This window comes from Bidens hawaiensis, unplaced genomic scaffold, assembly GCF_021521415.1.
Source record: "Bidens hawaiensis isolate Kalapana, Puna unplaced genomic scaffold, B.hawaiensis_p1.1 tig00001717_1, whole genome shotgun sequence".
Lineage (NCBI taxonomy): Eukaryota > Viridiplantae > Streptophyta > Magnoliopsida > Asterales > Asteraceae > Bidens > Bidens hawaiensis.
Genome location: NW_027491097.1, coordinates 2,448,166 through 2,520,254, shown reverse-complemented (window position 1 = coordinate 2,520,254; position 72,089 = coordinate 2,448,166). Strand labels below are relative to the sequence as shown.

General features: G+C 35.4%; 3 protein-coding genes across 3 annotated transcripts; 1 reads left to right on the top strand and 2 right to left on the bottom strand.

The window, feature by feature from the left end:
- Positions 1-34,831: 34,831 nt before the first annotated feature.
- LOC143594987 (uncharacterized) lies at positions 34,832-35,677 on the bottom strand. Its single transcript, XM_077074150.1, has one exon. It carries the CDS (start codon positions 35,675-35,677, stop codon positions 34,832-34,834), a length of 846 nt encoding a protein of 281 aa, XP_076930265.1.
- A 7,809-nt stretch (positions 35,678-43,486) lies between these two features.
- Positions 43,487-46,170, top strand: LOC143594869 (uncharacterized). The gene is made up of 4 exons (XM_077074071.1): positions 43,487-43,601; positions 44,883-45,230; positions 45,306-45,594; positions 45,668-46,170. Exons 2-4 carry the CDS (start codon positions 44,892-44,894, stop codon positions 45,685-45,687), a joined length of 648 nt encoding a protein of 215 aa, XP_076930186.1. The 5' UTR covers positions 43,487-43,601; positions 44,883-44,891; the 3' UTR covers positions 45,688-46,170.
- A 3,309-nt stretch (positions 46,171-49,479) lies between these two features.
- On the bottom strand, positions 49,480-51,349 carry LOC143594859 (uncharacterized). The gene is made up of 4 exons (XM_077074064.1): positions 51,338-51,349; positions 51,173-51,250; positions 50,979-51,083; positions 49,480-49,686 (listed from the first exon to the last, which is right to left on the bottom strand). Exons 1-4 carry the CDS (start codon positions 51,338-51,340, stop codon positions 49,609-49,611), a joined length of 264 nt encoding a protein of 87 aa, XP_076930179.1. The 5' UTR covers positions 51,341-51,349; the 3' UTR covers positions 49,480-49,608.
- Between the last annotated feature and the right edge of the window lie 20,740 nt (positions 51,350-72,089).

Genomic DNA, 72,089 nt, shown 5'->3' with positions numbered 1-72,089 from the left:
GACTCAAAAAACTTGATTCTAGAATCACCAAAACCAATTGTATGTATGTCTAGAGAGAAGTTGTAAAGAAAGTGTTGTTTAGAGAGAAAAATGTGATATGTATGTGTGTGTAGGCCAAAGAAGGAGAAAAGGAAGAGAAAAGGTTTTCAAATTAAAGGTTGTGTAACCAATATCTTATTAAAAACATATTAACTCTCATTAACAACAATTTAACTACTATTAATCAATAATAAACTTTAGGTTAAGACTTTTATTTAATAACATGTATCATATAACATTTTTAATTTATGTTTACTAGGTATAACATAATCTAAAGTTCATGGTACATTTTAATAATTAACATTTACATGTAATATAAGATGCATGTAACAGTCATTATTGACCACTTCTTACACATAACATACATAGACATGTAACATATGACATCTAGCATGTAACATATATTACCATAGTTCATAATGTAACATGTGACAAGTAGTGTGTAATATATATCACACTAGTTTATGGTGTAACATGTGACACGTAGTATGTAATATATATCACACTAGTTTATATAACACGTCACATGTAGCACCTAACATATTTCCTACCATATGTATCATAACATTTGTAACAAGTTATCATATTTCATATAATATGTATCATAACATTCGTAACAAGTTTATTATTTTAATTAATAGCACTTGTTGTTGTTAGGCCGCCAACGACTCAGACAAACTCGTGTGTGTGATTAGGCGACATGTGACATGCAACATGCATGCTAGTTTTCTGACTGAGTTAACAAAATGATCTGAGTTTAGTTAACGGGGTTAACCTACAAATTCCGGGTGTCACAGTTCATCATAAGCCTAGGCATTCTATAATGTTTAGTCCAGCATCTTAAAATCAAACAAAACAATGATAAAAGAAATGATGGTGAAAAAACAATAGAAACGACAGATTAAATGCAATAAAACTTGTAGTCTTCGTTTTTGAACAAGTAGCGCTTCATCGGGTGATTCCTTGCCTTCAAAATCGCCAAATAATGAAATCCTAAGCTCCAAGAAACTCCAAATTCGGCTCTGGTTTGTAGGGTATTTTTCAGGTTAAGGGTGTGTTTATAGTGAATTGGGCCTTAAACTGTTAAAAATCGTGAAACTTTCTGGTATCTAATGATGATGGCGCCACGTGGCCATGTCTGGCCCCCTTGCCGCTCGGCGTGGCGTGCAGTATTAGGGGGGCCGGTCCGACCGGTACTCCTTCCAGTTCATTTCCTGATGCGTTCCTGCTTCTCGTTTTGGCTATTTTGACTCGTTTTTTGCCTTTTTTTACCACGGTCAACTCCTGAAACCTACAAAACACAATAATATTATTAGTATACAAATCTTAACAAAAAACGAACAAAAACTAATTAAATATAATATGCAAAGCAAACATATATATTTAGCAATATATCACATCACATATGCACACAAATTGAATAAGATTAGCAAGCATATGGAGAATAATTATTAGAGAAAACGAATCTAATACCGAGATATGAAATGATCGAACTAACCTAGAAACTGAATCAAAACACTTGAATCGGAACACGAAATGGAGTTACAACACAAATACATATTCAACTCATACCTAAATCAAAATCCGATACGATCGATGAACGAATCTCATGAGATTAGACGATTAGATGTAGAATCGAGAGCTGAAAGTTCTGATACCACTTGTAGGTCCTTATACGGATCTGAAATACATGATTGATTCTACATTTTCACCGTAAACATGCGGAATTCTTATACGGAGATAATTGGTAAGCAAAAACGAAATTGAGATGTAAATATAAACTTATTGTCGCTCAATTATCATTTCGGCAGAGTTTCGTTACGATTCTGTTACAAAACATATCTAAAATGAGTGTTTAATCCTCATACGCCAAAACATGACATGTGTTTATAGTATCACATAGTCATACGCTTAACTTGCACCACATTCACTCAATTATAGCTCCAATTAAATAAATGTCACCTAGTAGGTAATCAGTATAGCGTATGAACTTGTTTTTTTATCTAAACAACATATATAACCTAATATAAAAACTAAGCGATGAGCTGGTTCAAATCTCAGAACTTATCACATCAAAGTGTTAAGACCACTCTCATCCACAACCCATGGCTAGGTTGGGTTGCCAGGTGTCAAAAAAAGGTATAAAAAAATATTTTTTTAATCTTGTTGGCTCACCATCGGTTCGCACAGGCAACCTGGGTTGCAACCTATTTGATGCTAAGTGTCAACCACATATTTATCCATATTATTTTCCCTTTTTACTTTTATTCTTGTTGGCAATTAGTTTAGCATGCAATATGATTTTTGTATAATAACTTAATTTGTTTAACTCATAAAAAGTATAAAACACAGCCATGTTTAATTTTTTTTTATGAACATGTCGATATAAATTTTGTTAACAACAAAGTTCTTTCATAAATTTGTATTCTTTTTTTATTATTGTTTTTATGTGATATTACTAGTTCGTAAACTTATTATTTTAAGTTTTATTTTTTTATATATTTTAAATAGACATAAGCTACGTCAATTTAATAAAAAAAAGTTGGTTTGGGTTGGGTTGTAAATGAGAGTGAAGATTTGAGTTGGGTTGGGTTGTTTAGGTTGATGAGAGAGAAATTAGTTTTTTTAATAAAAGTTGGTTGGGTTGTGAATGTGGGTAGTATAACAAAATCCCCCTTGACAATTGCTAGAGTTCGTTAAGATTTAGTCTTTGACGCTTTCAGTTTGTCTTTCAGTTGATTTTCACATGTGTCTTTATATAGATAATGACAGGTAGACAATGCACGAACAACTTAAACATGTATAAATTTAGAATGGATATTTGAAGAAGAACTTGAAGAATTTAGAATTTCACTTTCCAAATAAGCACGAACCAATTTTTCATTCAGTACCTCAAAAAATTGTGTAAATGAGTTAAACAAACCATCATAGTCGAACATCCAGTCAGGTCCCTTGCTAGAATGAGGTGTAGTGTATTGTTGGCAATCCACATGGTATCATTCTTCAACACACCCCGAAGAAACATTAAAAACTCTTTTCTTACGTGAAACATACCCAAGAAACTTTAAATAGCCTTTCTTCAAACTTTCCAGCATATCGTTCAGCATAGTACTAAGACACCCAAATGTTTCTAAGAATTGAAGATTCGGCTTACGGTTATTAAGTAATTCATAACTTGTATTCTTGAAATTCTTAACCTTGAGAACTAATTCAACGTGTAGAAAGCAGTGTTTACAGCCTCATTCCAAAATTGAACAAGCAATTTGGAATCTGCAAGAATGGTTCTAGGCGCTTCAATAATCGTTCGATTCTTTCTCTCAGCAACTCCATTATGTTGTGGCGTATAAGGAGCAATATACTCATGATCAATGCTGTAAAACTCGCTAGGCAGTCCCTAGGCGGCCGACCCCCTTGTAAGGAGTACTCAGGGAGTACTCGGCTTGTACTTGGACATATAAAATATAACATAAAATAATTCTTGGATATTATATGTAGCATCCCAAAGTTTCTAAGAATAATATTTCATATATTATTTAATTATGATGGGAAAAGTTTACTTGAGTTAGTAGAGAAATCATAAAATAATAAATACGGAATGATAAGTAGGCTAATTAAATAGAATTAAAGATGGACCAAAAAGGAAAGATGGGCCAAAGGTCCATGGGCTTAAGGGAGCATAAATACCCCTTAAACCCTAATCCTTTCTATTTTCATCCATCTCTATACCATAGCCTACACCATCAAAAACACACACTTAAGCCAAACACTCTCTACTCTAGTATATTCAACGATCCAAGACCAACCGAAGGTAAGAAATGATTTAGCTCAGCTGTACCAATATATTAGAACCTAACACCGCAGCCCCGTGATGTCGTAAGAGCCATTTGGATCTAGATCTAGCTTTATTAGGGTGTTTAATCAACCAAAAACGAGATTAAGGACCACCTTAGCTCAGATCTGGACTCCCCGAAGCTACCTAGACCATAAACAATCAAACCCCAATCAACCATGGTGGTTATAAGAGGCTGACGGCGCCAGAGTCGACGAAAAACTTTAAAAACGCGTAAAAAGGGGGTTTACCTGCACTTATACGCCGTATAATTTCAGTGTATAAGTAGGTAGCGTGTAAGTTTAGGTGGCGTGTAAGTATGCAATGGATAAGTATGAGCTCAGCTGTATAAGTATAAGTCACATATAAGCAACGTATATGTATGCGTGTAACGTGTATGTATGTGGACATATATGTACGACTTATACGTTGAAGAAACTTATACGCGGGATCTACTTATGCGCCAGTTAGACGTATACGCCCATAACAACTTATACGCTAAGGAGAATTATATGCTAATAGAACTTATGCGCTCAAAACTTATACGCCCGTTGACGGTTTTATAAAATAAACAAAAGATAAACAACACATACGTACGTAAACGATAGACATGGACTTGTATGATATATGAAATAATTAATAATGAAAGGTAACATTTAAAATGAAGATTTGAATTGATTAAATAATTAAAATTTAGTTTACCGATGAGGTTTTTAGTAAAGACTTCTTAATGAAAATGAATTTTTTTCCAAGCTGACAGCAAGGGGCTCTGCCCCTTAGACCCTGCTAGGGGTTGCCGCCCCAAGAACCCCACTGCGATGGGAGCTACCCCCGGACCCCCATAGCTAGGGTTTATAATAAACTAGGAATATGATATAATTAGGAGTAGTTAAGTGATGCTTGCTAATTGATACACAGTTTGCCAAGCACAGCTTAGGAAGGGCATAACAGTAAACTCTGAGAAGAATCGTCTACAGGTGAGTTTCTAGCCCCGTTTCCTTGTTATGTTTTTGGGGTTGTGTGCATACTCGATGCGAATGTTAATAAACTTACCTAAAATGGTAAGTGTTTGTTATGATGTTTGATGTGATAATACGTATGAAAGTTATGAACGAATGTTTGTCGGTGCATGAATGATCTTCGGATATTGCACGTATCGTTAGGGAAAGTAATGTGTAGCATGACTAGTATGAAATATGTATGTATGAAGGTAAGTAATGAAATGAGTATGTTATATAAGGAAATAGGTATGTGTGATTAAAGGATGGATGGAATGTATGGTTAAAGGGTTGCAGACCCTAATAATATCTGTGAAGGTTAAAGGGTTGCAGACCCTAAAAATATCTGTGAAGGTTAAAGGGTTGTAGACCCTAATATTAACTGTGAAGGCTAAAGGGTTGCAGACCCTAATAATATCTGCGAGGGTTATAGGGCGAAATGCTCTTTAAAATGAATAGTTAGTTATGTATAAATGCACAGGAAAAGTATGAAAGTAAGAATGAAAGTACGTATAAAGAAAGGTAGCAGGTTAAGAATGTGATACGTATATTTAGATATGTAATTATAAGTAAGTATGTGTATGTATTGTATGTTGCATGATTAACTAGAACCCACTCAGCGTAGCTGACTTTTAGTATGCACGCAGGTGAATAGATTAAACCAGTTGGCTTGAGGGAGACACATGGCATGAACTGAAGCGGCTGGCATCTATAGAGGAACTGTCATGATGTGTATTTCTGATGTTTTATGTTATATTTTAAAGACAAGATACAAATGTTTGGTAATGAATGGTTAGCTTATTTTATTTCAGCGATAAGTTTTAATTTACTCTGATATTTAGAACTGTGTTTATGAGTAAATCCAATGTCCAAAGTAATCACCGGGACCGAGGCCTTACAAGTTGGTATCAGAGCATAAGTTAGAGAGAATTAAGCATCATACATGCTTAGACTCGAACAAAGAATGGGACTCTTAATTAATAAAGGAAAGAAGATGTCAGTTCAATAAAGCCATGTGTCACTCGAACAAGCTCAGTAAGGTAAAGTGTATGATTAATTTCATGTGTAATGTAAGAATGTGTAAGGAAGTTAGCTTAATTGCTAGGGATAGGAGTGTATGGTTATATGAGCTGTTTGATTGCCTGATTGTTTGGAAGTATAACCAGCACAAATATACTCACGAGGGGAAGCGTATAGGACACAGAAAGTAACTTGATCAGCTAATCACAGCTGTCAACTGTTATTACCTGTTAGCCTTACTATCCGTGTACTAAGTAGTTCCTTTAGTGATGACGTTTGTGTTTCGTTATAGAATATTAATGGCTGGAGCAAGAAAGACCGGTGGTCTAGGAGGTCGTACGGGGCGTCATGGTAGACCACGCATTACCCGGGAACCTTCTGTGGAAGCATTTACCAAAACAAGGGAAGAAGGAAGTGCAGCTGGACAGAATCCAAGCAACAATGAGGGGTATCAACTTGACCCTGCTGTTCAAGCAGCCATTGCTCAAGTTGTAGCTGCCGCTGTGTATAACCTGCATCCAGAAGGATCTACTGGGATCCGTTCTAGGACTACCGAGAGTTCAGGAGAGAATGGTAGGAAGGATGATGAGAGAGAGAAAGGCGACTCGAGTGAGGTTAGGTCAGTGAAAGTTGAAGGAAAGAGAGGCCGAGGTGGGTGTAACTACAAGTTGTTCAAGGGTTGTGACCCGCCAAAGCTGACTGGTTTAGAGGATTCAATCGCTACCCTTCAGTGGATAACCAGCATGGACAAGGTTATCCGAATTAGCGAACGCCGTCCTGATCAAGCTGTGGGTTATGCCATACAGTAATTTGGAGATGAGGCTATGTACCGGTGGGAGACTGTGAGCATAGGAAGACTCAAGAAGAGATTAAGGCGATGAGGTGGGAGGACCTGAAGGAGTTGGTGATGAAACGATAATGTGTTTATGTTGAGATTGAGAGGGCTGAAATAAAGTTTTTCAATCTGAAGGCGGGTAAGATGACATACCGCGAATACAAAACTGAATTTAACCGCATGTCTAGGCTGGTGCCTGACATGGTGGCCGAGTTGAGAAAAGGCGGCAAGGTTGATGTTCGAGGACCTTGGAATCGCCGATTCCAAGGCCTTGGAATCCGACTTTTACAACACTACTCATGATGAATACCTGTTGTACACAGAAAAACTCCATACTACTGTTTCTGAATTCAGTGCCATTATCACTTTGAATCCGTCTGACTTTCAACTTGTAAAGTGATTCGATCTTAGTGATGAGGTGTTTTACCAAATCTATAGTTTGATCTTTCGTACTCATAAACATCACCCATAAATATAGAGAGTAGTCATCAATAACTACTAGACAATAAAAATCTCCCCCAGCACTTGAAAGATTAACTTTACCAAATAAATCCATATGAAGACGTTCCAGTGGAGTGTCAATAGAGTTGATCAACTTTAGAGGATGGTATTTCTTCTTCTAATTCCCTTTCTTGCATGAGACAAAACTATATATTGATCATATGAAAACCTTTAAGAGATACACCTTCAACTAAATCACTCTTAAGCAAATGATTCATTTTGCGAAAATTTATGTTACCCATTATTCTATGTCACAAGATCGACTCGTTTTTCAATGTCTTTGGAGATAAAACATGTCGATGTTGAAGAAGATGTTGTGGATGCCATGTCTAACACATAGTTGTCATTTGATCGAGACGTTCTCATAACAACCATGTCTTCGGGAATCATAAATCCTGGTTTCAAGATTACACATTCTATATCTGTGAATAAAGTTGTTAACTTTTTGTCACAAACCTTCGAGACACTCAACAAATTTTGATTAACCTTGTCACATAAATTTAATTTATCGAACATAATCTTGCCATTGGACACTTGACACTCTCTGGTTATATGTCCACCTTTATTGCCTGAAAAGGAAACATAACCCCTTGACTATCTTTCATATCAGTTAGGAGATTAAGATTGTCTGTAATGTAGCAAGAACATACACTATCTATTATCCATGTTTTATCAGTAACTTTGTTGGATGGACTCTTCACATTCAACTAAAAACGATTATTTGGATGAGGTAACCCAAGCCTCAGTCATGGGTTTATCCTCATTTACAACTTTGATAGACTCTGACTCATTAACATATACTTTTGGTTTCCATGCTGGTATTAGCATGAAAACTGCAAAATCTTCATTTGATGTAACACCATATAAGATTTTGATAATCTTCTTCCTATTTCTCTTTGCACGCTGGTGTAACTTTTGGAATTGTCGAAAAGTCAAAGGTGCCTTTGATTTTATGAACAATTTAGAATCATCAATAGTTTCATCAGTTCTTTGGTGGCTAAAATCAACTGGTCATACCGTAAGATAATAAGAGCAATGTTGTAGATAACCGGAGAGATAGCAGCGGTGGATCGGATGGTCAGCGTCAACATGAGAAAGAAGATGGATAGTAAAATTAAATGAGTGATTGCGTAATTGTGAATCTTTATATCAGGACAATAATCTAAGGTTTTCATCATATGTGTCTATATATATCAAATAATTAAAGAATATTAAAATGTATAATTTCGGATATCAGATATCCAAAATATTCAGGGATTTTCAAAATTACTATTCAATTATAAATCCAAAAAGTCGGATATTTGAATTTTTAGATAATTTGGATTTTGATTTTCGGGTAATCTAGATTCTTATTTATTTATTTTTTGTTTTAAACACCTAGTAGTTGAGGTGGTGGTGGTTTTTGGTTAATTAAAAGAAATCACCGTTATCCCTAACATTTTAATATGAGGGTATATTGATGTTTCATTGAGTACCACATATATAGTGTTATTTACATTAAGTATTTTTATTAACAAAATCTAAAAAAGACCAAACTACCCTCATGTGCAAAACACATGATTGGATTTAACGAAAAAACTAATGCCTGCGGAAATGATGAAACATGTTTTCTTTTGAGAAAAAAACTTTGTAATTATCTTAAAAGACAGTGAAGTTTAAGAAAAGCATAAAGTGCCAAAATCGTCCCTGTGATTTATTCATTTGTGCGATTTTTGTTCAAAAGTTTGTTGTGTGCAACAGGACCATTGAGTTTTTGACTTCTTTCCAATTACGTCCAAATTTGTTAGTGCACGAAATGGTTGTCCGTAGCATTCGAATAAGTTATACATAGTCTAGATTGTTTATTTATTGTAAATGGCCCATTCTCTATGGTTTGTATAGCGAATGAGGTCCATTCGTTATATGCTAGGCTAGTTCGTTAAGGTATAAGCTCATTCGTTATGGTAGCATAACGAATGAGAACTGGTTCGTTAAGTGATTAGCCTAAACATAGCGAATTAGGCTTATGTTAACGAATGGGAGTGTGCAGCCTATATATAGGATGCTCCCATTCATAATTATGTGAGATCACACATATGAGAGGTGTGAGGTCCTAGATCTAAATTATGCTCTCCATAAGTTATTTCCATCCACCATAATGTATTCTCTCCATATTTATCAATAAACTATGTATTTAACTTATCTTAGATTCGTATTGTATAATCGATGTATCATAGCGGCTAGATCTGTAACGGGTTTCTACAAAATCGTTAACTTCATTAATTTTTCTCGTGAAGTCAAGGGTAAAACTGAATTTTCACTAAGGTATAAAGGATCATTTTGGTCTTTTAACTAAAGTATAAATTTTAGTGTTAAAAAACTATTATATATAATGGGACCCACCACCCCCTAACTTCATCTTCTTCATCCTTGCCCCACCCACACTCATGTTCACCACCAACACCACCATTGTAGACACTCACCCATCATCACAAAAACTCATCTCCGGCTAACAGATCAAGCCTTCGTCGCTAACGGATCTGGTTGAGAGGACGAAGCTTGCCTAACCGCATCTGGATTTTTTGGCGACCATTTCTGATTTCAATTCGATTTCCCGCTACCACTTTCTCTTTGACAAATCGTTACTTGAATCCTTGATTCGTACAATCGATTTATAGTTTCATAAGTTGATGATTTGCTAATGACGCGGTGTTAGCAAGTGTTTTGTACGAGAGTGAGAAAGAATCGAGGGTGCGTTTTGTGGATACTATGTTTAGTGTTGTGGTCGACAATTATGGATAAGGGTAAAATCGATGGTAATTATTGGGCGGTTGATGTTTATACTTCGTCGAGTTTTGTTCAGATTCAGAGAAAAAGAATTTGAGGAAGAATGGAGTGGGGTTGGGGAGGGTGGTATTTATCTATTCTTATGAATAATATATTATTGTTTTTCATCTTTTTATAATAATTATGTAAAAAATACAATATGCCCCTTAGTTAATGATGAAAATAGACAGAGTTAACGTTTTGAACGTAATTGGAAAGAAGTCGGAAACCTCAATGGTTTTGTTGCACAAAAAAGAAAATTTGGACGAAAATCGTATAAATGACTAAACCTCCAGAACAATTTTGGAAAAAAAAAAACAAGAAAGAAAAATAGTGGTTGTTAGATGGCGTGTATGATATTTGTGAATTGCATGGTCCCATCATCATCACCCTAAAACAGCAACAATGGTGGCCAGTAGCCTAATAAACCCTCTGATGCATATCACCTCCACCTCCACCTCCACCTCCACCTCCTTGTATCAAAACCAGCAGCTCCCACCGTTAAGTTTCACGTACGCCGCCGATTGACCATATCTTTGATACAATTGAGAGAGAATTCAGAGAAGAAGGATCAACCAAATCAAGCATATTCTGTTATTTCAGTTAATCGATCACTTATACACCGTAACGACTAACTACCAGCTGACTAATTACAATACAGTCACAGTCTATCTAAAAATTTCACTTACAACCCTGCACTATCCAACTTCTAGATTTTACAATATTAGTCCATGTACTATTATTACTCGTAACATACTTCCCCGTTAACTGAAATCTTGACCTCAATATTTGAAATCAGGAAAGAGGACTTGCAGATCTTCAATGTCTTCCCATGTAGCTTCAGTGACAGGAAGATTAGCCCAATGAACTAACACTTGCACACTAGCTCGATTCCCTTTCTTGATTAATTTCCGAACCAAAATTGCACGAGGTTTCACAATAAAGCGAGTCTCTTGAGGCCGAGAAGTCACCTGAGTATTAGGTCCCACAACAGGTTTTAGTAGAGAAACATGTAATGTTGGGTGTATCTGAGACTCAGCCTGTAAATCCAAACGGTAAGCCACAACATCAATTTTTTTCCAATATCACATATGGACCATAATACTTAGGTCCCAGTTTTTTATGATTGTGTTTCTTAAGGGATGTTTGAACATAAGCTTGTAATTTGACATAAATCCAATCCCCAACATTAAAATATCTTTTCTTGTCAGCCAACTGCTTCATACAGTTCTTGGCTTTAGCTAAATTGGCTTTCAAAGTAACAAGCTTTGCCTCCCGTGCTTTAAACCACTCCTCTACAAACTCTAATTTTGTATCGTTTGTTATGTACAAAATATGTAAAGGAGGAGAAATTCCATATAGAGCCTCAAACGGGGACATTCCCATAGCTGAATGAGTGCTTGTGTTATACCACCATTCTGCTAATGTTAACCACTTAGGCCATAACATAGGACCATCCATTACCATACATCGTAGATAGGTTCTAGGCATCTATTAAGCACTTCAGTCTGACCGTCAGTATGGGGATGATAAGTTGTTGAAAAATCCAATTGAACTCCCTGTAACTTCATAAAATGCTTCCAAGAATGGCTTAAAAAGATAGGATCACGGTCTGAGACAATAGTGTTCCGACACCCATGCAATTTAAACACATTATCAAAGACCAGTTGAGAAATATGAGTAGCAGTGTATGGATGAAGCAAGGCAATGAAATGTGCATACTTAGTTAACCGATCAACAACCACCAAGATAGCATTTTTACCACTAGTTTTAGGCAAGCCACTGATAAAATCCATGGAATCATATGTGAAGATAGAAGTAGGAGTAGGAAGAGGCTGCAATAATCCAGGAGTTGCTATTCTCTCATATTTTGCCTTGTGGCATACTTGACATTCCTTCACCCATATTTCACATCCTTGTCACAATTTTTCCAATAAAACAATTCTTTGAACCTTTGTAATGCAGGAAGATAACCAAAATGTCCCCCAATAGGTGAAGAGTGACATAAATGAAGGATATCCTTCCTCAATTGGTAGGGTTGTTCATGATAAATGAGTAAAGAATAAGTAGTCATTGGTTTGGTTTCACTGATCGATTGATATTGCGACAAATGGAGGTATCATAATCGAGTCAGCGGATCAATCCGGTATTCCGGTTTTCTATTAACCTTTGGTCGGTAAGTTTCAAAATTTAAACTATAACTACGATTTGGTTTATAGTTTTATATTCTTTAAACGGTATAAAACTGTACCGGATTATAAGATTTTAAATATAATTTAGTTTTTTAAATTACATAATAGTGCAAAGTACATATACTTGATTATTTATTCTTTAAGTTAGGTTTTGATTTTGATCCGTTGGAGAAAATAATATAATCCAAATCGATCCTTTGATAAGTAGCAGGGTTGAAATAACCTCCTCTAGTTTTGCTATTCAATGTGCTTCATTCTTTGATATAAAATCTTGTACAAGTCTTTCTCTTATCTTTTCTATGCTGACTTCCAAGCATCTGTGGCAGACCAAAGGGCCCAAAATGCTCTTTCCCATCTTAAGGTAGGTTTATTTTCAACTCGATATTGACTTCGCTTGTATAACAGTCAACACGATGAATTGTTAATGTTAATATTGTTGGGTTTCAACGGTGGTAAAAGAAATGGTTTAACGATTTAAACCCGGTTTTAATATTCGTTTAATATTCATTAATCGTATTAACAAATAAACGAGTAAAACGCAGCGGAAGATAAAGCTAATAACAACCAAAATGAAACCCAAACGCGGTTCCGGTTACAAACGATACAAGTACGAGATCTAAACAACCAAATAACGTTAAACGTAAATAACAGTATTTAAATTGTACCTCAATTATACACAACCGGTTGAGAAACCAAGGAGCAACAAATGGAGCTACGAAACGACACAACAAGATCCAAGAATTCCGACGGCGGTCCGGCGACGGCAGTGGCGGCCGGCGGTGGTGGTGAGGTGTGGTGGCTAGGGTTTTATGTGTTGTAGTGTTCATATCTTATGATAATAAGTGGGTATATATAGAGAAAGATTAGGGTTTAATCCTTCATTAAACCTAATGGGATTTAGGCCCAAACACCACATTAAAAGCCTTATCCACCTCTTAACCTTGTTTAATTGTGTCTAGCCCAGTTAACTAATTAAGTGGCTTGTTGTTCGTTATCCTCGGTGTAACTCTCACAGGTCATAACCGGGTCGGTCTGCGTTGACTTGACCCGAACCGCTCCATATTTCCAACAGTCTCCCACTTGGACGGTTTTGGATCAAGTAGCACAACGCTGACAGCTAGAGGTGCTTTATCTACACATAGATGTCCCCAACTGATTATGACATTTTTAAATTCATTAACCAAAATATCTTGGAATACATTATTGCAAGATAATGTACTTATAGTAATTGTGGTCATCTATCCTTTCCGTATAAGACATCAATTGAACAATGAGACATGGATCAAATCAATCTCATATAGTGCTCAATTATTGTTGTTCTCGATATTGAGTCAAAGTGGTCCAATCAAACACACAATAAGTTTGGGTGAGGCCTCACACTTTACCAGTTTAAATCAACGAGGGCGCCAAGATGTCTAGTTGTTACATTTCATGTAAGAGTACAGAATCTCATCTTAATTACATACAACTCTCACTGAACTCCCGAATATTCCCAATCAATGCCTTTATGACTGGCAGTTACGCAACAGCGGTGAACATGATCAAAGAATATTCTTCGGTAAACGAAAGTTCCAATATGTATCATAGTCTAAGGATACTAAATGAGAATACCATTATCAAAACATCTTATGATCAAGATCCATGAAGATGATTTGATGCGAGTTACATCCAACGTCATTCATAATGAGGTCTGTGAGTTTGGAAGTCAACTCCTTTAGTCCAAAGTCAGAAAAGTCTTAATTCAGAATTGTTCCCACGAATCTAATCGACTACGGATAATTTAGAATATAATATTCACGGATTAAACGTATTAAAAGGAACACGGTTGTATCATCCAAGGTTTGCATTTAACCATTAAATCAAAAGTGAACTGAAAAGTACAACTGTTTAAACGTTCATACATCCAAATACTAAATCAAAATAAATCACTAGCAAATTAAGCCCGGGTAGCATCTCTATGCTGATCATGCTTGTCCTGAGTCATCGGCTTAGTGAACGGGTCACCTAGATTTTGATCTATGTCTACTTTTCCTATCACAATGTCACCTCGTTCCAATATTTCTCCAATAAGGTGAAACTTTCTTAGGATATGCTTGGTTCTGTGATGAGACCTTGCCTCTTTATCCTGAGCAATAGCACATGTGTTATCACAGAACACCTCGATTAGTTTGTTGATACTCAGAACCACATCGAGGTCGGTGATGAACTTCTTCATCAAGCAGCCTCCAGCGCAGCATCTGAGCAGCTATATACTCGGATTTTGTGGTTGAATCCAACACTGCACTCTGTTTGGAGCTCTTCCAATAAATAGCTCCTCTATGTAGAGTGAAGACGAAACGTGACTGTGAGCGAGAATCATCTCGGTCAGTCTGGAAGCTAGCATCAGTGTAACACCTTACAGTGAGCTCCTCTTCCACTCCCCCAAACACCAAGAACATATCCTTGGTCCTATTCAAGTACCTGAGAATGTTCTTTACGGCAGTCCAATGGGCAATGCCAGGACTCTGCTGAAAACGACTGGTCATGCTGAAGGTATAAGAGATGTCTGGTCTAGTACATATCATAGCATCCATGATAGAACCAACCGCAGAAGCATATGGAATTGCTTGCATGTTCTTTGATTCAATTTCCATTGCCGGAGATTGTGATTTGTTCAACACGGTTCCTTTAGTCATTGGAACAGCTCCTTTCTTGGAGTTTTCCATTGAGAAGCGTGCCATTACTTTGTCTATGTAAGTACTTTGACTTAGCCCTAGAAGCCACTTAGATCTATCTCGGTAGATCTTTATTCCCAGAATATATATGGCTTCTCCAAGATCCTTCATTTCAAAACAAGATTCCAACCAGGGCTTAACTACCTTAAGCATAGGAATGTGGTTTCCAATGATCAGTATATCCTCTACATACAAGATGAGGAATGATATAGTGCTCCCACTAGCTTTTCTGTAAACACAAGGCTCATCTTCATTTTTGATAAAACCAAACTCTTTGATTTTCTCATCAAAGTGAAGATTCCAGCTGCGAGATGCTTGTTTAAGTCCATAAATGGACTTGTTCAAGTTGCAAACCCTATTAGGATATTTTGGATCGACAAAACCTTCAAGCTGAACCATATAGACATCTTCAGAAAGATGTCCATTAAGAAAAGCGGTTTTGACATCCATTTGCCATATCTCGTAATCATAGTATGCGGCTATGGCAAACAATATCCTTATTGACTTACTCATAGCAAAGAGCGAAAAGGTTTCATCATAGTCAACCCCTTGAGTTTGAGTAAAACCTTTCGCAACTAGACGTGCTTTATAGGTTTGTACATTTCCATGCATGTCGGTTTTTCTTTTGAAAATCCATTTGCCCCTACTTACCGACCATCGAGGGGTAGCTCAACCAAGTTCCAAACTTGGTTATCATGCATAGACTGCATCTCGGCTTTCATGGCATCTCGCCATTTCTCAGATTCCGGATCCAGGATAGAAGATTTGTAGTTAGTAGGTTCATCTTTAGACTCGGGTACTAATAAGACTTCGGGACCATCTAAATGCCATAAGTATCTAGAATTTAGTACGTGAGTCCTACTACTTATGCGAACACTCGTGTTCATGTCTGGTGTATCAGCAACAAAAAATTGTTGATCAGACGTTTCAACTTCCTCATCGATTGTTTGTGGTTCTTAAATTTCTTAAAGATCGACAATGTTATCTCCAGTTCCTCGATAAAGAAATTCTTTCTCGAGGAAGTGGCCTTTCCTCTTGATAGAAATCGAATTTGTATCAGGATGAAAGAAGTAATAACCGCTTTGGTTATAGTATCCGACAAAAACAATTTTTACGCCGTGGGGATCGAGTTTGTCATCAGATTCACTTGTGACATATGAATCGCATCCCCATACTCTAAGTAAAGACAAACTGGGTTTTCAGCCATGCCATATCTCATATGGGGTTTTTCTACCTTCTTAGTTGGAGCTAGATTGACAATGCGGGCAGCGGCCATAAGGGCGAAACTCCAAAAGGAGTGAGGCAAGTTAGTTCTACACATCATCGATCTTACCATGTTTAGCAAAGTTTGATTTTTCATCTCGCTCACGCCATTATGTTGGGGTGTGCCAGGTGGAGTGAGCTGTGAAACAATTCCACGCTCTTTTAGATGACTGATGAACTCTGAGCTGAGATACTCTCCACCTCAATCTAACCGAAGTATCTTAATGGTTTTACCAAGTTGATTCTCTTTGAACTTTTCAAAAGTTTCATGCTTGTGTTTCATTAGATACACATAAGCATATCGACTATAATCGTCAATAAAAGAAACAAAGTATCTTTCATGGTTTCTAGACATGGTTCTGAAAGGTCCACATACATCAGTATGTATGAGTCCTAACAGATCTTTTTCTCGTTCACTTTTATGAGTGAAGGAGTCCTTGGAGAGTTTTCCATCTAAGCAAGATTCACAATAGTCAAAAGAGTCCGAACTGTGGATTCAAGAATCCTTCGGATTGGAGTCTTTTAAATCGTGTCTTTATTATGTGACCAAGTCGGCAATAACATAGAAATGTATCATTGATGTCAGATCTGATACGTTTTGAAAGATTATATACGTTATTATTAGTTTGAACATTAATCTCATAAATACCATTTCGAGGTTTAGCCTCAAAATAAAAGACATCATTTAAGTAAGTAGAAATAGCCATGCCATTAAAAACGTACTTAAAACCTTGTTCAAAAAGTAAAGAAACTGAAATGATGTTTATTGTCAAACCAGGAGCATACAAACAATTATTTAAAGGAAAAACTAGGTCACATGGACAAGTAAAATGAAATACTCCAGTTGCTACAACTGGTACTCTCTTACCATCACCAACGATGAGTTCCATGCTGCCTTTATTCAGCTTCTTCCACTTCTCAAATACCCATATGTTGCTAGAGACAGTGAAAAGTTCAATAACGTATATGGAAATACCTCTAGAGGAGCCTTCACCTCCATTGGTCCTTCTCTTTCTGATCTCAGCAAGGTACTCTGGACATTTACGCTTCCAGTGTCCCATTTCGTTGCATCGGTAGCACTGGCGCTCCTCAGGGGGGCGGCGGTGGTATCTTTGGAACCCCTTTGTTAGCATCGGTGGCACGAGGGTCAACAATGGTAAACTTCTTCTTGCCTTTACAACCCTGACTCTTGGGTTTAGGCTTCTTGACTCCAGCAGATCGGATAATTAGAACTTGATTAGTTTTAGATGGAAAGTTCATCCCAGCCGTCTTGAGCATGTTGTGAAGCTCCGGCACTGTCTTCACTCATGCATTCATGTTGAAATTCATTATGAACTGGTCGTAAGAGCTAGGGAGAGAGTTCAATATGAAGTCCGCAGCCATCTCATATGGCAGGGGATAATCAAGTTTCTTGAGTTGATCGATGTGCCCTTTCATCTTAACGACATGCGTACTGACAACGATTGTCAATTGCGAATAGAGCACAACTCTCGGCTATGAGGCCTATTGAGACAACGATTGCCTAAATAGATACGTTTAGCCTCATCTATGAGCACTTTAAGTCCTCAGACAGCTGTAGCACGTAACAGAAGAGTAAAGTAATAGTCGTCCTAGTACAATCACATGTGAAAGGGCCAGATGGGTCAACGAAACGATTTCACCTTGATGGGATAGGCTAGAAATCAAGTGCGGTGTTGTAGCTCCAAACACTTGAAATTTCGCAGTATGCCTCAAGTGTGACTTATAGTAGGATATCTGGTATTAGGTTGGTAATATTATAACCTATTATAAACAACCAAGCAATCACAATAGCAAATAAAATATGTAAATCCATAATGGCCAAAAGAGGTGATCGGTCTTGCTAGAGCCAATTAGCAAGACCGATCGGGTCAAGGGGTCACAACACAAAACAACCACAAGGATGGACTCTTCGTGCATCCCGTCATCTTGTCCAAACTCCCACTAACTCCAACGATCCCGTGAGCTCATCCTCGGTTATCTTCGGGTCTTCTTTATTACAAAATATATAATACTAACAATTTTTCCTATTACAATTTTGAACCATCTATATGGCCAAAAGAAAACCATAACAATAAAATATAACATAATACAACTTTGAACCATCCATATGGCCATAAATCAAGCTCAAACATCCACACACACAAAGTTCGGGGCCGGATTTACATATTCATAATAAAAACCGGGTAATATTTTGGTCAAATAAAATAAACAAAACTTTAACCAAATCCAAAAATACCCAAAACAATATCTAGATCAAAAACTTAAAAAATTAAAGTTTATGATGTAGATTCGGTTAAAAGACCGGTATTGACTCATACGTTGTAACATCGGCTTTAATACCACTGTTGGATTTCAGCGGTGGTAAAAGAAACGGTTTAACGGTTTAAACCCGGTTTTAATATTCATTAATCGTATTAAAAAATAAACGAGTAAAATGCAGCGGAAGATAAAACTAATTAACAACCAAAATGAAACCCAAATGAGGATCCGGTTACAAACGATACGAGTACGAGATCTAAACAACCAAATAACGTTAAACGTAAATAAAGGTTTTTAAATTGTACCTAGGTTATACACAACCGGTTGAGACACCAAGGAGTAACAAACGGAGCTAGGAAACGACACAACAAGATCCAAGAATTCCGGCGGCGGCAGTGCTCTGGCAGTGGTAGTCTAGCGGCGGTAGTGGCAGCCGGCGGTGGTGGTGAGGTGTGGTGGCTAGGGTTTAATGTGTTGTAGTGTGTTCATATCTTATGATATTAAGTGGGTATATATAGAGAAAGATTAGGGTTTAATCCTTCATTAAACCCAATGGGCTTTGGGCCCAAACACCACATTAAAAGCCTTATACACCCCTTAACCTTGTTTAATTATGCCTGGCCCAGTTAACTAATTAAGTGGGCTTGTTGTTCGTTATCCTCGGTGTAACTCTCACGGGTCATAACCGGGTTGGCCCGCTTTGACTTGACCTAAACCGCTCCATATTTCCAACAAATATGTTGCACATACAGAAGTTTGCTACTTTTTTGAGTGTGCTGGACAATTACCCTGAGGATTATTTCCCTAATTATGCTGGGTAATACAATTATCTGTTTTTGATAACATGTTAAATGTATTGTATCTTATATTGGGGTGTGATATGATGTTGGTAATATCATAAATAATTCAAACTTTTAAGCCCTTGTGAAGTTCACCATACATATCTATAAATTAGTTTTTCTAGTAACATAGTTGACCATACATTTTCAATAATATTTATTAATTGCATCATTTTTTCTTAGTTACAATTTGCAAACTTTGCATATGGTCATCTCTTATAAAAGATGTGTTCAAGTTTACCTTCATCCGTATTGGATCACTCATAATATATATTTCCATGCACATTGTTTGTTATCGTTTTTGTATTAATCATCATATGATAAAGTTTAAATTAATTATTAAGACCGTTAATCTAGAATATTTGATTGACATAGTTTGTATTTGACTATTTGAGTTTTTAAAAAGGTAGCTATGTTTTTAATTTAGGCCGAGTAGGTATAACAAGTAAAGTCGATACATTTTTTTTCTAAACTACATGCATGAAACTGGTGTGGGCCCAAGTGTAGAAGACCGGGTCATTATGTTTCTGGAGGCCCAAGAACCCACTTCAAAAGAGGCTACACGAAAATGGGCTTAACTTGGGCTACGGGCCTCCGTTTCAGACGTGCTACCAGTCAAAACGACCGTTGGAATGTGGGCCACGTTATGGTAACTAGCAGTAGGTGGGTTATCCTATTTAGTTTTCCGAAATAAAGTCTCTAGATACACTTTTGGGCCACTTTTGTGTTTTTCGTCTACGTTTTGTATTTTGTTTTGGGCTGTTATTGGGCTTATGGTTGTTTGTTTCAGCCCAAGCCTATTTTAAATTCTCTATTAATATTCTATGAATGTATTGTGACTGATCATTGATCATAATTAATAAAAAAAAACTTTTGGCTTTTCAAGTTCTTGACTTTTGAGTCGAATTTGGGGATTTGGGAAGGATCTTCACGGGTATTCCAAGAATCAACTTGATTAGCCTTCGGATTCTCATCGTATGCTGCATTAGAAACATAACATGTGTCACTGATATCTATGTTGGTTTGTGATGGATAAATTTTTGTTTTTTGCAAGTTCTTTATAGAAAGTTTAAATAGAAATTAATGTAGGAAAAATACAGAAAATTTTAGCAGATTTGGGATGACCAAAATAAAGATTTGATGAAACATGTACATGAACTCACTTGCATATTTGTGTCTTTTGTAGGCTGACTCAGAAGTAACTGTTGTAAAGGCGGAGATGTCAGGACTTGGTACCAAAAACTATTTTTATTATCGTTCTTTAGCTTCTCGACTTGCAGGATTAATGATTGTGTGATTATTAGTTTTTTTATTTTTTATTTTGATAATATATTCAAAGACCGTCTACATAAAAATTGGTACTTTTCCAATGGGAACTAGCTGAGAGAGGGGTGTTGCTTGTAGCATTTGTCAGTTTGATTTAACTATGATTTATTTGATTAAAAATAAAAGAACATCATATATGCAGAACTTGTTCGATTAAAAGAGAAATTCATATGGTAGGAGAACTGCATGACCATTCTACTGTAAGGATACTAAAACTTCTTTCTTTTATCCACTTCAAATGGGTTGTGATTCGGGTGGCAGATTGAGCTGAATTGGTCAAATACAAAACTTGAGCTAAAAGAGGAAAGCGATAACCTAGCTCAATATCTCTCAAATTATGTTCTAATGCATACAACTGTTGTAATAATATGGGATGGTCTGGGAGTTCTTCTCTTAGGTTTCCTTCCGAGGGAAGTTAGGGTTCGAGTTTTGAAAGGGGATTTTGTTGGTACATGATGTCAGTAGTTCAGTATCTAGTGTCTGTAATCGTGTTATTTGGAATTGTATTGATGTTTAAGCGAACTTGCTCACAAGTTCGCCTGATATAGGCGAACTTGTGGAACAAGCGAAGTTAGTGACAACTTCGCCTAAACATGTTAGGCGAAGTTGTCGTATGATATATAGGTTTAGCCTACGAGTTATTTGTATCAGTTGTTCAGTTTTGTGTAATTGTGATTGGTGAATCACGTGTTATTAGTTGCAATACAACGTGTTCTTTGTTTATTGTAACGTGTGTTTGCTTGCGTTTAACGTATATCGATTCTACGCTCGTATCGTCTTACGTAGGGATTCCGCACCTACGTAGAACGAGATATTTCCGTGTAGATCCGGCTGGGAACCTACAATTGGTATCAGAGCTTTTGCTCGTGATTGTGTGGTTCGGGATTATCACACGGGTGTAGAAATCGTTCCGTTCGACTATTCGCGGGACGAGTTTACGTTAATATACCGAGTCTTCGTGTCCTACCCGTCTCCCACCATCAAAAACAACCCATTACACCTTCACATACCTTGCAATACGTCTAAATCAAACCTGCAAAATCGTTGTGTTCATCAGGCGAAGTTGCCGCCACTGTTTGTAGGGTTTAAGCGAAGATATAAGTTTAAGCGAAGTTATTAACAACTTCGCCTACCTCACAAGTTCTCTTCACTTAAGCGAAGTTATCTACAACTTCTCCTAATCAGGCGAAGTTGAGAAGAAAGCGAAGTTAAGATTTCAGCGAAGTTGTGTAATCCAGCGAAGTTAAGACTTAAGCGAAGTTAATGAGCGAAGTTATCATTAACTTCGCCTACAGTACTGTTCAGAATAAAAAAAATAATTAATTTTGGGTTTCTTTAAGTGTTTGTTCGTATTTTTTTCAGCGATGACTTCGATAAACATTACGGAACTGGTGAAAATGGAAGTTGAGGCCGGCTCTGCAACTAAGGCCCCAAAAATTCTAAAGGGTACCGATTTCGTGGCTTGGAAGGATCGGTTTGAACAACATGTTAAATATCAAGATGCTAAGATGTGGGTGTGCATTCAAGATGGATACATCCCACCAACAGCCTTGTATGAGGGTCGCGAACAAATTAAGAAGTACAACAAGATGGAAGAGGAAGAAAAGAATATGTATGAGGCTGAAAGCAAAGCTCATGCTGCGATAACAATGGCTCTTCCACAAGAGATTCTTCACACCTTCAGAAAATATAAAACCGCCAGAGAGCTATGGGAAGCGCTTGAAAACCGATATGAAGGTAATGTGGGGATACGTGCATCCAAGATTAAGCTACTCAAAACCCAATTCTCGGTGTTCAAACATTTGAAGAATGAGTCACTTGATGATATCATCACAAGATATTATCACCTGATGACCGAACTCAGCAATTATTCCATTGTTTACAAAGAAGAGGAGATCGTAGAAAAACTTCTTGATGCTCTCCCACCAAAATGGGAAATGTACACTGTCTTGATGAGAGAGGATAAAGAGTTTGCCAACATTGACTTGGAAACAGCAGTCAATAAACTACGAACTTTTGAACTTAACATGGTTCGAAAAGAGACACCAACTGATCAGGTTCAGGATCCGGGAATGTATGGTGCGAAAGTTAATTCAAGTTCAAGCTCGAAGTCAGAATCATCTGCTTACTACTCAAAGGGAGACTCGAGCTCTAACTCAACTCATGATGGTCATGTAACTCTCAACATGGATGGTGATGTGTGTTTCGTAGCTGGTAGAACAAATGCTTCTAAACCTCAAGCAACAAAGGGTAGTTTTTCCTCAAGTGTTCCGAACAACAACTACTCTCAGATGCCCATGAGTGTTAAATCTGTTGAACAGCAGTTTGCTCTCTATGCATCTTTCATTGCTTCTTACGAAAATTACATTAAAGGTAAAATCGTTGACCCTTCAACTTTAGACGAAGACTATGATCAGATCGATGCTGATGATCTAGAGGAGATGGATCTGCAGTGGCAGATGGCGATGATAGTAAGAAGAGTCAAAAGGTTTATGAAGAAAACTGGTAGAAAGTTTGTTGGCGAAAGACCAGGGTTTGATAAGTCAAAGGTTCGGTGTTATAACTGTCAACAGAATGGACACTTTGCTAAAGAATGCACAAATGAACGAGTAGAACGTAGTCAGAACAGGCCAACACAACCGAATAGGGGAAGTAACGAGAATAGGGCGATAATATCCAGACAGAACGGGGAATACAATTGGAATCTGCAAGTTGAGGAAGTAACGAGAATAAAGCGATGATAGCACACTGTTCGTGAAGAGAAAAGGAAGAGACCTTCTTCTGGTTCAAGTCTACGTGGACGACATCATCTTTGCTGCGTCAAAAGTCGCCATGTGTCAGTAGTTTGAAGCCGTCATGAAAAAGAGGTTTGAAATGAGTGCTATGGGTGAACTAACTTTCTTTTTAGGATTGCAGGTTGATCAGAAGAAAGATGGGATGTTCATTCATCAAACTAAATATGTCCAAGACGTTCTCAAACGCTTCAAGATGGAGGACAGCACTCCATTTGATACTCCAGTTTGCGTCAACGATAAATTGGGTGCTGATTCAGACAGTGATTCAGACGTGGACCCCACCCAATATCGGGCAATAATAGGTTCTTTAATGTATTTAACTGCATCTAGACCTGATATTATGTTTGCAGTTTGTCTTTGTGCTTGTTTTCAGGCAAACCCAAAGGAATCTCACATGAAAGGTGTGAAGAGGATATTGCGTTATCTCAAAGGCAAGCCGAAGCTAGGGTTGTGGTACACGAAAGGGGGAGACTTGGAGTTAGTCGCCTACACGGATTCTGATTATGGAGGATGCAATCAGAATCGGAAGTCGACAACAGGTGGATGTCAGTTTCTTGGAGGCAGATTAGTGTCATGGCAGTGCAAGAAGCAGACCTCAGTCGCCATTTCTACCTGTGAAGCAGAATACATGGCATCATCGAACTTCTGCTCCCAGGTTCTTTGGATACAACAGCAATTGCGCGATTACGGTTTGAATTTCACTCATACTCTTATTTGCATAGATAACACTGTTGCTATCTCAGTAACTAACAATCCCGTAAAGCATAGCAAAACTAAACACATTGACATCCGTCATCATTTTATACGGGATTGTGCTGAGAAGAAATTGATAGTGCTCGAAAAGTTTGATTCGTTAGATAATTTCGTTGATTTGTTTACTAAAGCGTTTGACAAAAATCGTTTTCGAAACCTTGTTGAGCTAAATGGGATGATCAATCCCGAGTAACCATGTTTTTCATTTTTAGTTGCAAAAAAAACGTCACTATCGCTTAGAATTATGTCGGTTGCTTCAGTTTGAAGAATATATCTTTGGATATGTTTGATCCTCATTTCTACCTGTAGAGTATGAGGATAGCCATTAACCAGATGACTGAAAGTGACCGGGGCGGTTTATGATGTGTTTTTATTCTTTCGCTAAAAATTAGTCGTTCATACTTAGTTAGAATGACACATACTCGTATGTGGTCGGTCCAGCTGATCCATTGGATCTTCAGGATAGCCGTTTACCTGAAGACTTCGACTTGATCGGGGCGATAGAAGTTAAATTTTTTTTGGGAGATGAAATAATTTTTCAAGTCTACTACTTCGTAAGAAGTATCTTTACCATGTTTAAAAGAAAATTGATCCAACCTTGGAAAGTGATAGACAAACTAATTCTGTGTGCTTAACTAATGAAGTTATTAGGCCTAAAAGACTTTAGAACAGTCATTGTATGTCATAGTAGCTTTTTATGGTGTGTAAAAGTAGAAGTGATACTAACTAACTCTCCTCGATTTTAAGTGGAAACTCATTAAGAGTTGTGCATGTCTTCATATATATCTTTTCGAATGATAGACAGAAAAGCGATTACCCAGTCATCCACGAGCCCGTGAGTGTTCTGATTCCCGAGAAGATAGTGTGTCAAGAAACTGCAGTGATCCAGATTCGGGACTTGCAGTAGTCTACTGTTTACGGCTATGGAAATCTTTAAAAAAAAATTATTAAAATTATTATTATTTAAGCCTTCTGAAATCTATTATGCTATACTTATTAATCAAGAGGCAAGACCGAGAACGAGATGAATATCGAGATGTATTTACAGCTAAATCAGACACTACGGGTCGAGGTCAACTCGGGGTGACTTGGGGAAAGCCTAATACGCTTTGAGAATAGATAGGAGACATAACAATCTCTGATGTGTTGCCCATTTAAGTTTTGAGATTAATTGAACCTAATCCGTATCACAGAAGCGATGAAAACCATACTAAGTTTGTTTACCTGCTTACAACCTGTTTCTTTATGTCATAATACAGCTGAACATGGATCTGTGTGACAGTCACTTAATTAGTATGATTCCTCTTCGGATCTTTTCTAAAACGTGGTAGTCCCTGTCGAGATTGAAATTTGATCCCGTGTACTTTATTTCTAAGTTTTATTCTACGTATGTCGTTTTATGACTTTATATCTGGTTACTTGGTCTTTGATCGTAACATTCTACTCTTTAAAGGAAGGTTTAAAAGTTAAAAGCATAATGTTCAAATTAGAGGGTCTGTTTTGTAACATGCTTATCAAGCGAAGTTAATAAAACAGGCGAAGTTAAGGGGTAAGCGAAGTTAGCCCCAACTTCGCCTGTTCATCTTTGACCCTATATAAAGATATTATTGGTCAAACTCATTATTATTTTCAAACCCGGCGAACTTATCTTCCAGTAACCTAGGCGAAGTTATATCTCGAATCACATCTTGTTGTTTTTTCTCAGTTTCTAATCCGATTTAAAGGTGTGTAGTGTCATCATATCGTATAATCACTGACAATGGTGTTTATCAAGGTCGTCTCGACCGGATTCGTGACCCCGTTTATTCAAACCCTCATCACCCGCTTTTCAAACTTAATTTTACGTGGTCGTAATCATCTTGATCGTCGAGATCTCCATAAAATCATGTGTTTAAGAGTCCACAATCATCAAATTATCAAAATTCATCTCGTCTGGCCTTCTACAACTTTGCCGTTTCAGTTCAGGCGAAGTTGTTGTTTAGGCGAAGTTAATCTTAACTTCGCCTAAGGAATAACTTCGCCTGTTTACTTTAAAACTTAAATTAATCAAGGGCGAAGTTATGATTGGGCGAAGTTATCCTTAACTTCGCCTAAGGCTTAACTTCGCCTGATGCCTTGAAAATTATTTACATGTTAACCTGTTGTCAAGCGAAGTTATAGTATAGGCGAAGTTATGATCAACTTCGCCCTATGTCTAACTTCGCTTGCACACTAATGTTTATCTTAACTTCGCTCGTGGTAATAAGCGAAGTTACGATATACCTCGACGTTTCTCTAAATTAAACCGTTTGTGTTGCAGATATGGCAGCTGTAGCTGGAGCAGGTGGTGCAGGTGGTGATGAAGGTGGAGATAACAATAGGCAGTTTTTCCCGGGGCATAACATGTACATAACTTTGGACCCGGATGCAAGCGGTGTTGATGATTTCCGTGAAATCATCACGTTTCTTATCCGCTCGCGTATCTTCCACGCTATTACTACAACCCTGCCCATCTCGTTACCTAACATAGAAGATTTCTGGCATACGGTTGAGTATGATTGCATAGTAGAGCCTCCAGTTATGCGTGCAACGGTTAACAATCAGGTTGTGCAGTTCTCGTCTGAGCAGATCAGGGTGGCTTTGCAGTTTGGGAATGAAACGAGAGAAGATCCCACAGACTTCGTGGCTCCATTCAGAGATGGTGCTTTTCTAAGAATGGGCTACTCTGGTCCATTGGGGGATACTCAAAGACGAAAGGGGTTCTTGTTAGACCAATGGCGCTTTCTCATGCACGTGATGATCGTGTGCATGTCGGGTAGAAAGGCCAGTACGGATGGAATGGGTGCGACCATGCAGTCGGCGATGACAGCACTGACTTACAATAAGCGTTATAGCTTTAGTCAGATGGTGTTCTACGAGATAGACCGTCAAAGACGAGCGGTGGCGCGTGAGAGATTCCTGATGTATCCAAGATTCCTTCAAATGATCTTGAATCACGTTGCTCCCACGTTACCTCAGCGCCGCCCGATTAGATATGTGGAGAGTGTAAGCAAGAGAATCTTCGCTCAGTGTAGATCATCAAGTGCAAGAAGTAAGCCTGAGCTCCGTCCTCGACATACTCCATTGTTTGGGTACTTGATCAACCCAGAGTATGTTCCAGCTCGTGGGGACGAGTTTCGGGATCCGGCACTACAACAGGCAGGAGCACCTCAACCACCACTTGAGGTACAACAAGCTTTACCTGCTGCTCCTGTTGTGGCACCAGAGAAAAATGTAGACCTTGAAGCTGCTTTTGGCGGCCAAGGTTTCTTCGATATGGAACGTGTGGATCCAGAGGAAGAAGTACAGTTCTCGGTTGCCCGGGTTACTAGTGTGGATGTGTCGGTGGCAGCTACGACGGAGGCTGATTCTGATTCCTCAGATGATGATGTGGCTGAAGCTAGACAAATTTTGATCTCTCAAGAAAGAATTCATGGGAAGAGGAAGAGAGACACCGATGACAGTGATTCGGATTTTGAGGAAGATTTACATCGGTTGGTTCGAATATCGAGAAGAGAAAGAGTGAGTGCAGGTTCGGGAGCTGGTGAGAGCTCAAGGGTGGTTCGTTTCACTCCACCCGCACTGTCTGGTATGACTATGGTCCCTTCATCACTGCCAGTTACAGTGTTAAGCGCCGCGGATGTTCCCGTGGTGACTACCTCATCTTCCTTCGGCATCCCACCCACTACATTCCAGCTCTCGGCTCCAGAGATTGTGTCCTTGCCACCTCCATCTCTTACTCCATCGGAGGTCGTAGCAAGGTTTGTTGAGTCGACAGTTGTTGCCACTGCAGGGTTGTCGGTTACGATACCACCTGCGGTTACGTTTCCACCTGTTTCTGAGGTGCCAGTTACATTGGGAATCCCTCCTCCGTACGCTCAAGACATATCACATATGAGGTTTGATTTTGATGCAACCTTATCCGACTCGGAAAGAATAGCAGCGCCTGAAAGGGTCGTGGCAGAACAATCAAGAGTAAATTTAATCCAGACTCATGCTATTCAGCGCCTCGTTGCGGAGAATCAGATTCAGTCGTCCCTCCTGATCGAGCATGGTAAAATATTTGATGCCTTGAAACAGTTCTTGGCATCTCAGGGGGCGACGAGCTGTAAGGGTGACGAGCTGAGGACGAAGAAGCGTAACGATCGAGACGATGATCCCAATGCATCGAAAGATGCAGGTGGAGAGTTACCAAGAACTGAACAAGCTCTTGGGACTTCCACATCTCAGGGGGAGTCAACGAGTGCAGCTGGCGGTTCAGGGGGTGATGATGTGGTGGTTGTGGAGGCTGAGGAGGTGTTGGATGATGATGTTATAGGTGATGAGGATGTGTTACCGTTGGAGGAGATAGAGAAGATAGGGGCTGAGATCGTGATTGATAGTGAAGTCGAAGAGGGAGAGATTGTGGAGGAGAATGTTGAGCATGAAATTCCAGCAGTTGAAAAGTCAGATTTGGGTAAAGACACGGAATGTGATGAGACAAAATAGGAGGAGCAGCCAAGATGGAAAGAAGGCTACGCTCAGTGGTTCGTAAAGACTAAGAAACCGGCGGTCCCTACTATGATCAAGAAAAGTTACAACATCAGGGGTTATGCTGAATCGAAAAAGGGGATTATATGCTGGTTATATGATGAGCAGTTGAGGCTTTTTGTGATTAAACGGTATGATGGGGTTCAGTATTTCAAGAGGTTGTTGAGATCGTTGAATATGTTGCCTGAATGTGAAGTGAAGGACTTAGCCAGGTTGGGGTTGATAAATAGAAGTGATTATAACATGGCTAGGATCATTGGAAAGATAGTCTGGAAAGAAAGCATAAAGGAGAAAAAGTTCGAGCTGTTGAAACCGCAGAAAGGAAAGCTCGTTGAAGACAAAGACAGAGGAATGAAAGCAGATGGCAAGCCTTGGATGATAATGAAGTATAAGCTGATCCGTTGTCTAAAAGAAGTGCCGATGAAACAAATGCCCAAGGATGTGCTCAAAGATCTGAAATGGTGGTACGTTGATAGTGAAACAGCTGAAGCAGTAATGGAGGATGAAGATGAACAAGAGCTGATGAGAGTATATGATCCAATGCACTTAGTAAATTTGTCTCAAGCTGATCTGCAGGTGCTAAATGAGAAAAAGATATTTTATATTCCTGCCTGGAAAGAAGAAGCAAAGAAATATCAAAGAGTAGTTTCAGTTTGTGTACGAGAAGGCGTTCATGCTTGAAGATGGAAGATACAAGATTTTTGAGATTACAAGACACGTGATTGAAGATAGAGATATGAAGCTACTGCCAAGGGGGAGTCTGTTGGTACATGATGTCAGTAGTTCAGTATCTAGTGTCTGTAATCGTGTTATTTGGATTTGTATTGATGTTTAAGCGAACTTGTCTCACAAGTTTGCCTGATATAGGCGAACTTGTGGAACAAGCGAAGTTAGTGACAACTTCGCCTAAACATGTTAGGCGAAGTTGTCGTATGATATATAGGTTTAGCCTACGGGTTATTTGTATCAGTTGTTCAGTTTTGTGTAATTGTGATCGGTGAATCACGTGTTATTAGTTGCAATACAACGTGTTCTTTGTTTATTGTAACGTGTGTTTGCTTGTGTTTGACGTATATCGATTCTACGCTCGTATCGTCTTACGTATGGATTCCGCACCTACGCAGAACGAGATATTTCCGTGTAGATCCGGCTGGGAACCTACAGATTTTGTTCGTATTTCTTATAGGATTAGAAGTGTTTGTCGTTAAAAAAAAGAAAAAAAAAGTTATTGCAATATCTTTTGCGACAGTTTTGGAAAAATGTTTGGACGCACAACTTAAATGAAAGCTAAATTTCCTAAATCCTAGCCATAAAGACTAATAACTAACTAGTGACGGATCCAAAAAGAAAAATCAGTGGGCCAAAATTAAAAGGTTAATGGGTCCGGTATGTGAAAATTGGACCAATCAATACGGGTCTAACTTTCATAAAATGGATCAGTAAAACAAATTTAATAATGATGTGGTATAGGACGGAACGAGCATTTGGTTGTGAAACAGTCTCAAGAACGAATTGATAACGGGAACACAAACGAGCACACAATATTTAGGGTAAACTCACGTATTATTATAATCAAGGAACTAGCACAAAACTTGAATACAATTATCCCTCTCACTTATACATTAACCCTAACATGGCTATGTATATATAGGGAGACCCTAACTTGGTCAACAAGTAATTATCAAATAAAAGCCCAATTGTAACCTCATAAACCCATTACATCATTAATGAATTCCATAGGCCCAATAGGTCCAACCCGGTCACCTATACGCGACGGGTCTAATAAGATGGAAATAACAAACAATCACCCCCTAATTTCTGACTCGAAACTAGGAGATCTTCAACACCGAGCAATATTCTCATCTCGCAAGTGCTTTCGTAAGAATGTCAGCTCGTTGTTCCTTGCCACTAATGTGCTCCATTGCTAACAATGTTGGCTTTACATCCACAAGATGTAACTGCCATCCTTCAGTAGTTGCAATGGCAATGAGCATACGGACGGTTTCAAGTCTCGCCACTGGAGCAAAGACCTCGTCAAAATTGACTCCAGGTTGTTGCACATAACCCTTTGCCACGAGTCTTGCTTTATATTTATTAATCGAACCATCTGCATTTCTTTTCACTTTGAAAACCCACTTCAATCTGATAGCTTTAGCTCCTCTCGGTAACTCGGTCAACTTCCATGTGTCGTTTCGTTTAATGGATTCGAGTTCCATTTGGATAGCCTTTATCCATTCCGGTTTTGATTTTGCTTCACCAAAATTCCTCAGCTCACCTTCTTCTAACAAAAGAAGTTCCATGTCCTCCACTTCCGAACATAAGACATAATCATTGAACTTAACCGGTGCGATCGGAACACGTGTAGATCTTCTCAGGTTACTTTCTAGTTCATTATGTGTTGCTGTCGCTAAACCATTTGCTGCTGGTGTCGCTAAACTGGTTTCTGAGTTGTTGGAATTAGCGACCAGAGTGTCGGAAGTTGTCGCTAAAGGTGATGATGGGTTGTCGTAATTAGCGACAGAAGTTGTCGCGGATTTTGTTTCAGAATTTGGCGACAAAGCTTCGTCGCTAATGTTGTTGCTTCCAGTAGGCTCGGTTACAACTTGCCCAACTCCGGTATCAATAACCCGTTCCAATCAACCCTAAATAAACCCGGTGCTAGCTCCATTTCTTCATTGGTTTGACCCGAATTAGACCAAACCCACGTCTTCTTTTCGTCAAAAAACACATCACGAGCTGTCACAACTCGGTTTACCAGTTTAGTTTCCCTGACCCGTCTTATATTCGGAGAATTTTATCGTAAAACATTTCGTTTATGAGTTAATAATATTTTATTATTATTTATTATATTTAATTATTTATCTATAATAACTTTGATTCTTATTCATTTTCCACCCTAACTCATAGTTTTAACCAAAATTGCTTCCATCCTTAAAGTGTAGGGACCATTTTGCAAATCTGATTTAAACATTAATATATTATAAACAAAAACCAGAACCCGTGACCTAAACCCGTTTTTTGACCCAATGTTGTGATCCAAATACGTTGCTTGAACATTAATCTTCGCATTATAATGGGAATTGATTTGTGCATATCATTCCTCTCAAACAAACGAACTCGCCGACAACGTCAACTAGGAAACAACAATCAAATAATATATGTATTGATCTTATATATTGGCCGACCTAAATCGTTTATCAAAACATATCTTAACGAGCATGATTGATCAATTGAACCTGCAGTAGCAATCCACAAACCCTCGCCATCATTAACCCCTGAGCTAATTGGATTTTTATCGTCTGAAGCCTAATGTTTTGATCCCGTCTCTGGCCGTCGGCTTCATCTTAGCGTTCAACATCAATCGGCTATCCCAACTGGTAATTAAACATTGCATTTTGGTCGTTTGTAACCCTTAATCAATACCCCTAACTAAAAATTAATCAACCATAACATGGAGAGATCAATTACAGATTCTTGGATTTATAGATTTGGGGGTTTTGTTCATTCCTGTCTATAATAATCTGCTTCCGTTAATACGCAAATGACTTGTTAGGACAGTTGGTAGGGTATTTGTGTTAGATATACTTATTATATACCTAATAAACGTATTAAATAGATTTTTCTTAAAAGATGCAAACAAAAAAATATTTATTTACATCTTACTACTTATGATATTTAAAGAATTACACATTATTATTATTATGATGATTATCTATATATTTATATATTAAGTATTTTATTTATTCAAATAATTAAAAGTATATTTCATTCTATATTTAACTAAATTATTTCATTTAATTTGTATATTTGATCATTTATTCATTTAGATTTTATCATTTCGAGCATATCGTATATTGTTTAAATTATTCAAGTATTTAATTATATATTATATCATGGGTAGTTATTGGGGAATTTATAATTAATAAGACTATTAAAAACAATGACCGTAGAGATTAATCAATAAATATCTTAATCCCAATCATAACACAAATGACATCGAAAACTTAATTCATTATAGTATGTTATATCATTTATAAATAATTCATATTAAAATTATTTTAACTAGGAATCCTTGACGGTATATCCCGAAGGGTTCATCTTTCTCATCATCATCCTCATTTGTATTTTGTTCATGCGATCAGGTGAGTACCACATTCCCCTCTTTTTACTCGTTTTCTCATGTTTTGGGGACATATGCATAAATTGTATTTCTCATATATACTTATACACAAAACTGCAACAATTGTCTTATGTGTTACCAATTTATACCTTACTTTTTTATGTGCTTACATGCTTTACGTGAACCTCATTCGGAGAGGTCCAACATAATCTAAGAATAGTATGATCATACGCTAGTCGTTATAGCCTTTGTGTTTCTCAACATCTTAGTTATACTTGTTCATTTGGTTTAATTTTTATCCTCATATGACTTGTTGCAATTACTTATTTTTATATATACTATATGTACATGAAAACTGGTGTGTTGCTCACTCAACCTTGTATTGACAAAACTATTTTATTTTCAACGCATATGCAGGTCATCGTATGATGTGAAGTAGTTGAAGTTAGATGATCACTTAAGGACTTATGCTAGAAGATATTTAATGATACAATTAATTTTATGATTTTTATTTGTTTGATGCTTTAATTGTTTTCGGGATATTGTAATGAATAATTGTTTTATTTGAAATTATTAAATAGATATTAAAACTTATAATGTTGCATGATAGTAACCTTGAGAGCTGTGGCAATCAGTTCACGCGCCGGCATTTCCGCCGTAGGTTGGGGTGTGACACGAGCTATGACAACTTTTGGGTCTTCGGATCGAACAACCGGTAAGCTTTGGACCCGGTCTCGACTCCGATATGCACTAAAATCCTCGAACAGTCATCGATCTTTTTCAAGTGAGTGCCCACTATCTTTGCATACGCCACACAACCGAATACTTTTAGATGAGAAATATTAGGTTTCTTTTCTTTTAACATCTCGTATGGCGTTTTCTCCTTTAGGGCACGAGTAGGAATCCGATTCTCGATGTATGTTGCATGTCGAATTGCCTCACCCCATAAGTAATTCGGAACACCCATTGCTTTTAACATACTCCGTGTCATCTCCAATAAGGTTCGGTTCCGTCTTTCAACCACCCTGTTTTGTTGAGGTGTGTATGGTGTCGTTAGATGTCTTTGAATGCCTTCCATGTCGGAAAAATGATTGAACTCATGTGAGGTAAACTCACCACCTCGGTCGGTACGAAACGTCTTGATCTTTTTCCCGACATCACTTTCAACCAATTCCTTAAACTTTTTGAAAGCTTCAAATGCCTCATCTTTAGCCTTCAACAAATACGTCCAATCAAATTGTGAGTAATCATCGATTAAAACACAAACGTACATGTTACCCGCTATTGTTGGAGGGGTAATCGGTCCACACAAATCACCGTGCATAAGTTCTAGGGCTCAAGTCGCCCTAAATGCCGCTGAATTAGGAAATGATTCCTCATTTGCTTCCCGACCAAACAAGATTCACATAACTTATTTTCATGAGTAACGCCACGCATCCCTTCAAACATCTCCCTCCTAGCCATTAGCTTTATTGACTCAAAGTTAAAGTGGCCAAGCCTAGCATGCCACAATCAACTCGTTTCTTCGATTCGGCTAAGTAAACTAACTAGTTTACCAATCTTTAATTGCATCCGATATAGGCGATTATGTGAATGAGTCACCTTCATCAGTAACCTACCTTGCCCATCATGCATCGTAAGGTAGTTATCTTTTATTTGAATATCACACCCATGTTCCGAGGCTTGACCGAGACTAATAATATTGCTTCGAAGACTCGATATAAAATGAACATCCGTAAGCAAACGATGTTCACCAATTTTAGCCTTGAATAAGATCGACCCCTTACCGCTTATATCAACATAAGAGTCATCCCCAAACTTAACCTTTACCATGACACGATTGTTAAGTTCAGAAAAGAAAGACTTGTTACCCGTCATGTGGTTACTCGAATCGTTGTCCAAATACCATTCATCACCATCTTTGGACTGGTAGTTTCCGGGTATAACCTTCTTTTCATTCAAGAACACCGTTTCTTAAACACTCTTAATCATAAACAAAGCAGGATCCCGTGTCTCAGATGCTTCAGCTAGCTTTGCTTCACCATTAACTTTCTGTTTTCGGTTGGGACACTTATGGATAAAGGGTCCAAACTCATCAGATCGATAACATTGAACCTTTGAGAGGTCCCAGGTTTTGCCCTTTTGCTCACGGTTTTCTCGATTCATGGCGTTTTCTTGATGACCGCGGTTTTGACTCGACCCGCGACCACCTCGTCCTCGCCCTCCTCCACGTCCACGACCTCCACGAGTGGACTCACGATCATTGTACCGACTACTTGAGGATTCAGACCTTTGAAACATAAGCTTACCTTGGGTTTCGGAATGCGTGTCTTCTTCCCGAATCCGCTCCTCGTATGCTTTTAAACGACCCACCACGTCTTCAAACCCAACAGTTTTGAGATCCAAAGTTTGTTCAAGGGATGCAACAATTTGAATTAACTTACTTCGAGGTAGACTTGAAAGGAACTTCTTGACCATCTTAGTTTCCTCGATCATATCTCCAAAACTCACCCCCTTTGACGTCGTACACGAGAGTTGCGCCACAAACTCATAAATGGTCTCAGTCTCTTTCATCCTCATACCATCAATCTCATTCATGGGAGTTTGCAATCTTGCCTCCATAACCCGATCAGCCCCCAGATTACGCGTCTTAATCGCGTTCCAAATCTCTTTGGCTGAATCAATATTACCCACTTGCATGATTGTTGCTTCCGGGATCGACTGATAAATCAACGCAATCGCGATGTTGTTTTTACCATCATCGGTTGCACCCAGATCAATGGTATTCCAAACCTTATGCACGTTCAAGAGTACCTTCATTCGAATAGCCCATACCTTGTAATTGGTAGAGGTAAGCATGATACTTTGGATCGAATTCGGGTTCCGCTCATACCGCTTGTCTTCATTGTTTCCTTATCACCTATTGTTCTTCGTTAAAACTCTAACCGCCAAAACAGTTTATCAAGATTTTGAACCAAGAAAACAAATTAAAACACCTTGTTTATTCTTTTCTTTTTGTTCCCTTCACGTCTGCACTAAAAAGAAATCCACCCCCTTGTTATTAATTTTTTTTGTCTTTTAGCAAGCAACAATGATTGAATCCTTTTACAGTTGGCGTGGAGGTGACTATCGATGCAGAATTCTTTGGTGACGATCAAAACAGAATATTTTTGAAACAATTCCTTTTTTTTCAATTTGACAGATGGGTTACCAAATCACAACTCCGCCTTCCTTTTTCTTTCAAATAAAGACTTCCGATTTAATGGAAGAATCTTGATCAGCGGTCTTCAATTACGCCGCGCCGATCACAACTTTGATCAAACACGTTTTATCACCGAAAAAGAGCTTGACCACTTTGATACCAATTCAAGAACAAATTGATAACGGAAACACAAACGAGCACACAATATTTAGGGTAAACTCACGTACTATTATAATCAAGAAACTAGCACAAAATTTGAATACAATAATCCCTTTCACTTATACAATAACCCTAACATGGCTATGTATATATATAGAGACCCTAACTTGGTCAACAAGTAATTACCAAATAAAAGCACAATTGTAACCCATAAACACATTACATCATTAATGAATTCCATAGGCCCAATAGGTCCAACCAGGTCACCTACACGCGACGGGGCTAATAAGATGGAAATCACCAACACAGTCCGGAACAAAAATAGGGTATCTAGAGGAAGATGGAATCAAATGGTTTAGTAAGGTGGTGTAGCCAATCAAATAAAAATCTATGTTTGAATTACGATTGGAGAAGGATGTTGACAGATGGACGATGAATTTGGGCTTCAACAATGTGGTGACAGTAGGCTTACGAACACCAAGTTAAAGTGGAATTAAAATTATTTAGGGGTTTTTAGGAAAATAGAGTGAGGTCCTGTTACATTTTAACATATTAGTTAAGTCAAATTGCAAGTTTATTAAGAGTTGAGTAGGGGCCTATACCCCCCCCCCCCCCCCGGTTTCTTCACTTCTTCTCAATGCTCGGAAGTCGACCCGGACGTCTTAAAGATCGGACCGACCCAGAAGGACGGACGGGTGTTGACTCGGATGACATCATAAATAGTATATATATATTATATAAATCATAAGATAAAACGTTTTTCAAGTAATAGCCCACAAAACAAAATTGTTAGTATTAGATAGTGAGCCCAGCAATGTTATTTTGTTTAAAAGCCCACAAATTAAAAGAACTTAGACAGCCTAGTTTATTTCCAAAAGAAAAAACTACTGAGGTTGCCCTAAATTAAGAATCTATAGCCATGAAATTAATACACACCGTAACAACACCATTCTTTCTTCAATTCAAGATCTAGCAGCCGCCTAGCTTCATCCTCATCTTTCTTAAACTTCTTCTTCATCTTTTATATATAAAATGTATGATATATTTATTAATTTCAAATATAACCTATTGTTGTATGGTCAATTTTTGAGCTTTTACGCTCATTAAAGGGTATACCAAAAGGCCTAACAAAGCGAACGGCAAAGTCAGATGGGAACGAAGGCAGTGAGCAACGAAGTTTAGGACTTTAGGGTTGGATTTTATTCTAAGTATTCATATATTTTTCGATCTTTATAAAAGATGCATTTACCGGGTCAACCGTCGGTTCATGGGGTCCGGTCCAACCGCACACCGTGAAATCGGTCGGGTTTTTAGAAATCTGGCAAAATACCACAAACCGGACCGGTTTATATAACGGGTCCCGGTCCGGTCCGGGTTTCGAAACATTGCTTCTTCTTCGATCCACGGCTACTCATAACCAAATAGTCCATGCCTCCCTGGTTGGAACAAAATATGTGCCATAATGAAAGACGCTCGCTTTTAATGTTGTGGTGTAATCGGAATTTTTTTATTCAGTCTGAATTAACTATTAGAGAAAAAAAACTAGTCATTAGTTATATATTTGAAGTTTGATTTGATTATGTGTGTCTAACTATTAGAGAAAAAAAACTAGTCATTAGTTATATATTTGAAGTTTGATTTGATTATGTGTGTCTTTCACTTTAACCTTTGCTTTTACCGTAACATATGTCCCCTCATACTACTAATATTGTGTATTTTGTCATCGATGGATTGTTTATCGAGGTACTCACGGATTTATTTTTCGTTGCATAGTGGAAACTTTTCAAGAGGCCACACATCCTATTACTACTCCTAATAGAGCACACTTAACTATTAAGTTTTCATCCATTCCATTGCCAACCTCCAACACGCTTTAGTGATATGAGTGGCAAGACATTCTTTATAAACCAAGAATTTCTCTTCACGTTTGATGTGGGGTTTGTCTAGAATGTTATAATGTGCCTTATCAGTCTTCTATGTATCATTACAATATGCACTACTGGAGGACGAGTGTATTTGACTGCTGGAGTAGCAATTAATTCTTCATGTACAGTTTCCTTATCCTTCTTTTAATAATCGTGATATGCATGTGTTTATTAATTCTAGTTTCTTGGAATTGTCTGTATCTCAATATACGGAATATTGTTTATGGTATGAGTTTTTTTAGCATGACTTATACATGTTATTTGATACCAAGGCAACCGACTACAAAGTCTCCCTATTGTTTGCCAATACTCAAAAATCATGTCATCTCTTTTGGGTCCTACATTGGTTACTGCTGCACCAATGAGAGACACTTCGGTAGGATGTGATCCGTTCCAACTATATGACTGTATTCAAGAACTAACTTTGTAATTGCTATTTACCGAATTCCGTTTAATGAAACTTAAGTCTGTTCTTTCAAACTCCTTAACTTTTCTTATATGCAGCTTGGTTATCCATTACTAAATGAAATCCTTGAACATGTAGTGTCGTATACCATTAATTTCGAGGACAAAATTTCTTTTACGGGAGACAAAATTGTAAGATAAAAATAATTCAAAACAATAAAATAATGATGGTCAAATTTTGGTCGATTATCAAAAGAGTTAACTAGTTAAATCGATTGACCAGAACATTTTAGAAATAAAAAATTTTATTTAAAAATCTAAGTGTAAAATAATAATAATAATAATAATCGTACTCAGTATATCCCACCAATAGCAATGCTATGGTAGGGTCTGAGGAGGGTAAGATGTAGACAGCCTTACCTCTATCCCATAGGGATAGAGAGGCTGCTTCCGGTGAGACCCCCGGCTCGATAGTAGTTTTGCATCAAGCCTTGGACATAAAGCACATAGCACTCAATCATCGGGACACCGGCTGATTGGTGCATGTGCCCTTGTCTTTCGTCTATCAACGCCACCACATGATGCCTGATTAACCTTCCGCCACTTTTAACGTTATTTTTATGAGATTAGTAAAATAACGTCAAAATTAGTGCAATTTTACTTTTGCCCACCCGTGGGTTCACACATATATACATTATATGCGCGCACCACAAGCAGGGCGTGATAATAATAATAATAATAATAATAATAATAATAATAATAATAATAATAATAATAATAATAATAATAATAATAATAATAATAATAATAATAATAATAATTAGTTAAGGTATCTACCTACCTATCTATAATATATATAAACGAAGAGATAAAAATCCTACGTGTCGCGATATGGTCGCTCCCCCTTTTTTTGGAGTCACCAGATTTGCTTGATTTTTAAATGAAGGCTTCTCATGCATTTGACCCGAATTCATGGGTATGAATCTTACCAAACCCAGATATTCCTTAAACGGGTTATAACATCTCATTAGATTAAAAATTATTCTCACCAAATTATTGATGTAAAAATCCTATAAAATAAGATATAATAAAAATTAATATCTTATTTATTTTAAAAATATATACATTATTTAAATTAAAAAACCAATTTGATAGTAAAAAAAATAAACAAGTATTGGGTCTCATCAAACCATAAGTATATTATTAACTTTTATAAATAGTATTTATAATTAAAAAACCAATTTTATAGTAAAAAAAACGGGTCTTGGGTCTCATCAGAACCATATAGCTTTTAATCTGGGTTATAACATCTCATTTATTTGTGAAACAATTTATAATCAGACCATAAGTATATTATTAAATTTCATACAATAAAAATATATAAATTCAAAAAATAAATAAATGTTAGAACAAACAATATAAAACAACCCCCGTAATACAGGGGTTAAAAACTAATATTCTAATAAAAGATAATAAATTGGGACACATGTCACATGGAGATTAATTCCTAGAATCAATCTACCACTCAAATTATATTTTTATTTTTAGTAAAAACATATTTATGTAAATGTTATCAAAACATATAAATCTGTCCGTTAATCAAATAACTAATTACTTATGTTATATGGATTAAAAATATGCAGTTATTTATGTCAATATAATCAAAATATATATATTATTAATAAATCATATGTAATTTATGTACACCTTTTGAGTGTAGAAGATGAATGTGATTATTTATAAGTTTAAGATGATAAAGACAAGAAAAAATTATGAATGAATAGCAAGTTCGTTCTCACATATTCATTCACTATCCATGAATCCAAGGAGTTTTCATTAATCTCTTTCGAAACAATAATACAAAAACATGTTTTAAGCATTCTAATTTTCTATATGATGTTTTTTAATGTCATTCATAATGAACATCTTATCATTTTTGGTAGATTTTGTTATTTAATTGAAAAAAATATAATTACAACTTATAAAGCACTATGTGTATCTTTGTTGTGATTATGAAAAATTGTATAAGAATACAGCGCGTATTAGTATGAATATTCCATTAGAAAATATAACTCGAACTAATAGAGCCATTTAATTGATAAAATATAGGGGGGAAGAAAAAATAACATTTAAATTTTATATCTTAATTGTGTTTTTTAAGCATCCCATTAATTTATCTATTCTAATAAAAGCCTGCTTAATTTTGCCACTTGTCAATCTTATAGTCCTTCTCATCTTTTTCAACATATTTTAATATATGATCCCTTATCTTTAAGTTATTTAATATATGAATTCAAGTTTATTTTTATTAAAGGTAAATCATAACCGATTCATTCATTAACATTAATGGTGAAATAAGAAAATAAATAAATTTCAACATTGATGTTGCAAGCCTTTTAAAATAAAATTTTCAAGTCACATGTAATTACATATTAAAGAAAATAAAGACGCATCATTGTGTAAGAATTTGGATTTGTATGGTAATAAACTACAAATTGTTTTTAAACTGTATTCGAGCAATAGTGCATAATATTTTTTATAAGATTGGTTTCAGATTTTGATTTAAAATTTTCTCATATGCATTTGAACTTAGAGAAATGTGTATTTTCTTAATATTTTTCCGAACATTTTATACAAATATTGCAAACATAGAAAATATCTATTACATAAATCTTGGTGTTTAGTTTTAATTAATTTATTGATTTTTTGTCTAATATAAATGATTTTAGCAATAAGAAAATCAATATTCAGTTTTCATTATTTTTTTCCATAATTCTGACCAAAATGTTTCAAAACATATATTTTATAACTATATTTATACATTTAAATATATTTAATTTAATATGTTTTAAAATACAAATTACTTAATTAAAAGCATTCAAATTCAAAATTTTAAACTAAAAAATCTGTTTCAATCTCACCCATTATTTTCGCTTTCCAAAAAATCATTTATGATATTGAAACCTAGATTCGTAAAATCGTTTCGTTAGGTTTTTACGTAATTTCAATATTATATTAACTTATTAATTATATTTTTATACAAATATAACAAATTGGGGTTATGTTAGGGTACTATGTTGGTTAGTATATAATAAAAGTGTTTATTATGATTTATATTCAAAGCAATAAAGTTGTACGCAAAATTTAAAAAAAATAGAGTCATAACATTTATTATTCATATATGTTATAAAAATTCATTAAGATTCACACCTTAATTATAATGTAACTTAATAGAAATATTTATTATTTTTCTTAATATTTGCAACTTGATCATGTTGCTCATTATATTTCAAGGATATTCCATTTTCTTATTAATTGTAAAAAAAATTAGTTACTCAGGTAAAAGTCATTTACCATGCTTCCATAAATCAAAAAATCTTTCCTTCTTCTTTCCTTTTTTTTATCTCTGTAAGTTGTTAAAATACATATATCGATTAATTAAGTATTCCAACAATTTTTCATAATATTTACTAATAAGTAATAATATGATATTAGTATTCAAAATTTAAACATTCCTTATCCACTACTTTGAATTATTTTAAATAAGAATCACAACATTAATTTTATGCAACTTTAAATATTCTAATATTCTGCTATCTCGGAATAATCACTGTTATTTGAACAATGATTTTAGGTTAGTATTTCTTTATCTTTTTTCCTGTGAATTACATTCATATGAAATTAAACAAATCATTTTATTATATTTTAATTTTCAGTTATATATATTGCTTGATTATACAACTTTTAAATGTAAAATACAAAATCAATTAAAATTTTGTCATAAACTAGACTATTACTGACAACAAATTTATCATGATCAATCAATTTCAGATTCTAAAAATTGTTCAAGTAATTTGTTTTAGGATAATCATGTTTTCCGGATAACATGAACTGATGATCTCAAATGAGATAATATTAATTGTTTAAAAGGTATGATATTTTATGTGTATGAATATTTTTTTTGTTAGTTTTATAGATATATTTATCATTATTTAAGGGTGGTAATTTGGTATGTATTTCAAAGAACCTTATTTGTCACATGGACAACTATATGTGGCTTCATCAAAAGTTACAAGCAAACTTATATGTTACCTTATCAAGAGTTAGAGAAGCTCCAATGTCATGTTTAGTTATGATTCAAAATTTTGAACTGGACAAATATCCATTGGAGGTAATGTTCAGCTTAAAGCATATTCACAAAACTCAACGAATCAAATATGATAAGTGGGTCAAATGTAATTAATTTTTAATTTTTATTTAAATTTTGAAACCAATTTCAACCTCCCACTTTAACTAACTTTCATTTTGAATTATAAAATAATTTTTTTGTTTGTTTTTACTTTTAATGGTAAAAATATTATTTGTTTCTAAGCTTAAATACCAACGGTAACCATATTATTTTTTTTAAAAGCAATAACCATCTATATATATTTAAATAATAAGAAATAAAAAAATAAGATACGTATAAAAGTATTTTAGTTTATAGAAAGAAAATGTAGAAGTAAGTGATTATGTGGAATAGAGGGATGTTTAAAAGTGGATGTAGTGTTGGAGGAGAAATGAGAGCTTTTGACGTTTGAAAGTGAATGAGTTAATGTTACAGCTGATGTGACGCGTTTAGTTTCTTTTACTCATCCACCATTATGGACGCTCTTACAATCAGACATGAACTAAAGATTTTAATTGTTGATAAACAATGTATACCAACTAATACAACAAATGTAGTGAACAATGAAGTTTTTTTACTTATTTCTAACATATTTGGGTAAATTAGTTATATAAAATTTATAATTTTAATATAAATTATAATTGTATTAATAATATATAATCATTTTGTTAAGTTGATTTTACTTAATGGCTAGAGTTTAACCTCAAACTAGTTACCAATAAAATAAAAATTGAAGTTAAAAGGTTTGATTTGTGAAGATACCCCCCTAATTTGAAAGCAGGCAGTCGTCGTCGGTTGTGAATGCAAATTGGAATGATTCATTCGAAAACCCTAAATAAATAAATAAACGGCTCCTGTATTATCATCTCGATTCTTCTCTTTCAGGTATTTTATTCTATTCTATTCTATTCAATTAGGGTTGTAGTAATCAATTATCATATCAAACAATTAATTAATTAATTAATAATAACTAGTCCCCTGCGCGTTTGATTACATCTTTGCCAATATTTCATAAACTAATATATTTAAAAGCAACACGCACATTAATAGTATGTCTTATAATTAATATGATGTGGTACTTGAGTATGCAGTTAGTTCAATTAACCACATATAGGTTATTTGCTGCACATACTTTCTCAAACTCTCTTCAACCCTGCCTGATATAGATAATAATAATCTCTTATTGATTCTCAGCCCTTCCTTTATATGTTTGGTTTTTATACTCAATTTCAATATGCAAAATCTTCATCACTTAAGTTATATGAGTGTGTGTTAGTAGTTAGTTATTCACTTATATTCATTACTGTCTTTCTCCCTTCCTTGTAGTAACTAGTTTATATTCTACAAATATTTGGTTTAACAAAATACATTGTTAGCATTTTCCAACATTTGTACCCTATTCTTTAGAAATCAGACATCTGCCACTGTAAACGTGCACTTCTATGTAATAATTGTTTCTTTTTAATTAACTACTATATTTATTTTTTGAGGAAATTGGCAGCATGTTGAATGTCTTTATTTTGATGATTCCATTCTTATACTGCTTCATTTCACTTTGACTATTTACCCGCCAAACCCGTAAACCACATTAATCGAACGGTATCCTATGGTCTGGGTTACAGGTTTGATATTATCACTTTCACGGGGTCGATCAGGTTAATAACCAAAATCTAATTTTGGCAAAAATCTTTACTTACAAGTTTCAAGTACATGAAAGGGAGATAGATATAAAATACATGAAATGGAGATATAAATACATGTAATGGAAGTATAAAAGCTAGAAATATATGAAAATAAATTGTTTGGTTCGGTTCGGTTAATCGAGGGTACAAAAAGTAACTGATAACCACTTCTCGGTCAATTCAGTTTTCGGTTAGGTTTTGTCCGGTGCGGTTATTTCTCACCTCTACGAACAACTAAGAATCTCAATTGGAACTGAAATGTTGACTAGCTATATGATGTGTTCAAACATTGAAATAGATGTGTCAAAACTAGTTTTAGAATAGTACATTGTAGTATTTCATTTTGATTTTGTATTGACTGTTATGGTTTCAATTCATTGGTGATTTGGTTCTTTTTTTATTTGTGTGTATTAGTTTTATTTTGCATAAGCAACCCTTTACATATGTACGTACCTATGTGGATTTTATTTATGTTATCCTGTAGAAAGTTATCATGAGCAAACACGAAGCAAGTGGAAAGAAGGAACAATTAAAGTGGACGAAGAATATGGATAATGCATTCATACAATCCATGATAACACAACAGGATAACGGTAATAGGGTTAATGGAAATTTTACTACAAAAGCATACAACAATATGGTTGAGGAGCTGAGCACAAAGCTTCAAATGAATTTTACCAAAAATCATTTGAAGAATCGTTTAAAAACGTTGAAATCCCGTTTTTCTCAATGGTACGATGTGCTTCGCGAAACGTCATTGAGTGGGTTCTCATGGAATTCAACTACTCATTTAATAGAAGCAAGTGATGAAGTCTGGGAGAAATTAATAGATGTAAGTCCTGTAATTATTTACTTGAATATTTAGATTATCGTTTATAATACTAAATATCTTGATTTTGTTAAATAGTCAAACCCTGATGCTGCAGCGTTGAAGGCAAAGAAAGTCTCAAACTTTAATGAAATGCTAGAACTTTTTGCAAGTGATAGAGATTCTGGTGCACAAGCTGAAGCTGCTAAAGAAAGAAATGGCCGACTGCAGAAGAATGACAACATTAACATTGAAACAGCTCTAGAAATGGATGATTTCATAGCTGCCAATGATGCAATATTGGAGGGCCAATACAATATTCATGATGATATTCAAGTGGTACATCATACGTCCTCTTTACCTGAGCAGTCTTCAAGTGCAAATAAATGTTAGAGTAGAAAAAGAAAAGTTGAACAAGAAGATGAAAATTTAATCTCTATGAGTATGAATGGTGTTTGCAGTGTGGCTAATGCTATTTTAGAAGGAAATAAAGTTCTTCAGGAGAGCAATAAAATACTAGAAAGAGTTTGTCTTCGGGAGTACACAGGTGAGGAAATTTACAATGCATTGATGGCGATGGGTTTGGAATCCCATAAAATACCAAGGGCTTTAAATTACTTGGTGGCCAACCAAGCGAAAGCAAGGACGTTATTTAGTTGTCCCTCTCATATACGGTTGGATGTGCTAAGAGACATGATGTTCTAAGTGAGTTTAGGATGCACTTATCTAGTTGTATGCTTTTATTTGTTAGTAACTTCGTACAGTTTTGTTGGGTATTTTATTAGTTAGTAATGGATCTTGGGTTTGTTTATGATGCTAGATTACATCGGCTCATTTTGATTACTGAACCTGTCCTACTTGCTTTTGTGATTGTTGTGTATTTGTGGTCCTGTTGAAAACCAACTTTGATGAAAATAAAATGTCTTACCTGCAATAGTTGTTGGCGTTTGCTACTTACATGTTAGTGCACACCTTCCATTTTATAATGCAGCAGATAATGGTGGAAGTGAGGTTGTTTCTGTGGCTATCTAACGAACTTGGGAGTTTCATTCTTCAATCCAAGTTAGGGGCTGTTTGGTAGCCTCTTAACAGTTATTAAGAGGCTGCCTCTTAATGACTCATAACCTTTTAATGGTTAAAAGATAACCTTAACCATTCCGACTTTAGGCTACCTCTTAACCATTAAGAGGTAACCTCTTAATGACTGTTAAGAGGCTACATTATTAAAAGAATTCCCATGTTGAGTCCTTGATAATTAGAAAATTGGTTCCACTACTAAATGGCTTAAAGCTTGTATACAGCCAATCAAATATTTAGCATCATCATGAAGCAAGTCAAATAATGAGCTTTGTACTTTATGCTTATCTAATCAATTTGTGAGTCAATACAAATATTAGTGTTTTCAGAATTGTATCTGGACTCATGTATAATGAGAGCATCAAGAGTTGGATAAAGGATACATTACCATATTCTAACAGGGTTGTCACTTTTAACCGAAACTTGAAAACAAATCCAACCCGAACTCGAGAAAAGGCTAGCTTGAGCTCAAACCAAAGTAAGTCAGGTTGGTTCTTGGGTCTAATTTTTTGGGTTTCGGGTCAACCTAAAAAACCAGAATAACTCTTTTTTTAAAACCCGATATTGTTAGTAGGTTCCATCGAGTTCGATTTGGTATATTTTGTTTAGCCGATTATGATTTTTGAGGCTGCTTCAATAAAAGGTTCGATTATGGTACTATTTGATCAATTGGTAAGTTTAGTCGAGTTCAGGTTCGATTATGGTGCCTTCTGTTGGACTTAACTGTTTAATCAAGTATGGTTTAACCGATTACGGTATATTCAGTTTAATAGAGTATGGTTTAAAAGATTTTTGAGACAGTTGACTCAATTAATAGGTTCAATCGAGTTCGATTATGATTTATTCTATTTCACTTAACTGTTTAATAGAGTATTATATATTATGTTAGACCGACTTTTATATCGTAGCTATATAATTAAGTTGATTTTGTGTAACCAAGTTTTTTTCTTAATTCTTAGAAACTAGAAACTTGATCAACCCAAAAAACCCGAACCCAAGAAACCGTCAGATATTTGGGTTGTATTTCGGGTCAAATTTTAAAACTTTGAAAGCAAAAATGACCGACCTACAAAACAAAACCAAAGAACACCGGAAAATGCTTCCACTTTTTGCTGTTAAGGTTACTAGAACTTCTTTCTCTTTTTTTTTTCTCTCTTTTCGTTTATATTGATATTTGTTTTTATTTTTGTTAAGCACACACTAACGCTACGTAAATGATTATGTATACACACATGAAAGTTATATTGATAATTTCCACACTAAAAATAATAAGAAAATTATCTCCATAACCTGAAACTAGGCCTGCAAACGAACTGAACGTTCGGTGAACTGTTCGTGAATCGTTCGACGGGAAATTCGTTTATTTAAATAAACGAACGAACATGAACAAAAAATTTGTGTTCGTTTAATTAAACGGACAAACATGAACACATGTTCCGTTCGTTTATTTATGTTCATGAACGTTGGTTTATGTCCATTTATTTATGTTCGTTTATGTATTAAAAAATAATTAAATATTATCCGGATAAGTCGTCTATTTAAAGGTTTTATATTTGTTAATTTGTGTTCATTTAAATGTTTTCATATATGTATGTTTGTGTTCATTTACATTTGTTCACATATGTTCATTTATCTTTGTTCAGTTATGTTTATTTAGGTTGTGTTTGTTTTTGCTTATAAGGTCTTCAAGAAGCCTATGTCTGCGGGCGCACAAACATAAGCTCTTGAAGACTGTTTGTTTTAAAAAAAAATCTGAAAACTGCTTTTATGGTCTTAAAAATAAGCTTTTTTCACCATCTTCACATTTGTTCACGCTTTTTAACATCATATCAAGTATCAACACCCAATGTTCAATACCACCACCACCGTCCGCCGCCACCACCGTCCGCCGCCACCACCACCACCGTCAACCACCCACCACCACCACCGTCCACACCACCACCACCCCCGTCGGCCACAACCACCGTCCACTACCACCACCACCCACTGTCCGTCGCCACCACTACTCGCCACCACCATCCACCACCACCCACCGTCCGCCGCCACCACCATCCACCACCCCGCCGCCACCACCCGCCACAACCATCCACCACCCACCACCACCGTTCATCACCACCACCACCCATTGTCGGCCACCATCACGGTCCACCACCCACCACCACAACCGTCCATCACCACCACCACCGTTCACCGCCTACCACAATTGCTACTACCACCCACTTCCATAGTTCGTACACCACTAACAATTATATTAGCAGTTTACAAACGTTAAATGACTTTTATCTACTGTAATTAAGTAACTACTTTTCAGCTTATGCAGACGATATCCAGTTTATAAAACAAACAGTATTATGTTTTCAGATTGCAGACCTTCAGACCACATCTTCAGTTGCAGACATTAAATCAGATGAAATCAGATTGCAGACAATTTTTGTCTTCAAAAACAAACAGCACCTTTGATTTTAAACGAACACAAATGTTCACTTTTTAATAAACGAACATGAACATAAAATCATAAATATTTGTTCGATTAAATATTCGTGTTTGTTTGATTCGTTTACAGGCTTTCATTATTCGCATTGATGAATAAATCGGTCTCAATCTATAAGCTTTGCCGATTTTATTTGTGTTCGTTTATGTACGTGAACACATTCATTTCCTTAATTAACGAACACAAACATAAAATCTCGTTCGGTAAATGTTTGTGAACCGTTGATGAACACATTATTTTGTTAACGAACATGAACAAGGCCTTGTTCCTGTTCGTTCGGTTCGTTTACAGCCCTACCTGAAACATTAACTCAAAACCAGAACTAAATAGTCAAAATCATGATAAAAAAAATCGGATACAAAGCAGAAACTGAAATTCCAGAAAATAGACATTAACCAAAAGCCTAAACCAAGCAAAATAAACTTTTGTAACCCAAAAAACCAAGAAAAAGTATTTTAAGCAAAAAATAAAGAAGTAAAAAATAAAGAAGAAATAAACAATGGCCTTTATGAGGTGAAGTAGATAAGCAATGGTTTGGTTCTAATATATGTGAAAACGACTTTATTAGTTCAGTTTCAGGTATTCAAAAAAAGCCCAAACAATTAGATAACAAATCCGAACCATGTTTTGGGTTTCAAATTTTTGTCATCCTGTCGGTCGGATGAAGACATATAAAACGGAACGATTCATTAATAACATCCCATCTTTAGTAACTTTAATTAGTTTAGAAAATATAAAAGTTTGAGATTCCATCAGCATACAATCAAACACAAATTATCACCATCCACACAAAATAACATCACACAGAAAGATAGAAGTACAATCATAATAACTTCAATCAAGTTTAGCATCATCGGCCGGTAATGCTTTATAAACGACATCAGAACCAATAACGCTGTGCTCTCCTGCACCCTACAATCAACATTATCCATTTAGAACTTGTGACAAAAAATGAAGACTGTATGTAATCACCTAGAAACAAATTATCAGAAAACATTTTGGCCCGTTTACACATAAATGGGTCGATTTGGTTTGTGACGTTGTGTATTGAGTTGAATGTGTCAAACAAAAAACTTCAGCTAAAACAGGAAAGGGTCAACCAGGCTCAATGTCTATGTTTTAATGCACAGGACTGCCTAAACTGATTTATTCAAAGATTTAGACTAGTAATGTAATAATATCTTTTTTAGAGACATGGGTGAAAAGGTCCATCTTAAATGAGAGTTATTGATTTCACTTCAAAGTTTCAAAGTAACATGAGTGAAAGATCTGCGTCCAAAGTTATGGTTTTCGAAAAGATTATTATTTAACAATTGTGGACATAAACTGTGCATCGCGCTTGTTATGGTGGTCATTGACCCTTCTATTTGACTTCCATAGTTCCACTATTAGTTTTGCATATCTCTAAGTTTTGTTAAACCCGTTAAGTAACCGCGTTTCTTTTAAGACGTGTTAGAAACATAGGCTACAAATTCTAGAAAAAAAATCTGAATGACGTAGTTATTGTTTAGTAAGAATACTAGTTAGTTTTGTAAGGTTGGAATTGGAACGGTTGTCACCTTTTGAATATGGACTTAGCTTTAGTTAGTTATTATAAACATTAATTTGTATTTGATTATGTGATGACCACAAGAAGTTTACTTTAGTTCTCAAAAGAATTAAGAAGAAAGTATCTAGCTGACAAAATATCTTAGCATATGTAGGATCAAATATCAATAGATATATGTTTTAAAACCTTGTGTGAAAGTGATAACAATAACCAAAATCAAATAACTGACTCCATGAATCATGAAATAGGAGTGAGCAATAACTGAACAATTAACCAAAACCAAAGATGAATCGACCGAATTAACTGAAACTGAACTGAATCATTCATATTTTCATATATTTCCAGGTTTTGATATAATTCTAGCTTTTATACCTCCATTTTGTTATAATATAATGATTTTGGCTTTAATATAATGCCTCCATTTTCATGTAATTCTAAGCAAAAAGTTGGTTGGCTGATTATGTGAAGTTAAGGCTTTGAGCCTAAGTTTGGTTTTGGTTATCAAACGAGGCGTGAACATACTAAAACAAACGTTATGGATTTTCGATAAAGCGATTATTGGTCTCGGTTGTTCGAACTGATGCATATGTTAAGTGAAGAAAAATTCAGATCTAACTGATAACAACATAATTGAAAATTGTAAATTGTTTCTTACATTTTGAGTTTGAGTGGTGTTGTTAGGATTAGGTTTATAGGGACAAGCTGCGGGAGCACGTTCGGGTTTGCGGTACTCCCATCCCAAGATCCTGTAAACTCGACCCTGCAATAAGCATACATACATAGGATTCCAATCAAATATATAGTAATAATTTGTTAAATAAACATACATACATACATATACATACATACCATGATGAGGTCAAAAAGGAGCGGCAATAGGTTTACGATGGGGACAAGGAAGAGCGGCAACAAACAGGCTATGCACACCTGTTTTCATCAACACAATGATAAATAAACGATTTAGGGTTTATTTTAGATCGAAGAAGAAATTGCTGGAGGAGATAAGAAAATTACCATTGTTGAAGATCAATCTGTGTAACGTCCACTCGCCGTCTTTTGATTTCTTTTCTTTTCTTTTGGGGTCAATTCCATTCGGGAAAATTCGTGTTTTATGTCAATCATGTTAACACTAGCCGACTAGGTAAGATGTTCAAGTTTTATCTTTCATGCGATGCGAGTGATGATTTTTTACCAAGTATATCTTGATATGATGAATTTAATTAATAGCTCGTTTGAAGAATTCGTTAACTAAAAAAACCTTAAAACTTTTTGTGTTCATTTATAATTTTAAGATATAATATTTATAATTATGAATTATGAACTTTCCTTTATTGCACTAATATTTATAATTATGAATTATGAACTTTCCTTTGTTGCACTAACACTTTGCCGGTAGTTCTTTCCATGTCGCCAGCCGCCGCTTGCGTTTCTTTGCTTTACTCTTTCTTTCCCCGCCTCCCTAATTGAAGGTGTAACACCCCACCCCATAATGGGTTGACGTGTCACAATGTACGGAGGTATACATAGACAGAAGACATAATTCCATCGAAGTGCAATCTTCATAATCATCCTAAAGTTTAATTCACTCTCTCCATCCCACCCAAAGTAATCTGTGAACCTATGAAGAAAAATGTTTACGAAATGAGCCGAACGCCTAGTATGAAATAATAGGCTCGAGTATTAAAACATTTTCGGTAAACATGGTAATTTAAAAATAACTTACGATGGCAATAGCAAAACAATTTTCGGTAATAATGAAACAATTTCGATAAACAATACGCAATTAGTAAAAGAGTTTGTGTAATCAATAAGTCAAAACACTTTCGGATAAGTAAACACAATAACTTGTGAGTCAACATAGTAACAAATATTTTAGAACAGTAACATATGATTCATAACGGTAACAAATTTCATAACAATAACATATAGGTTAACTAGTAACAGATAGTTCATATCATACGGATGTACTCACGAGCTAAACAATAATAGTAAACATAGGTGACGATATACATGGGGCATTCATGTATACCAATCACAAAGAATGAGGCAGGTTGACACACCTACATTCATTCCCAGAAACAGAAACTGAAACAGATCTAGGATTAATCCATACGTCTCCTAATAGCTTTGTACCACACTTGTATCTAGGGACACCGTGAACTAATCTCTCCGTCACATAAGGAGCACATGTTGTCGGTGCCACAACAACAAGCTCGTGGGACACTCCATGTAACATTTGTCAATTTTCGGACCCAAAAACCCTACTCATTTATTTTTTTTTAATTTATTTTATTATTCTTGCTATTATTATTATTATTATTATTCTCCGTTATTAAATAAAATAAAGTGTATTAACCATTTTATCCTGAAATGTTATATTTACGTTATCTCGTTACACGATTTCCTTTATCCGTTAAACAAATTGTTATAACTATTAGACTAGTACGAAAACCACCATTAACATTTGTTTTTACCACTTCTGCCTCCACACTCTAACATCAAGGACCAATTAGCAAAATATTTAAAATATTATTTTTTATTCTTCGTTTTTTTTTTCTCTTTTCCCTCTTCTTTTTCCCACCAACACCCTATTTCCTTTGCTTTCTTAATCAACAATCCAAGAGGAATATCACGTAATTGATTTTACTAAATCGTTAAGTGATGGAAAACACATTAATTCATCGTCTGATCATGGTTCATGGCAGTAATTGACATCCAATTTTCATTAAAAACGAACCGCGGACCGTTTGATTTTGTATCACTATATATACATGTCCATAATGCAATTCATTTGTTCCACATACTCCTTTGATCATCGCTAGTCGAAACCCCTAACAATTTCAGCAAAAACAAAGCCATTTCACATCCATTTGAGTTGTGTTCAAGGCCGCAAACCCTAAGTTCATTATCTCTATCAATTCGTGACCAAATAAGGTAATTGATCGGAATTTTTTGCTTAACAAAAGCCCTTTGTCAATTTGGATTGCCAGAGGACAGTTGTCTTTAATTTTGGGATTGAAATAAATTAGGGTTCTTAATCAAATAGATCGTCTTGACTGTGTGTTTAAGTATTATTATTACCATTTACCAATCCAAGTTAGACACTGGCCCATATGGCTAGTGAAATGTTTGTAAAAGCACCGAACAGGTTTGAGCCCCTCCCCCCCCCGACCCGATTTTTTATTTTTTTGTTTCATTATTATTATTTTGTTTATTCTTTATTTCTTTTATTAATTATTAATTTATAATCATATTAAAAACAATTTTATCCGTTAAAGCATGGTTATCGTGTAAACTTGTCCGTCAATTTTATACTAATACATATATATTATACCAATACATGTGTGTGCGTATATGTATATATATCATATCCATATAAGTCTCGAATAAACCTAATATTAATAAATAAATAAACTAACTAGCTTTACGAATCGATGCACGCTAAACTTTTAACATTAATTTTTCATTCAAACGTTTTCATACACACACACATATATACATAAATATAAATATATATATATATATATATATATATATATATATATATATATATATATGGTGGGGTTAAAATAAGAAGTGAAGTTTGTTTAAAAGGTGTAAGAAGTAATCTGGTGCGTTAGATTTGTTGATCTAATGGCGGGTATGGAAAATGTGTTTATTGTGCGGTGTGTTTTATTTTAGTTGCGCTGTGTTTATTATGCGGTGTGTTTTATTAGATTTAATGGTGAAAACACACTTTCTACACTTCTTAGGAAAAATCTACTTATTACATATAATCTTGTTCTCTCTCTCTCTCTCTCTCTCTCTATATATATATATATATATATATAGATATTATAATTTTAAATATATCAATTTTTGTTAGCGAGTAAATAAATATCTAAGTTGTTTTTACTCGCCGAGCTTTTAAAAGTGAGATCTTTGGTTTAATATATAAATATATATGTAATATTAAACTGACGATTGATTATTTTAAAAATCAATATATGACTTATAATAATATTTTAATTGATTGCGTTTTAACTCGGCTTTTAAAAAATTTATTAAATGTCTTATCAATCCCAAATCCGTTTTAAACCCTCACTTTTCATTTCTTGCTTATTTCACGTCGTTAGATTGTTTATTTAATTATAACATAAAATTAGGGCATATCGTCAAGACTCATCGTGGAACTAACTAACCGCCTTCTCGTTATCGTTTGACTAATTTTAAAGGTTAGTAATCACATCACCTTTTTCCTATTTTTGTTTTAGGGGCCTTATGCGTATTTGAAATTATTGTTATACTCAAACCAATTCCATTATCTGCGTGATTGTGATATTGCTCGATTAATTGTTGATTGTTATATGAATTGTGTGTTTACTGTTTTTATGGTTGGTGGGTATTACATCCTCATCCTCATGGTATGATTATACGACGTCCGAGTAGTAATGTCCTGTAACACCCCAGCTTAAGCGGAAACGCCTGAATGTGACGTACAGATTGCTCAAAACACATTTTACGCTATTAAGTGACAATATAAGCATCAAATACATAAGTTCGAAGATAAAGAAATACACAAAAAACAAGAACAATTAACAACATGTCCATTTATTAATATAACCTAAGTTCTAGTGTATTTTCCAAGTCTCATCCTCTAATGAATTATACCTGTAGCATATATATAAAATAAAGTCAACTAAACGAATAGTTAGTGAGTTCACACAAGTTTGATGTAAATACGTAAAAACCATACAATTTCATTAAACATGTGAAATAATCGCACAATTAAGGTCCTTTCCAGTTGGTAACAACCAACATACTCGGATAATGAGGCCCTTTCCATTTGATCATACTTATTGAGGCTACCACGTGCAAGTAAGTTCGAGCAAGTAATCAAGTAAACACAAAAGTTTATGTAATGAATTGTAGTTTGTAAACGAAATTGTAAATACTTGAGTTTATAAGATACATATGCTACCATCAAAACTAATAAAAGAGTAAACATGGGTATGAGAAGCTCACCTAGAAATTGAAGCTAAACTTGAAATAACACCAAAAGCGCGTAAAATTGAAGCGATTGAACATCACGAACTATAAGTAAAAAATACAATAATTAAAAACTACTAATGGAATTGTAAAGGTTGAATAATATAGTTTTAAGAATCATGAATTATTTTAAGGGCATTTTATAATAATAATATTTTTAAGTCTTACGAACTTTAACGATTTTATTATGGTTTTAATATTATTTAATTATTATTTTATCATTAAAATGAGGATTATAACATTTATTGAACACGGATTTTAACGGTATAATTTTATCTCGAAAACAATTAAGTTAGGGTATTATGAAGATTAATGAAATAAAATAATGATATAATATTAATCGGGTTTTCACGAAATTAGCGAAAACTAAAAGTTAGTTTTTGAGTGAAAAATGATAAAAATAATATATAACAAATTTTATTTACTTTAAAATAATATTACTTAGTATATAATGATTTTTAATAAATTATTTGATTAATATAAAAAAAAATAAAAAGGCTTTAAAGAAAATAAATAAATAAAAACAGTCTGAAACGAGTTTAAGTGAGTGGTTCATTTCTGGTTGGACCCGAACTCAACTTTTAGTTGGGTTCGTTTCCGATATGGTAAAAAAATATTATATTTCAGAAAGTGAGATGAAAAGAATTAGTTTTAGATGTTGGATAAATAAAATAACTAAACCGAACCGAATAAATACATAAGCGAGCCAGGTTCGCTTTTGATGAACTAACACTTATGTTAGATAAATTTTAATATAACATTAAGTTCTAAACGACCCGAACAAGCAGAAAATACAAACATGACATACCAGAAAAAAGAACTTAGATAATAAAAGAAGAAATCTTGAACTTCATGGTTTGACTTCATAAATCAAAGTATGTGAAAATCACCAAATGAGAGAATATCAACAATCTTTTGTAAATTTTGTTGTGAGAAAATGAGAAGTAATGAAGTTTTATTTATAAGTGAATTGAGCTTGAATTAAATTGATCAAAATACTTAATGGATCATAAATATCATTCAAATCTTGTAATTGATCATAAAAATTAAGTTGTAACATACAAATTATTTTCAAACAAATTTATTACCATCATAAAGAATTTTTTACGAAAATTTTAATGTAGTGGGAATGTATTTTTCATTTTTAAAAAAAATAACTTTAGGTAAAAATAAATGTGACATAACTAAATTAAAAGGATGTATATGCACCAATAATGCTATTTATGCGATATTTGAATAAAGAAAAATCATGAGTGCTATATATATATATATATATATAACGATTAATATCATTAAATAACTTTAGAAAAGAAAAACTATTACATACAAAATCATGAGTGCTATATATATATATATATATATAAATATATATATATATATATAGGGGATGGTTCAAGAGAGAAATGATATTATTGTAAGAAATGCAAGAAATGAATATGAACCACTAGTTTTGTTTTAAGTTTTAAATGCTTAAAGCTAAATAAAAAAAGTATTAATCAATCTCTTTCTTCAATTAATATAACTAATAAACAATAATACTTAATTACTTAATTAATATAACTAATTAAATTATTATAATTGAAAAATACTAAGAACTCATTTATTTTTATAACTTATTTTTTATGTCTTGAATTCTTATCCTACACAAGTTTAATTTATTCCTACATTAAAATTTCTTTATATCCAAAACTAATTTTTTCCAACTCAATATATTAATATCCATCAAAACATACTTACATTATAATGGATACAACCTACACAAAAACGTATAATCTACACTTGTTTAAGAATAAGACAACATATAACCTACACACGAAAAACATATAATCTACACTCAAAATTTATCATCAATGAAATACGCACGCACACGAAAACGTATAACCTACACACGAAAACATATAACCTACACACGAAAAACATATAACCTACACACGAAAATTTTATCTTACACAAATACAATTTATTCATACATTAATTTCTTTTTATTCAAAACAAATTTTTCAAACTCAACATATCAATATCCATCAACACGTAGTTACATTGTGATTAATAATACAAAAAACTATCTTACACATGTTTGCATTAAATGTCAATAAAAAATATACAATCTACACAAAAACATATAGCTTACACTTGTTCTAAAAATAAAAATAACATATAACCTACATACGAAAAACATATAATCTACGCATGTGTAGGATATGTGTATCTTTGTGTAGTTTATATAATTGTTGAAGTCGGATTACATATGTAAGTTGTATGCTTTTTGTATGTTGTACGTTTTTAATCACTTAAAACAAGTGTAGGTTATATAACTTTGCGTAGGTTGTATATTCATTGTTTACATTTAGTGGACACATTTGTATAATATTTTTTTATTATTATTTATGACAATAATTTTTATAGGCATACCAATTGAAATATATATATATATATATATATATATATATTATGTTTTGATATTTAGTGTTAAAAACATGCTAATAAATTGAGTGGAAATTATTTTTTTAATATAAAGAATATTATTATATGAATAAATTATATTTATGTTGAATAAAATGAAGAATGTGTAAATAAAAAATAAAACTAACGCAGTGTTTTTATCTTTTTAATTATTATAATTAAACTAGTTTGATATATATTAATTAGAGAGATATTTATTATGGTTATATTAGTTGTATTAATTGGAGAGAGAGAGAGAGAGAGTGCATTTATTATTATTGCATTTACATCTTTTTTATTTGTTTTTTAAATATTTAAAACCTAAAATAAAACTAGTGGCTCATATTCATTTCTCTCATTTCTTGCAATAATTTGATTTCTTTCTTGAACTTAAACATATATATATATATATATATATATATATATATATATATATTAGTAACGATTAATATCATTAAATAACTTTAAGAAAGAAAAACTATTACATACAAAATCTGTAACATATGGGTATATGTATAACTAACTGAGTCACATCGAATAATAAAACGGGTATGTTTAACGAATACAATACAAATAACAGAAATTGACGGATGTCACATGAAATACATAAAATACATGAAACCAAACTATAATCAAATACTGTAAGTTACAAATGAACCATCACCAATTCTCGTGTAGTAATGCAATAAACAAATTTTACAAGTGTAAGTTATTAGCATGATCAATATTTATTATATGCAGTTTAATATAAAAAATTAAAAATAAAAGAGTTTATTTTGTACTGTATATGTTTTATTTTGAATTGTGTATGCGTAGACTTTATCGTGTGTAAGTTAATATATGTTTTGTGTATGTGGTATTTCGAATTGCATATGTGTAAAATTTTATAGTATGCGGGATCATTTATGTACCGTGTAGGTTCATATGTGTACTGTGTAAGTGCTATTTCGAATTGTGTATTTGTAAATTTTATCATATGTAATATCATTTATGTATTGTGTAGGTGGTATTACGAGTTGTGTATGTGTAAATTTAATCATGTGTAGGTTCATATATGCCCCGTGTATGTGCTATTTTAAATTATTTTAGCGTGTGTAGGTTCATGTATGTACCATGTAGGTACTATTTAAAATTGCATGTGTAAATTTTATTGTGTGTAGGATCATTAATCTACTGTGCGGGTGGTTTTACAAATTCGGTATAAAGTTTAAAATCGTCATAGATTTTGTTAAGTTCAAAAAAATTATGACGAACAAATTAATCATAGATTAAAAAAAAGTAGTTTGTTACTTGGTTATATCTATTGATACACTGAATTAGGAATATATTGGATTATTTTATAGTAATTAGAACTAATTATATTATAAAAAAAAATACTTAAATCAAAAACAAAGAAATGTGTAACTTATCCAAGACATTTGTTAGTTGCCATCTATGGAGAAAGCTTATATATGAAAGAAAAAATTATGATTGGTTGTAATAACTTCTCGCACTAAGAAACACTTAATTCTGAAATGGACCTAATCCTATACACACACACACACACACACACACACACACACATATATATATATATATATATAACAAAACCAAAAATTTAAAATGGGTTGGGTTTTAAAATTAACGAATGTTACATGTCCGAATCTAGTGGCATGCTAAAAAATACATAATTGTTTTACAGTGGCATGATCGAAAAGACATATATACTTGTTTATATTAATTGATGTTATCCACATATGCAAGGAATTGTTTATTCCTCATTATTAGTATTATTATTATTATTACAACAGACTGTTAATTACTCGCTCAACATGTGTCGTTGACAAATTATTTTTACGTATATTGTATGTTGTTATTTCAGGTTTATTATAATGGTAATTAGCGTCAAGTAACTGTCAGTTAATATGTTTATTACAAAATTGAATGTGTAAATTGGACGTTAACGTGTTGCTATGACTAATTCCATGATTTACGGCTTGAATCATAGGTCAAAGAACCAGGGGTTATTGGCGCCGACGGGAAGGGTGAGAGGGGAAGAGAAAAAATATTTTAATATTTGCAAAATAGTCCTTGGGGTGTGATTGCTTAATCAAGTTAAGATAAATCATAGATAAAGGTTGATTTTGCAATATTTTAATAGTTTAAAATTCGATTAACGAACAAGAGTAAATTCGAGTGACGTGTTACGAATGTTTGATTAATAATTAATAATACTACTACTAATAATAATAAAGAAAGAAAAATTTAAAAAGGGCGGGTTTTCGGTTTTCATATTTGACGAATATTATAATAAATAGGGTAGAAATCCATACCTCACTCTTCATCCCAAATCTTGCTCTCTCTTTATCATTTCTTATAATTAAGAGTGTTGGTATAATGCTCGAGTAGTTGTAAAGTTTCTAATCTCGTGATTATCATTATGATTATTGGGTTTATACTAATCAATATATACTAGATTGTGTTTAACCTAGGAGTTTAATACAAGAAAACACTCTTTAATTGTAATCTTGCAAGGTGAGACATTCGAGTTTTTGTACAAGTTACATTTGCGTGAGGCCACTGGTTTTCTAATACTGTTATGATGATTTTTGCACTTACTATACTCATGAAAGATAATCCAAATGCTTTCAAATATATTTTGAAATTTTTAATTACATTACAATGATTAAGTCTCTATGGACTTACGGGATGATTACTACTGGTATTGTGGGGGGAGTTTTGTATACAAGGTCTGTCTACTGGGCTATTACACGTTACTATTGGATAAGTGTTAGCCAATAAGTAACATGACCATAGTCATAGATATGGTCGAGTGACAAGTACATTTCGGTAATTTGTAAACAGGCAGATGTAAAAACATCTTAATGTTGTAATTGGAAAATGTGTCATTTGTAAATGAATGTACTCATCAGATTTCCTGCTGATCAAATATTTTTAAACATATTTCAGGTGACTTGTTAGAAACATAGGAATGATGCATGCGGGCTTTCAGCTTAAATAAGTGGCTTGCCATAAAAATTAAGAAATGTGTTTTATAATAAGGGTTTATCCCTATAAAACTTATGTTTGTATAAAAATGGGTTTTATTCTTAGTTTATGAAATAAGAATCATATTGTGTGTATAACTCTGATCATTTCCGAACTACGGTCCTGATGAAATATTCCGATGCAAATTATTTTTAATAAACATCGATACCACCAATCGATGTTCGTGGCTCCCCTCCCGGTGGTATAGGGTTTGGGGGCTGTGAAAATTAAATATAAGTCTACGATGATTATGTTGAAAATTATAAACAAGATCAAGTAAATTAACGCGATTGAACGAGTGATGACCCTTAAGAGTTACACATTGAGCAATGAACATAAAACCCGCTTGCCCGGTACTAATGAACAATTAACAAATGGAATTATGTAAATGTAATTTTGTCATGCCCTCATTTAGGGCCTAGGAGTGTGACCAATAGTTCATACTTGTTTTGAAAATATATCAGAGTTTTAGCGGATGATCGTCGTTTGAGTCAATCAAAACCCTAATTATTCTAGATAGTTAGAGCAAGTAGGGTATCGTATCACAAGGAGTATGTGGTCAATGTATTCGTGTAACAAATTTCTAATTATGAAGTGACTGGTTTTTATTGCTGATCACACAAGCAATTTTAGTAAATTTAGAGAACTAAGCAACAAACAAATAAACGAGTTGTAAGCAGTTAACAAAGCAAATAACACCCGGGAATTCAAGTAAGAAACCAACAGTATCTCATGAAACCTAACAGATTAATTATTAACGATTAACTGAAAACTGATCAATCATATAAAATCTTTGACATCAACAATTACTTTACACGCGGCATTAGTTATCAAACAGTCCTTTCCAGTGTGACTCAGTTAAGGGCAATTGTATGTTTTATCGTATTCAATCTAACCAAACAGTTAGATGACTAGTTATCTAGCAACTGGTAGCAGATCTTTCAGACCAACATAAACCTAAACCGACCGAACACACAGAAATACCAAACATCAATAATCATATATCAATCATCAATAATAATACACAAGTATTCTTAATCACATGAGAAAAACTATAAAAGGTTACAAACTATACATCCCGGGTGCGATTCTAGGAGATTAGCCGAGCCTTGACATCATTGAATCTTCGATACGGATGATATGAATCATGTGTAGGGTCTTGGAACGAGCTAGGATAGTGAAAATCTCCTTCTTGGACTGCTGGAATCGCCTCTTGGTCGTCAAAACGGAGTTAGGGTTGTTTATGATGAAAAATAACATTAAAACCTAATTTTCCCGTCTGCACCACCCGTCGCGCTACGCGACGGGGTCTTCCAAGGTCAATCGCGTATCGCGATTGACCAAAAGTCAAACATTTTTTATCTCCCATCGCGGTACGCGATGGGGCCCTCAGCAAGCCCATCGCGTGCAGCGATGGGACCCTGCTACAGCAAACTTCAATCATTTCATTGTTTTGCGTGCTGGACATCCCGGGTCTTCATTCCATGTCACAAAAGGTCCATATTGAGTACTTTAATGCCTGTGACCTGAAATCCAATAATACACGTATGAAGTATCGATAGTTCTAGAATAAACAGTTAAAACTAAACAATAAACGAACTAAAACATATACAAATTAACCGACCATCACATCCCCACACTTATCTTTTGCTTGCCCTCAAGCAAAACTCTAAAGCAAACATCAACCTCCATCATAGGTATGTAGATTATCGCCATTAATACTAGTAAGGTTTAAGGTCATACCCAGTTTCCCAGACTGACACTGTTTTTAGATTGACATATCACAAATACGGTTAAGTGCTATAATAAAAACAATAGAGCCGCCCAGACAAGTGTACTTTGTTTCCGGTTAAAGCACACATGCTCATACCCCTCGTAATATAATATCTCTCCTCTCGGTTTAATATATGGACTAGCAAAAGATGTGCCAGTATCACTCAGCTCTCATTATCACTCATAAGTACATATTCATTCATTAAGCTGCTTTGGCATAAATGCAAATCAAGAGGTCTTTAAAGGGTTGTAATGGGGCCAGGTGTAAGGGTATGGAAGGGAAATATTTAAGTAGCTCAAACGATCCGACCCGGCTTATTACAAAACATCTAAATAAACGAGACTACTATACAACTGACTGACTGATTGTATACATCTAAATAAGCAAACTAACAACATACTGATTTCACAATTTTTTTTAACATAAACGAACTTTAACGAACTACAGAATACATAACTGAATATAACAGACATCTTTTTGTCTTTTTTAAGCATAATAACGTGATGCTTAATAATGGGACAAATACAAAAACAAATACAATTACAGTTACAAATAAACCTAGTAAGTCGGATCGTCCCGTAACATAATGTCGGGGTTAAACAAACGAAAAATAAGTCTTCTAAGGGACCCAACCCCCCGCCCCTCACATAAACCATCCTCATATGTATAATGTATGAGGCCCCAACCCCCCAGTACCAACACTCACGCTTATCCAGACGAGGCTTAACCTAGTTGCCTCTATCACTTTTGCATTTTGCCAACTACGATCCCGTAATCCATGAACATCAGTGAAAGCACTCAAATGACATGTGTGTACTATATATTATATGTGTATTATATATATTTGGCTCAACACTCACACGTACCGGAGGAATAGGGTTGACGATATAAACATGTGTACATGTCCCCATGACTCGTTATCCCCGCCTAAACGACCCCATTTTCAACTTCTCTTTATAAAAACATTCGTAAGTAAGACTAATGAGAAGCTGACAAACCAACCATGACCAGAAACCTATGACTTGGCATTAATGACAATAATTAACAGTTAACAACTTTGGTTTCTGAACACTCTTCGAGGTACTATCGGGCTAAAATTTTTCAAATTTCCCCCATCCCCACACTTGAGGTTTACATTGTCCTCAATGTAAGAATACTTAACATTGTCCTCAAAGTTAAAAGTGATAAAACGATTAATGAACATTTGAGGGACGGGGTTGAAATTGACTTTTTGATTATTAAGCAATTTTAAAAATTCGAGGCTCAAATGTGGCGGTTCTACTAACAATTATACAATTACACTTTTAACGTTTAAAGTAATAAAAACAAAAATAAATTATGAAACTGAAATCACCTGATATCAACGTGACTGGAGAAGGACCAGTCGGTTCGTGAACTCTCATAACACTCGTATACTCTCGTCTCATCCAATTACCAAACTGATAATCGAACCTGCAAAATCTCGAGATGTGTAGAAGCAAACTTGTCACAAGTGTAAGACATAGGTCTTTTAAGAATTATGAAAATGAATATTCGTTAATTTTATTAAAAAAATTACCGAGCCAAATTAATTCGTTTCATAATAAATTATGTTAAATTAGTTAAAAACGTTAAAAGACCTAACTCACTTTCGTAGGAATCACGATTGCATTTAGCGTATGCAACAAGCCCTGTAAATCCCCAGTAGCCCGGGAGGACAAGTGGGGTCTCATGAGGGTTTATAGTGAACTACACCCACAAAGTTCGATTACAACAAAATATACAAATAAATCAAACATAGCAGCAATCAAAAGATATATAAACATAACGCCCAACCAATTACCCATACATGAATCCCCAAAATATGATATAATATAATACAGACCATGATACTAATAAAAACAAAATAAAGTGGAAAAGGGTAACCCAAAAGCTACTGTGCTGGTGGATCATCAGCTGCCTCGTCCTACGGATCCACTGGCTTCTCTACTGAAATGATCAATGACTGTAGAAGTGGTACATGCGAAGCAACAAATAATAAACAAAAGTAGTCATCATGGCGGGCAAAGTGGGCCCGCGTCTCCTCTCGCAGTGCCAGAATCGTCTCTAAAATCTGCTGTTGCTGATAAATCATAGCCAATGTGATTGGCTGCTGCGGCTGGTGTGAGGAAGATGCTGATGCCTCTCGGAGTGGATGCTGCTGCTGAGGTAGCAAGATGTGTGGAGTTGGACGACGCTGCCAACGTGTCGGAATACCTCTCTGAAGATAAACTGCAGCCTCCGATCCCACCAGTGCTGTTGTGGAGTTATCTATTAGGGACCCCGTCCATCGCTACATTCACAGGATCGTTGATTGTACTCTCGTTGGCCGACATTCGGGCCACGAGAAGTGTAGCAACTTAGATCTGTTGTGCTTATATTCTATCATTGGCCAGCGACCGGCCAATGTGGCGATGATCCTGATCACGTCATTCGCTCGGGGTAGCAGACTATAGGGATCCTCATGAGTCGTGTAACCACGTATACTCTGGGTGTCAATCTCCAACTCACGCAACAATGTCTAGTCAAACGAACGGTGGCGAAGTAGCTGCATCTGTCGAATCCGCTGAAATCTTGTATACTCATCCGATGTCAAGTAGAATCGAAGAACCTGATGAGGAATACGTCCATCCCCCATAATACCCACTGGCTCGATGCCCTCGATAATCTCCACCTCATCACTATCGTAGCGGATGACACGAGGGTCAGTCCTCTGTCTCTTGCGTCGTGAAGACGTTGGTGCATCTGCCATATCTTGATGTCGGGAATACAAACTGATAAGAAGATAGGTGCCGGAAGCGGTGGTACTGTGGATGTCCAAGATAGGTGACGACAGCGGTGGGGTGAGTGATAGTGGCTGGTGTACGGCAGTAGTGGTGCTGGTGTACGGCGAGGGTGATGATGGTGGTGGTTGGATGGTGAGGAGTAGTGGTGGTGGAGGACGGGGATGGAGGGAGACGGTGGTGGTGGGTGTGGAGGTTGCGATGGTCGGATAGCAGCGGGGTGAACGGTGAAGGAGAGAGGGTAGGGTTAGTGATGTTGTTTACGGCAGTGGTGGGTGGACGGTGGATGGTGGTGGAGATGTGATGGTGCGGTGGTGACAGTGTGTGGTGGTGATTAAGTGGTGGATGGATGAGGGTGGTGTAGGCCGATGGTGGTAGGAAGTGGTTCGCCAGAAAATTGGGGGAGAGAAGAAGAAGACGGGAAGACAGAAGAAAGAAGAAGAAGGTGTTATATATAATCGGGTCAGGCGGAGCTCCGAGACCCATCGCGGTACGCGATGGGTTAAAATGTAGTGGGAGCGTACTGCTACCCAATCTGGGGAAATTAGGGTTTGCACCCCATCGCGATACGCGATGGGGTGTTTTGTGACGTCATCGCGTATCGCGATGATGTCACCTGCCAGGTATGCCAACGCGATGGAGGTAATAAAAATCCCATCGCGTACCGCAATTGGTTCTCTGACAGAATCAAAAAAATTTTAAAATGAAGCTTTTTGGCATCCCGACATCACCCTGGACACATGCAAAACCCAAAATACCTTGACATACCTGGAATGACGTGTACTTAAACAATGCTTACCAAACTCCTCAATTTTCCAACTCTTCAACAAGCTTCCCCACACTTGGCGTTTACTGCACAAAACTCGAGATGGCACTAAGTACAAGACTCAAAAAACAAACTGGACAGACACTTACAAACCCTGGGTTGCCTCCTGTAAGCGCTGAATTTAAAGTCTACAGCTCGACAATGCTTCGAACTCAGTTATCTTCATAAACCGGTGAAGTCACAATAAAATTCACCGATTCCTCATCCAGCTCGTGTATGTCCTTCATCTCCAAATATGGCTTCAGTCTATGGCTATTTACCACTTGCCTCAAATGATCATCAAAATCTTCAATCTCATACTAACCATGATTTTCGACCCTTACAATCAAATACAGGCCCGTCCACATACTTTTCAACTTACCCGGGAAGAGCTTCATCCTTGTGTTGTACAACCACACTCGTTGACCAACTTCAAAATTTTTCAACCGGATATTCGCATCATTAACTTTTTTCATCTTCGCCTTGTAAGCGGACGCGCAATCGTATGCTTCGTCTCTCAACTCCTCGATCTCGTACAAAGCCAATTTTCTCGCTTTACCTGCATCATCATAATCCATATTAACCTATTTAGTAGCCTAAAACGCTATTTGTGCAATTTCAACCGGTAAATGGCTATCCTTTCCATACACAAGTCTATAAGGAGTGGTTCCAATTGTCGTTTTATACGCGGTTCGGTAGGCCCATAGGGCATCGGTCAACTTAGTTGACCAATCCTTTCGGTCCGCCCGAACTGTTTTTTGTAAAATTTGTTTAATTTGCCTATTGGAAACCTCAACTTGTCAACTCGTTTGTGGATGGTAAGGAGTTGCAATTCTATGATCAACACCATATCGCTTAAGCACTAACTCCCCGGCAACGGCGCCATTTTGATGACCGTCGTTTGAGTCAATCAAAACCCTAATTATTCGAAATAGTTAGAGCAAGTAGGGTATCATATCACAAGGAGTATGTGGTCAATGTATTCGTGTAACAAATTTCTAATTATGAAGTGACTGGTTTTTATTGCTGATCACACAAGCAATTTTAGTAAATTTAGAGAACTAAGCAACAAACAAATAAACGAGTTGTAAGCAGTTAACAAAGCAAATAACACCCGGGAATTCAAGTAAGCAACCAACAGTATCTCATGAAACATAACAGATTAATTATTAACGATTAACTGAAAACTGATCAATCATATAAAATCTTAGACATCAACAATTACTTTACACGCGGCATTAGTTATCAAACAGTCCTTTCCAGTGTGACTCAGTTAAGGGCAATTGTATGTTTTATCGTATTCAATCTAACCAAACAGTTATATGACTAGTTATTTAGCAACTGGTAATAGATCTTTCAGACCAACATAAACCTAAACCGACCGAACACACATAAATACCAAACATCAATAATCATATATCAATCATCAATAATAATACACAAGTATTCTTAATCACATGAGAAAAACTATAAAAGGTTAAAAACTATACATCCCGGGTGCGATTCTAGGAGATTAGCCGAGCCTTGACATCATTGAATCTTCGATACAGATGATATGAATCATGTGTAGGGTCTTGGCACGAGCTAGGATAGTGAAAATCGCCTTCTTGGACTGCTGGAATCGCCTCTTGGTCGTCAAAACGGAGTTAGGGTTGTTTATGATGAAAAATAACATTAAAAACTAATTTTCCCGTCTGCACCACCAATCGCGCTACGCGACGGGGTCTTCCAAGGTCAATCGCGTATCGCGATTGACCAAAAGTCAAACATTTTTTATCTCCCATCGCGGTACGCGATGGGGCCCTCAGCAAGCCCATCGCTTACCGCGATGGGACCCTGCTACAGCAAACTTCAATCATTTCATCGTTTTGCGTGCTGGACATCCTGGGTCTTCATTCCGTGTCACAACAGGTCCATATTGAGTACTTTAATGCATGCGACCTGAAATCCCATAATACACATATGAAGTATCGATAGTTCTAGAATAATCAGTTAAAACTAAACAATAAACGAACTAAAACATATACAAATTAACCGACCATCATATGCTAGTGAATCGTTGACTCTAAAAATATTTTATAAATCTTTCTTTGACTGACAAGATTGTTTTCTGGAACACCATCAGCAGAAACGTCTCTTATTTCTGGGATTTGTACCACTTGCCATACACATACAATTACGGTTCTCCGGGAACTGACGCCCTTTGGGAACTGGCGCCCATTAGGAACTGATGCACATTGGAGAACTTTTATTATGATCTCTAGTCTGCGACCACGTAGCCTTGACTGATAGACTAGATTTATTATGTTTGGATCCATACACATGTGTACTCGGTCTGAGTTGTTTTTATTTTCTATCTTGTATTTTATTAGGGATCACGTAATCTCATAAATCTTTATTTGACTGTCTTTGTTTAAGATAAACAACCCATTTATCTTGACTGGAAAATATTTAATGTATTCACCTGTGATTGGCTGATCTGAATGATGTGGTGATCTCATTTGAAAACCTTTGTGAATGAGTGAATGATTGAATGATTGACCTATAATAAAATAGGTTTATATAAATACCCGGATCGTCTTTTAATCCGGCTGCAGATCTTTAGTCTGGTTTTGATAGCTTAAACCTTGATTGATCGTTTGTTTGAATAAAACATCCTGGACATGAATTATTTCTCTTTATTTGCTAATCATGTACTATGTTTCTTCTTCAAGAAGAAACGTCATTGTCTATATTCTTTGTTTATAATGTCTTATGTTTCTTAATAATAAAGAAATATTGTTTTGACTATAACCTTTGTATGTAAACTTTTACTTCTTAATATTTCAACTATACCAATTTTTAAGTAAAAGCTTAGGTTTCTTAATTATGAAGAAACTATATTTTTTCTATAACCTTTGTTTATAGTATTTTGAATTTCTTAATCATAAAGAAATCTTATTTAATTATACCCTTTTAATTTTGATCAAGGTCTAGGCTATACCCTAACTAAGATTTAAGTCTTTATTATTTTATTAATTTTTAATTCGGGCATTATGCCTACCTTGTTTGGCTTATTATATTCTAAACGCTTGAGCAGAACTTCGACGCTTGTACGTATATTGAGAATCTTGATCAACAACTCCTCGGCACGTAAATCGAGGCACGTCGGTCTTCAAAAATCGTTGGTACGCACTTCGAGGCGGGACGTCGGGTCGTCTAGGGTCGGCACGGTTTACGAGGTTGTCACGCGTTACAAGGTCGTCACGTAAAACGGGGTGCACCGATCGTCGGGATTGTTGGCACGAACTTCGAGGTGACGTCGGTATATGGTACGGATTAAGAGGTTATAATTTTTCGGGTCGGGGCACAAAAACCGAGGTAGAGAGAGTAATTCTAGAGAGAGAAAACATTTCTAGAGAGAGAGAGTAGAGTGGTGTGAGGAAAATGAGCCATAACCTTCCTATGTATAGCTGAAATCCGGTCCCATCGCAATACGCGATGGACCCTTTCTCATGGTCATCGCGTATCGCGATGACTCTTGTTATTCAGAGAGCGCCATGTGTCGCCACGTGGCCTGACACGTGTCATCTTCTTAGACACCTTCTACCGCGTGTTGCCATGTGGCAGACACGTGTCATCTTCTTAGACACCTTCTGCCACTTGTTGCCACGTGGCGGCGCGTGTCATCTTCCCATCGCGTATCGCGATGTCTTCTTGGCTACGCCCATCGCGTATCGTGATGGGTTAATAAATCAAAATTTTTCATGTTTCATCCATTTACTTCTATTAACTTGTCATTTTTGGATCAAAATTTTGGGGATGTTACAAATTTAGACATATTTATTTATCTAATAAGCCAGTCTTAGGCTTCTAAACGGTGTTGGATTGGTATGGCTTTAGGGGCCCGGTTAGCAAGTATAAATATGATATTATAATCTTCAAACACTAACCCTAATGGCAATCTAATCGTAGTCCAGCCACTAATACCACTAAGCCGCCTCTCTCTCTCCCTCCTACGATTTTCCGGTTACCTTGAGAAGAACCAGCTTCCGTGTAACAATTCGGACTTTTCGAAATCTATATTTTTATTAAAATCCGACCCATTTCGATGTTCGGGAAATTTTAACGTATTTATCAAGAAAAGTAACTATTACTATATTATTATTTAATTAGTTATATATTATATATATTCATAACTTTCATTAGTTGGCAAGAATTCCCTTAACTAAACTATAATCTCAATATGCATCCACCCTCAGACTTTTAAGGGCTAAACTGAAAGATTTGTTATGATCCATTTACACAAACGGGTACCCTGACCCGTACCCTGATCTATAGTCCTAATCCATACCCATTTAATATACCCGATCAACAATTGGAATGTCTTGGACCTCAAATCTTGTCACCCTTTTGGAAATTGGATCAATGTATGTATTATACATGCTATATTCGGCTGTACCGATAGTGTAATTAGGTTAATGCGATCAAAAAGATTTATTTTACCGTTTTTATACATGCCGACACTAAACGATTTCATTATATATAAACGATCATAATAACACGATTAAACTACGAGTCATCGTCTCTTAACCCTCGCAATCATAACCCTTACGTTTAATTGCATTATATCAATCTCTTGTTAGGCGTACTTGATTGTTTCTGGCCGTCGACAAGTTGTACTATTTAACCCATGTTTAATCAACGAATAAGGTAATTTCTTATATCATCTTGCTCGTCGGAATCAGCTTTACATTAGCCCTAAGATCAATCGGCCATTCATTTAACGATTTGACCGATTGATGATTTAGGGTTCATAGTTAGGATTGGTTTGTGGCTGGCTACTTTTAAGTTGAGGGTTTCATGTTTTAACCAAATAACACCCTAGACCAGATGGCTAGGGTTGTTGCTTTATGTCTCAAGCTATTGGGGGCGTGGGTTCGAACCCCACACCCCCAACCTGTTTTTTTTTGGAAAACCATGCTAATATATCATATATATACATAATCATAAATTAATATTATAAATATTATCAAATCATAAATAATCAATATTGTTATGAAACCGACATATTTACCGATCACTTTTCCGGACCTTGGTTAAAGTCACACACACACATATATATATATATGTGTGTGTGTGTGTTTATAAATAGTTATGGATTAAAGGTTTTAGTATTAAATAATTAAAGAGGGTTTTAATTTAATTAAAATTTATCACGTTTATTTACGTATTAAATCAATAGGTTAAGTATTTTATCAAGATCATATTTTATATAAATATTATTATTTATTGTTTATGATCTATTATTTACGATAACAATTTAATAAGAAATCTTTACTAATAATATATATATATATATATATATATATATAATATTAAATGTTTTTTTAGAGATATATGAAAGCAAATCTCATAATGTAAACTATACAAATATTTGGTTAAGTATTTTTATGTATTTAAAATAATTAAAATCAAATTATTTATAATAAACCTTTGTTAAATAAAAGCGATAATAAAACTGATAATAAATCTACGTAATATTTGACTTTCGTAAGAATTCACTTGATCATCAAATCCCGAACCTCTATATAGTTTTAGCTTCGTTATTCCATCTGTATTATTTCCTCAATTATTGTAATTAGGATTCTCATAGGTAAATCTCGAAGAGCTTGACTTACCGCTTTCTTACCTATTCATTATCTCTTGCTTATCTACTAAGGTGAGTATCTCACTCCCCTTATTGTAACAGCCCAGCTACCACCGCACCATAATATTGTTCGCTTTGGCTGGGACATACCACCATCGTCTCACGGATTTGCTTTTGGTTGCCCAGGTGGTCACTTATCCTCATACTTCTCCCACCTAAGCACGCTTAACTGTGGAGTTCTCCTTACATCCACTACCATT

Excerpts from the sequence above, each read along its gene's own strand:
- LOC143594987 (XM_077074150.1), bottom strand. The coding sequence starts at position 35,677 with ATGAAGGTACTCTTGAACGTGCATAAGGTTTGGAATACCATTGATCTG.
- LOC143594869 (XM_077074071.1), top strand. The coding sequence starts at position 44,892 with ATGAGCAAACACGAAGCAAGTGGAAAGAAGGAACAATTAAAGTGGACG. Across the intron at positions 45,231-45,305 it reads TCTGGGAGAAATTAATAGAT|TCAAACCCTGATGCTGCAGC; the intron begins GTAAGTCCTGTA and ends TTTGTTAAATAG. Across the intron at positions 45,595-45,667 it reads GTCTTCAAGTGCAAATAAAT|TGTGGCTAATGCTATTTTAG; the intron begins GTTAGAGTAGAA and ends TGGTGTTTGCAG.
- LOC143594859 (XM_077074064.1), bottom strand. Across the intron at positions 51,084-51,172 it reads TCCTTTTTGACCTCATCATG|GGTCGAGTTTACAGGATCTT; the intron begins GTATGTATGTAT and ends TGCTTATTGCAG. Across the intron at positions 49,687-50,978 it reads ACACCACTCAAACTCAAAAT|GGTGCAGGAGAGCACAGCGT; the intron begins GTAAGAAACAAT and ends TGTTGATTGTAG.